Genomic DNA, 72089 nt, shown 5'->3' with positions numbered 1-72089 from the left:
CAAGGAAAAAAAAAAAATAAAATAAATAAAAACTCCAAAAATAGAATAAAAGGGAGTCAAAAGCCAAAGAAAAGAAAAAGAAAAATATGGCTAAGGATGGAAACAAAGTATAGAAGCAAAAGGAATTAACAAGGTTTTCTCTAAGTTACATAATATGAAGACTCTATTATCTCAGACTTGTCCTTTTGAATATCCATTTCCTTCATTCTTAAACCATCTCCTAATCCCCGCAACACCTAATAAAGACCTCTAGCTCAATTAGGAATAGGTTAGTGTGATAGTAAGTGGCAGATGTATTTAATCGACTCCGGCTTCCTTGTTTGTCATTGAGATTGTAAGGTAAAGTGTGCCCATCAAGCTTGACCGGAGTAAATAAACTTGAGTGGAAAAATCAGAGTGTTGTATCTTGACTATTATTGTGAGAACCTACTTAAGGACGCTATTCCGAGTTTCAGAAACGGACCTGTTAATGCATTTCATAGTATTAATCATTATATATATGTTTATTGTAGAAGATTGATTATTATGCATATATTAGCTTAGGTTTCGACTTGATTATTCTATATTCATTGCTAGTGAGATGTATAGTTAATTTAGAGCATGAATAAAGAACCAATAGTTTTATTTCTTAGTCGTTGTAGTATAGATGAAGTTTGTGAGTACCTTTACTGGAAAACTCTCACGAGGCTACAACTCATCCACTAGGGAATTCCTAGTGGTTTAAAGCCTTGTTTGCATATGGTCAATGCAATCGCACTCAGCGAAACGAGATTAGTTAGAACTCCATTTTTGGTCACTTATTCTAATTTCTCATATTTGCTTGAGGACAAGCAAAATGCCGTTTGGGAGTGGTTTGATAAGAGCCCAAAATTGTAGTTTTAACCCCTTAACAATAGTACTTTTAGACCAATTATGTGAATAATAAGTAAGAGTTAATATTGATTACGTGTTTTTATGCATTTCAGGCTTCAAAGTCCATTATGTGCAGAAATGTGCCACTTTAGCGAGATAAAGGAGCAAAGGTCGGTTGCTAAGGAGTTCTGTGATTAAAGGCCAATTTTCAAGAGGACAAAGCCTCTGTAAAGCCCGGTCAAAAGGTGAAAAGTCAAAGTCCACGCGGGCAGAAACAGTGCACAAAGTCAACAGAACTTCTGAAGACCATATCTTTGGACTCAGACCTTGGAATTAGGCCTACTTTACTTCAAAACGACCGTCTCGGAAAGAAATTTTCAATGGTCTAAGCCTTGACCCAATCAGAGGAGTAGAAGTGGACGAAAAGTTTGTCAAAGCCAACTCCAAATTTGAAGAGGCTTTTTGAATCGAAGACTTGGGTTTTGGGCCTGATTCTCTGGCCCAAAACATGGCTCCAAGCCCATGCATGATTTTGGATCTGAAACATATAAAAACAAAGAAAAGCTTAGTTCTTAAGTAATCTAGTTATATTTAGAAAACTAGTTCCTTGTAATGGTAGCTAGGGTTAGATTAGAATAGCTTCTAGATCTAGTTTTAATGGGTTTTAATTAAGTTTAGTTTCATTTTCATTCCTTGTTTTAGATTAAATCTTTAAAATATTGTTATTCATTTGATTAGATTAATAAAATAGATTATTATTATTCAATTCGTTTTCTGTTATTACATTTATAGATCTAGTTTAATTTCTTGTTGATATCATTTCTTAATTATTAATTAAATTTCAATTATTGTTTGTTAAATTAGTAAAGTTAGAATCTTGATATTATGTTTAGTTTAGATTCTTATGGAAATGATTGCGGAATAATTCTCGGCTAAACCTCCATTAGAAGGGGTTGAGAAGCCTTGATGAAAGTTTGATTCCGATTATCATAGAGTCGTCGTAATTTCTATTCGACTCTATAAACGATTAATTCACCATGAGAATGGGTTTAATCATTCACATGCTAGTTACGAATTGGTAGAAGTGTCATGTGTAATTAGGGATTAGGAAGAACCAATTGTTCTGCGTAGCAGTTCAATTCGGATTACAACGATTCGTCGTTAGTAAGTTAAGTTGAGTTAAGGTGGAATCAATCCTCCCTAATTCCTTATCATAGAATCAACTCAGCATTCCGTAGTTAATTAGTCGTATCTTGTGGGTAATTGCATCGTAGTTTATAATTCGTAAATCTCTCATAAGACTTAAGTTAAGATTATTTATACTTAGAGAACATTAAATGTGAAAGAACTAGGAGCGGAACGAACTTCCTACTCCACTATATATGTTCAATAGATAGAGAGTAGAACAATCTTTGATAAACTAGGCACGAAAAATCGTTTAGTTTTACTTACGTTTTGAGTTTTATCGTTCATTTCGTAGGTAAAACTATTATTTTTTACGTTTATCAATGCACTTACATAAAATTGACTCAATGGATGCTAGTGACTAGGAGTTTTGTGACTATTTGATGTATAAGTTCACTACTTGACATAGATAGGTTAACTATTATATAGGGAATCATTTTCTAGCTTTGATCGATACCTCTCTAATTCATAGTACAAAATATAGGGATAGGGCAATATATCGATCTCTGATTTATAGATATGTATATTGGATATATTATCCTATGTGGGGATATTTTATATTGGGGTGTCTGCAAATATCGTAGATATATCTACAAATATCAACAAACTCTGAGTGGGTATATTTTACTGCAAATGTCATGGATATATCACGATATATCCACCAATATCCACAGATATCATCAATATTTCAATTAAATGTGATGATATTTTTAATATGAACAACTCTAGTGTTCAAAAATGCTAACTAATTTATTTACACATATTTAGGATTGTTATATACCTCATGAAATCATGTTTTGAATTCCGAATACAAGTTCAAATATAAGCTCAGGATTCATGGTGCTCTTAGAACCGAGAAAAAAAGATTCAACGTCTTTGTCTCTGCAAGAATTTGAGTTTGGAACATTGATGTTTGTCTTTGCAAGAATTTGAATTTGGAACATTGGTGTTTCTCTTTATAATGTAATTAGACCCAACGCAAACCTCAACCCGAAAAAGAGATTGCCTTACCAGGTTGAATTGTACAAATTAATATGTATATAATAATAGATTGGTCCATGAATATTAATATTGCTCATTCTCTAGTAGTTAGTGGACCTACCATTTTCGGAAGAAACTTAGGTTTAATCCCTCCTACAAAACTTAATGGTTATTAAAAATTATATTTTGTTAAGTTTAACTTCCATACACTTTATGAATAATTTGAGAGTCAAAATTTACATAACAAGTTAGTTGCACTACTGGTAGGCATGTTAGTGCTCAACTTGAGTGAACAAGGTTTGACTCCACGCCATTGCCATATCTATGGATCTTGAATGTGGTGTTATTGGCCACATTGCTGCTGAATGCCCAAAGAAAAAGAAACGCCCTATTTTATTCGCAGAAGGAGACGACGATATTGGAGAGGTTATTGAAGAACCACTTGACACTGCTCTAGATTTCTAACATGAGGCGTTATCAGTCTTTTTTGCTTCTGACGCTCCACCATTGTAGTTTGTGGACAAATTCTTTCAACTTAGGGAGTGTGATGCGGACATCAATAGGCCCAAGCCCAGATGCATATATAAACGGGAGCAAAAAAAGTTTACATTTAGAAAAGGTGTAGAATAGGTTCAATTGATATTTTGTTGATAGATCAGCGATATATTGCGAGAAACTCAACTATTTGGTGATATATTGACATATCTTTCATATGGTCGATATATCAACGGTAAATATTGGCGATATTTACAGTTGAATATGTCGATGACACTATATCGTGATATCGCGATAGTTTGTACTATGCCCTAATCTATAAGAATTTAGTGATTGCAAATATATATTGTGAGGCAATACAATTAACCTGTTTGTCTGTCTGCTGCGGACATGATTTAAGTTACAAGTATCGATGTACGTGCAGTCACACTCGTGGTTCAAGCAATTGATCATATGTTGGATTTTAGAGCCACCTGAGAACAACTAATCATGTAAGATTGCAAGTCATCATGGATAACCCGATATAGAGCCACAGCTAGGGTTGTCAATGGGTTTCGATAACCCGATAACTGATCCGAACTAAATCGATAAAAAATGGTTTGGGTTTTGGTAATTTAGTTTACCTTCCACCGACTCGAAACCGAACCAAACCGATAAGATATTGGTTTGGTTTTGGGTTTGCCCTCCATCGAACCGATAAGATGACATTTTAGTAATATTTATGATTAATTTTGTATATGTTTATCAATTGTGTCGTTGAAATTAATTGATTTAATTTAAGATTTAATTGATTTTATAGTTTTCGGTTCGAGTTCAGTTTGTAATATATCTTTCCGGTTTGGTTTGGTTTCGGGTTTCCAACTTTCTTATCGATTCAGTTTGGATTCTTAACTTTTTTATCGGTTCGGATTAGAATTTTTTAGAACCCGACCCAAACCGGTCCATTGACAGCCCTAGCCTCAGCTCCAAATAATCAAATCATATGTTTAGTCTATTAAGTCGTCCTAAACCAACCAAGATGGGCCACAACCAAGACATGAACAGTAACAACTTAAGAAAGACAAACAAATGAGTCTCGAAATTATTTGTATTCCCTGCAATATATTTATAAATGTCATCAAGATCAAGATGTATCATTTTTATAAAAGAGACGAAAATACAAAAAGATTGGTGCCAAATTAATATATGGCATGGATTTAAGTTCTCAATTAGTCACTTTCACAACGATAGAAATGCATCTCTATTTCCTAGATGTTGAACTCCTTCAATTAAGGGTGGAATTTGACCCGAGCAGCTCGAGCTCAGCTCGTTTAAACTCGGCTCGAGCTTGGTCATTTAGTTAAATGAGCCAAACTTGAGTCTATATTATAGCTCGTGTAACAAATGAATTTTATGAAGCTCGGCTCAATAAGCTCATTGTAGTGTAAAATAACCGAGCTATTTATGCTCGTTCATATGATATATTAGCCAAACTTGAGTTTATTTCAAATCTTGCTAACTAAACGAGCCGAGCTTGAGCATAGTAAAGCTCGGCTTGATCAGCTCGAATTCCACCCTTACCTTCAATGGACAATATATATATTCTTTCTACGATTTTTATTGATCAAATTAAGTAAAATCTATATAATAAAGAAAAGAATTGTGGGGCCGCAGGGTCTCCATCCTACAGCTCTAACAGTTTAATCATGTTTTTTGGGATTATGACGTGGACGAATGTGGAGTTTTCTAATGGTATGCTGTTTTAGTAATCTCAAACAGGCCCATAGGATCTCCTCTTTTGTTTTCTTCTCCCAACACTACCTTCATCACTCCTCGCCTTCGTGTTGAAGGTGTGCGTTTCTGTGTCATACGACACGGGCAAATACTATTCTATCTAATAAAACAGAAATGAGTGGGGGAACAAATTCCATGTCATAATGTGAGACGTGGTCGGCACACCCATAATCATAGCCACTAAAAATCGTAAGGGAGAGTTAAAAATATTTTTTTGGGGTGAGTTAAAAAGCCTTTCTCACCTCACCCACCCCACACACAAAATTCAGCAATGGATTGAACTTTTATGGGCTTGAAAACATGAGCATGAGCTCATTAAAATAAAAATGGTAATATAGGAGGGGGGTTGCGCATTATAAAATAAATATAAACTAATGTAAAGTGAAAAAAAAAAAATTGTGAAACAAAAAAGAAAAAAAAAAAGAAAAGAAAGATATGGGATTGAGAATGCAGAAGGGGAATTTTTTGAGGTGCCTAATTTTTTTTTTGGTCTTAATTTTTTATTTTTTAAATTTGTTTGTGGAAATATAATTAAGTGTTATTTATTTATTATTATTTTAAGATTTAGTTATTTAATTGGATAAATTTATTAGTTGTTTATATGTTTCTATTTTTGTTTTTTTGGAAAGAGATATACAATTTAGGTGCCACGTGAGATCTGGAGTCTATAGGAAGTTATTAAGGAGTCTCTAGATAGATTTTTTAGTTATTATATTTGTTTGTTACATCTAAATGTGATGGCTCGAGACGTCGAGTTCAAATTTCTTCAAATTATTAAGAAGAAATCCAATCATTTTTCTGAAACGGTTTTAAGATCGAGTTTTAACGGTGATTCGATTCCACTTCGTTACTAAAAATAAAAATCCACTTCGTCCAAAAAAAATCTGTTATCAAGTCCCCACCACTAGTGGCCCCACTTCTCTCTCATTTTTAAGCCGCTAAACCGTTATTCACTTCATGTTCCGTTCAACTTAACCAGCTAAGCTAGATTTCGTAACATACTACTGTAAGCTAGATTTTGGTTATTCACTTCCGCTCCGTTCAACTTGTATAAATATTGTACTCACTCGGCCATCCTCTCCTACTGTAAAATGAAAAAGAGGTAAGATAGAAAGTGTGAACACTAGGATATACGATCCCATGCTTTCTAACTTGAAGTGAGTAAAAATCTAAGATCAATCATCTCCACGTACGTTACCACCTTTATAAAGCCCCATGCCATGCCATATGTGTGGACCTTAGATGGTGATAAATAGTTATACCTAGAAATTTATCACCTAAACTTTGACTACTTTTAAACCTTATCTACTTTGCTGTTTAGTTTGCTGTTTATGCCTCCATGTCGATGTAAATTATGTACGTTCTCTTGGTCTCTCAACTTCTTTTCCTTGCATGTCACGAGCTTCTCCTTTTAGAATTCTTCAATTCTCCTTTGGACGGCAAGAACTCCTCCACATACGTGAGCTTCCAAATTAATATCACTTTTAGACATCAGTAGGACTCCTTGATTACATAGAAGAAGTTCTTAATTAGAAACTTTACTGCCTCGCTTGGAACGGTGAATTAGGCTTCAGTTGCTGCTGACTTAAAACAGGCCGTGAGATTCCAAATGGCCACTACATACTCCTGTGATACAATATCATTTCCACCACCAACCAGCTTGTAAAGCATTAGAGGGTGAGACCAGAGCCACAGTATAAGTATTTGCAAAAGGTAGAGGACATCATCTTTTGAAAACCTCGTCCTTACCATTTTTGTAAAGTTAATATATAGGAAGCTTCTGAAGCCATTAATAAACTGAACATGGAGCATTATTCCAATCATCTTCCTGGATACTGATTATTTGCAAGGTAAACAGAGTAAAGGACAAAAACCAAGAAATAACAAATCAAAGAAAATGCATGCTGAAATGAGTTGAAGATTACTTACAGACTTATATGCGAGAAGATCAACCAAAACTGCAATGAGTTGGTTTGCTTAAAGCGGAGGAAAGCATTCATGCGGACTTGGCAAAGCCGCAAATGCTTATGTAGTTATGTGGTAGATGACATTTAATTAAAACAAGGGTTATTGAACATTTTTTGAGACCTGACAGGTATTTAATGATCAGAATGGATCTTTCTTCGTGATATCAGTGGAAATGGGGACTGATATTCTATGTTGTCAAATAGCAGGGGAGGGGAGACTGTTAGAGTTATCCCTCACATGAGGAGAGAAACGGAGCTGGAGAGAAACGGAGCGAATTCGACATCGAAAATGTCAGAGCGCGCCCGCGCTCATATGGGGCGCAACCCGCGCTCAAAGCTCCAGTATGTTAGGCGCGACCCGCGCTCCGACCTCCGATGTTTTAGGCCGACCAGCTCAAAGCCAGCGCCAGCATGTCTAATCTTTGTGGGCTTCGCTTATGCAAGAATCGAATTTGGTTTTGGATATAAAAACCAAAATCAAGGTTTTGGAAAACCTAAGACTAAGAACCAGACTAAAACAAAGAGAGAGAAACCCAATCTTGAAAGCTATCAAGATTGAGAGATAACCTTTACAGAGATACAACCCTGTAAAGATATAAGAGTGATCTAGTAAGGTGAGAGACTGAAAGGAGAGATTGTAATTTTCCTTCCCACTTTATAAAGGACTAGCTCTTGTGGAAGTAGGCATCATTGGCCGAACCACGGTAAATCTTTGTGTTGTGGTTTGCTTTTACTGCTTTACATTATTATCTGTTGTCAATAGTTGTTTAGCGAGTTGGGCATGTTAGTATAGGCTGTAGTTGATATTTAGATTTTGTCCGGAGTTGAATTGTATTCAAATACAAGTTATCTGCGTAGTGGGGAAATCGATTGGTATTGGTATAATCCCCAACAGAGACCTCAGCGCACCCTAGATGTCAGTTTTTTAGTGAAAAAAGTTGTAGGTTGTTTTCGAAGGTGTGTGACCCAGGCGATGCTAATGCGCCAAAGACACAACTTGGGAATCCTAGAGCCTCACCTCACCCCTTGATACTGTTGTATGGACCGGAAAGAAATTAAGATCCTAGACACATTGTATCTTTAGAAGATTGCAGAGGCAGAGAAGCTTGATTGAAGTACATGAGAATATGAAGATGCTGTTTTGCTGGTGTGGCTCGAATTGGTGTGCAGGGGGTTATCAAAACAAAGTTTAGGAGATGAATGTGAGGTGATAATATTAACTTGACTGTTTGGCCTCCAGAGTTCAGGGCGGACCTACTAGTTTTTTCTTTCCTGTTATTAACTGTTATACGAGGAAAATATTGGATAGGGAAAGGCCTGTGCAAAAGTGACAGCAAATCAGGTTGATGCAGTTGTGGTAGCAAATGTGTAGAAAGTTGTATATTGATTTTCATGTATAGAGTGTGACGTGCGCCTCAGGCCTTCGGGATGTCCAGTAGCTAGAGCGCGACCCGCGTTCATCTCCAGTACAAACAGGGCGCGACTCGTCTCCAGCACAAACAAGGCGCGACCCGTGTTTCTCAAGCCACCAATTGTTTTGTTTCTATTTTTTGTAACCTCTATAAAAACAATTGTAATCTCTTTAGAATTCAATCAAGTAAATATACAACTGAATTGAATTGAATCCTCTAGTTCTACAAAATAAATCGAGGGATGCTGAAGTTGAAGCTGGGTATTAAGCCAATGATTAAGATGCATGCAGGTTTGTTTTCCTATGTTCCTTGGAATTTAACTGCTGATTGCTCCGTAGGTGATAGAATGTGTTTTTATTGCTGAACGAACTAGCACTGGCGCACTGTAGATACAAAACCTTCATGGTCTAAGAGAAACACATTCACATTCTTAGGTGTGCCTACGAATAATCCTTCAAACTCTGACCTAGGCAATTCCACATATCCTTATGCCTCCAAACATAAACTTGGATACAAGTATGTGGCTCCGATTGTGGGGAGGCAACTCAGCAATGGAATGATATGCTGCCCCTGAGATCAGAGGAAACAGAAGTGTCCTGCGAGTGACACAATATACTTCATCAGCAACTTTGGAGCATTAGTGGCAATGGTTACCCTTGGGGACTATTTTTCTCTTGCTTGTTATTAGGTTAGATGCCCATGGTTACCCTTGGAATGAATGAAATCCTATCGTCTTGCTCACATCACCCAATTCGAATCCAGGCATGCTTCTCAAATTATTAGTATGAGCAAAAACTACTCTTATCTAGGTTATAGACTTGGGACAATCTTTAAATACAACCCCAGAATTTATTGTTGTTTTTCTAAAGCCATAATTAAGATTCGCTTCCTCCCCCGGAGAATTGCACATGAACTAAGATTTACACCCGCTTAGTGTTTAAGCCCCAAGTCCAAGTCCGCTGGTCTGTAAAAGGAGTCCAAAACCCCGTCTCCACTTCTAAAACAGCACTGCTTTTCTTTTTATCTTGGCTTGATTCGCAAAACTTTGCTCTTCTCGACTCTTTTAAAAAAGTGAAATTCCATCTGTCTGCTTCACTTGTAAATCTCTATGAAATCAAAATATTATCGGGCAGAGTAAGAAGTTTGTTTGCGCATTTTAACAATTTCAGTGAACAGTCATAACTGCCATCCACCGAAGAGCTTGAAGGACGGCGGTGTTCTTAAATATAAATTTGGTATTTTGAAGAGAATTGATAAACATCTTTTTCCATCTAAACCATATATGCTGTTTGTGTACATGCACTCGTAAACCCTGGTAACAACCGAGTAACCAACAGTGAGTAGTTTTGGCACGACGGAGTCATTTATGGATTAACAGAGGTCTAAAGAAATAAAAGGAAAACATAGACTTTGCTTTTTCAGTTATGGTACACGATTCATATGGTGATTAAGTGGTTAGGTTAAAGTGATTGAGTGTGTAAAAGAAGAAGAAAAGATGGAGGCACAAGAAGAAGGTAGAGTTTAGAATATATCTTACTCTAATCTACAATTGATATATTCAGGGAGTGACTCTCAAGGACAAAACTGCCGAAAACGTAACTCTCAATGACACATTTTTTTTTTGTAACTCACAAGGACCGGGTAGATGAAATTTAAAGTATACTCTTGATGCGAAATAAAAAACGGATCGGATAGATGAAATGTCAAGTATACCCCTGACACGAAATAATTAACGGCCCGGCCTAGACGAAACGACCTGGTGTATTTAGTATGAACATACCTTTAAGCATGTGTGAACACTCATTGTTCATACCCCCAATTACAAACATTAGCTATGAATAATGAGTGTTCATACCTATTGGAGCTATGAACAATGATCCAATAGGTATGAACATTGATCTAGTTATGAACATGGATTGTTCATACCTATTTTGGAGTATGAAAAATCATTGTTCATACATCAAACATGAACAATCATTATTCATGACTACTTTTACATTTTTTCAATTGGTAGATATGAAAATTGATTGTTCATAGTCCTTGGGTATGAACATTCAATGTTCATAGTGAACATTCAATGTTTATAGTCCTTGGGTATGAACATTCAATGTTCATAGTGAACATTCAATGTTCATAGTCTTTGGGTATAAACATTGATTGGGTATGAACATTCGATGTTCATAGTGAACATTCAATGTTCATAGTCCTTTGGGTATGAACATTGATTGGGTATGAACATTCAATGTTCATAGTCCTTTGGGTATGAATATTCGATGTTCATAGTCAATATATTGTATAAACACATTCAATGTTCATATATGAACAATATTGTATAAGGTACATTCACCTATTTGGATATGAACAATCATTGTTCATACACCAGCAGAAGGTATGAACACTCATTGTTCATAGTAAAATGACAGAAAGGGTAAAATTGGAAAATATTTATTTTAAATCCGGGCCATTTGTCCTTGAGGGTTATTTTCACGGAAGGGTATAACTGACATTTAAAAAAATGTAAAAAGGCGGGGCCAACTTATTTTGTCCTTGAGGGTTACTAATTTTGAAATAGTGGGTTCGTGAATTACTTTTTCCCAAAATTTGTCCTTGTGAGTTACTCACAAAAAACCGTGTCCTCTAGACTTCATTTTCCCCAAAATTGGGCCTTGGGACCAATTTCTTGTGATATATTTATACTGGATGACCAAAATAGTAACTACTTAACTAAGGTACGGTCTCACACTTATAGAATGTGTGAGACCGACACTATATACTTCAACACCCCCCTTCAAGCTAGAGCATAGATATCGCTCATGCCCAGCTTGTTACCAATATAATTCAGAACTGGACAAATCACTGGTTTGGTGAAAATATCAACTAACTGATCTCGAGAAGCCACATAAGGAGTACTTATCTCTTTTGTTTCAACCTTATGTCTGACATAATGACAATCTACCTCTATGTGCTTAGTTCTCTCATGAAATACTGGATTAGAAGCAATATGAATGGTCTTTGATTGTCATAATGAAGAGGGGATCGGTAGTCGTACCTCGAAACCTAACTCATGTAGTAGATTACTTAATCCACATTAACTCACCAAATTCCTTAAGCCATAGCTCTATATACTCGCCTACTGACTTTGACTTTGACCTTTGTTTGCTTTTTACTCTTCCATGTCACCAAATTTCCACAAATGAAAGTACAATACCCAGTGGTGGATTGTCTATCTGAAACTGATCCTACATAATCAGCATCTAAATATCCAACAACATCAAAAATTTCATTAGAACGATATACCAATCCACGACCAGGAGAACCTTTCAAATACCTCACAATACGAATAAATGTCTGGTAGTGAGGAATTCGTGGTGGATGCATACACTGAGATACTACACTGATTGCAAATGAGATATTGGGGCGATTAATAGTAGCATAGATCAGCTTTCCCACCAATCTACGGTATCCCTCAATATCGGCATATATCTCTCCAACATCTGACTGGAGTTTGTCGTTCGAATCCATAGGAGTCTCTACTGGACGAGCTCCTAAATTACCTGTCTCACTGAGTAGGTCTAATACATACTTTCTCTGTGAGAGATGAATTTCACCAGGGAACCTTGTAACTTCAATGCCTAAAAAATACTTCAGTTCTCCTAGATCATTGGTCTGGAACTGTCTTGAGAGATTGACTTTAAGTCGATCAATACCCTGTTTGTCAGACCTTGTGACAATAATATCATCAACATACACAACTAAGACAATAATCCCTTGCTGGGTCTTTCGGTAAAACACGAAATAATCATATTCACACCTAGTCATTCCATTAGCCATCAAAACCTGACTAAACTTTGCAAACCAAGCTCTAGGAGACTGCTTGAGCCCATAAAGAGACTTCTTTAATCGACAAACTTTCCCCCCTTGAGCAACAAAACCAGGAGGTTGAACCATATAGATTTCCTCTAGAAGATCCCCATGTAAAAAGGCATTCTTCACATCCAACTGAAACAGAGGCCAGTGATGATGAACAACAAGAGAAATCACAATACGCACAGAGGCGAGCTTTGCAACCGGAGAAAACGACTCGGAGTAATCAATACCATACGTCTGGGTAAAGCCTTTTGCAACCAGACGAGCCTTTAAACGAGAAATAGTACCATCCGGATTATGCTTAATAGTGAAAACCCACTTACAAGCAACCGCTTTCTTCCCAGAAGGAAGATCTGTAAGGACCCAAGTGTCATTAAAATACAAGGCACTCAACTCCTCGTCCATTGCTTGCTTCCAGCCAGGATGAGATAGAGCATCCCTGTAGTTAGAAGGGACAGAGACAGACAACAAGGACGTAGCAAAAGAATTGACAGATGGTGGTAAATGATCAGTGAAAACATACTTAGAAATAGAATACTGAGCATACTTACTAGGAAGACGCATAATGGCAGGTGGAGGTTCAAGTTTTCGGAGGATAATAGGAACATCGAGGTCAGATGGAATGACAATAGGATCCACAGACACAGTGCGGAGAGGGGAGGGCAACCGAGTAGTTGAACTTTCGACCTCAAACTCTGGAATTGCAGCTGGAGGTATTGGGCGCTCCCGCGCTCTTGGAAGGTCATCAGTGGGCGTGGGTCGCGCTCCATCGCCTGGAACTCGAACATCAAAGGAGCGTGGGTCGCGCTCAGTAAGGCCATCTATGGGCATGGGTCACGCTCCATCACCTGGAACTCGAACATCAAGGGAGCGCGGGTCGCGCTCAGAAATCCATCTATGGGCGCGGGTCACGCTCTGTCTTCATGAGCTCCCTCATTTACACCAAGATCATATCCAACAACACCAAATGGCAAAACACAATCCTCAAATGGTTCAGAGGACATCTTCCCTTCTGAAGAGTAAAACGGGACATCTTCAAAAAAAGTAACATCAGCACAGACAAATGATTTGTGCAGATGAGGACTATAACACTTGTATACCCTTTCTGTGTATGTGAATACCCAAGGAAAACAAACTTAATAGCACAAGAGTCTAACTTATCACGACCCGGCTGAAGATTACGAACAAAGCAGACACAACCAAAAATACGAGGGGGAAGATGGAAAGAAGGTTGACTAGGAAAAAGAACAGAGTGTGGTGTTTTTCCCCTTCACACTGAAGAGGGCATACGATTAATCAAGTATGTGGCAATAAAGACTGCCTCTGCCCAATAAAACTTTGGAAGATTTGTTTGAAACATTAAGCATCGGACGACTTCAAGAATGGGTCTGTTCTTTCTCTCAGCAACCCTATTTTGTTAAGGTGTATCCACACAGGAGGTTTGATGTGTAATGCCATAGTCATAAAAAAAAAACTCAGGAATATTGTAGAGGTATAGTCTTTGGCATTATCAGTTCGAAAAACATGCATGTGTGCAGAATACTGATTAGTAATCTCATCATAGAATTTTTGAAAAACAGAGAATACTTGAGAACGATTTTCCATAATATATACTCAACAAACACGAGAGAAATCATTTATAAATGTAATAAAAATAATTGGCTCCAAAAAGGCCAGTGGTTCTACAAGGACCCTAGACATCTGAATGGACTAACTGAAAGGGAGCACTAGAATACTTATTTAACCTATTTTTGTAAGTAGCACGACGATGTTTAGCTAACTCACAAACCTCACAACTTAAAGACTGAATACTAGAAGAAATACTGGGAACTAAACTTCGCAAACTAGCCAGAGGAAGATGACCAAGACGTTTATGCCACTGAACAGGAGAGACTGAGACTGTGAGAGCCTGTTTCTGGTGAGAGTGCCCATAATCATCTTGAAAGTAATAGATGCCCCCATGCTCATACCCCACCAACTAGTGTCTTTGTCTGTAGATCCTGAAACATAACATGAGTGGAAGAAAACATGACATTACAGTGAAAAGATTGGGTGAGATGATGAACAGACAATAGATTAAAGGGTAAATTTCGAATAAGCAAGATAAAGACAACTGATATATTACGAGTTAACTGAATAGTACCCCGACCAAGAATACTAGCCTTAGCCCCATTTGCTAATGTGACATATAATGGTGTATGAGTATACTCAAGATTAGAAAACAACTAGGGATTACTTGTCATATGATCAGAAGCTCCCGAGTCAATAACCCAAGAGTTGTTAGCACTTGTATGAAGACATGTTTTACCTGAATTGGCTAGGGTCGCAATAGGGTGGTCGGACGAACTCGATGAACTGGGAATAGCTTCACTATACCATAAGGGCCATTTTGTAATAGGGCAAAATTTTCTTTTGTAACGAATATATCTATTACTACCTGTGTAACGGACATAACTGTTAGGTCCGTTACACAGCTAGTAACAGATATATTCATTACAAAAGTTAGGTCCTCCTGTACTTGTTAGTATATTTCAATGTATTTTTCCAATTATTATTAAAATATTAATTTATTGTTTGGTAACAATTGTGTCCGTTAGGAAACAAATAAAAAACAACTAACATAAAGAGCAAAAGGATATATTTGGATCTAACGGAATAAATTAAACAGGTTCTCTCTTCTCTCTCAAGTCGCCTCCATCAAACGGAACTATCCAATGTCACCTCTTCTGACGAATAGGAAATTAACCAGGTATATTGGCTTCTATCTCTCTATCTCTTTTTTGATATGTTTTCTCTCTCCTTCTATCCAAACCATAGCTAGCGAGTTTTTTTTTTTGTTGTGTGTGTGTGTGTGTTGAACTTGATTGAAATTAGGTTTATTTGGTTGTCTTTCTAATAAATTTGGGGAAAGTAAGTTTTGCGGGGGAATTGTAACATTGTAATCTATATTTACGCAGGATAATTTCGTTGATTTGGGGTTTGGTTGGCTAATCAATAATCGAAAAAACTCTAACCTGATGGTGAGAAATTATGGCATTTAACCCCTTCATACACTACAATCTATTATCAGACGAACCAAGTCGAGGAGGAAGACGAACCAGGTAAACCTCCTCTTGGTCTGATTTTTTTCTCATCTAATTTGTTTGCGAACTAATTCAATTTATTTTTCTTTTTGGGTTTTTCAATTTGGGAATTACAGAAGCATATTGTGTACGTACAATTTGGGAATTATATGAGCCCTTAGCTTAAATGAGGCATCTTTGGAATTTGAGATACACTTTTTTCTTCTCTTCCAGCTGCATTTTTCGTTTATGTTTTGTAAGAGGAACTATTGTCTTCCTTCTTTAGCAAAAAAAGACGAAAAATTAGGGGTTGTTTGTTTTTTTTGAATTCAGCATTCAGAGCCTCTTAAACTTAAGTTTTAAGCATTCAGAGGTTCAAAACTTGTTTGTTTTTTTTAAGTAGTTTAAGCATTCAGTGGTACTTTTAGCATTCAAAGATTCAAAGACCAAAATATCTTCCTCAATCTTTGAATTCTAATACTTGAAACAAGAAAGTCCCTTCTTGCCTTTTTTTAAGAACCCAATTTTAAGAACCCATCTACTTTCCTACCTTGACTTTTATGGCTTCAAAATAAGTTCTTCAAAATTTGATGTTGGCGTCACGGGTTTTTTCATTTTTTTGGGTGAATGATATCCACTTTGTTAAAAATAGAATTACATATATATATATTCTGAAAATAAACAAAATATGAAAATAAACCGTTAAAATATATTTGTAAAAGCATATTTTAAATAAATTTATTTATCATTTATTTTTTTCGATAATCTATCTCTTCTCCTTAAATATAATATATATTTTGTTTAACAAGAAATCAAGTTAGTGTTTAAAATAGATAGCATGAGTAAAATTGTCCGAATGATTTAAATTCAGCCTTCAGAGCCAGGTTATTCTAACAGAAAACAAACATGTTTTTAAAATTCAGCAATCGCATTTAGCATTCAGAGGATGAGCCATTCAGCATTCAGCATTCATAGGCTCAGAAAAACAAACGACCCCTTAGTGTTTGTGTTGAAGGTTGGGTATTTTGTGCTGTGACAGACTGGAGACTAAAAACCCGACCGGAAAGTCTTCGGCTTACTTAAATATATACAAGGTTTGCTTCACTAATAGTTATAAAGTATAGTTGTGAAAGCAAGTGAATTACGTAAAGTCTGAATACTGTGAAACTAATTGTTTATTCTTAGACAATTGTCTCTAATTTTTTTTTAAAACAATTTGGTACAGTTGCGTTTTATATCCTTATCTTCATAGTTTCAACTTTACAATTAGTTATACCTGACTAGGTGAATCTGGGAATGGAAACCAAGACATGTGTGCCACTGGACGCTTTCGTAGGTCAACCTTTTCAGTTGGAATGAAGTAATACAATTTTGGTACCGAAGTTTTCGTATATGCTCATTCTTTATTGTATTGTTTCTCATTGCATGAATCTCTGGCTTCTTATTATATTTATATTGGATTATCAAAAGATATATTCAGAGCTTGCTAGATTTAAGTTCACCATGGAGTAAACTTAATGAATTAATGAACAACATTTTCTGAAGAAACTTTCTTATATGTTTGTGAGGTTCTGGATGAATCTAATCATAGTGGCAACAACTAGTTGTTTGAGTTGAACACTTGGTTCCTCATTCATTAAGGATAAATTATAGATGAAGGAAGGTCCAACAGAAGGGGCAGTTGTATATATTTACTCCATTTATATAAAAGGTTTTTTGGTACTTATATCTAATAGTTGCTCTAGTATTTATAAAAGTTAATATGCCTATTGTCTTTTTTTTTTATTGATGTAGGTATGAAACCTGAGCTTTCAAGTAGTGACGATGGTAGTTTACTAGAGTTCTTCAAGCCTGTTGTCGTGAGAGATGGTCGTTCTACTACAGAGTGTACTATGAGATTGTCAAAACGTAATTATATCCATATCTGAATGCCTTCAACGTTGAGGTAACATGCTTGTTACATGATTTTGCGATATAAACTATAGTTTGGGGTTCAACTTCTTAGGGTCTCCATATTTATGGTTCAAGTCGTTTTACATGGTGCCTTTGTAGATTTCCACAACAAATCAAAAAAGAATATGAAGTTCAAAATGTACATCGCTGTGTATGGCTAGGGACACCACTGTGAATGTAAGTTTGGGAACAACATGAGCATATCTCACCTTTGATTGTTTTTGGTTTAGTGAACTCGACACCAATTAAGTTGATGGTAACTTTACTAATATATACTTTGCATATAATATATTTCATATATAAATGTAGGTTGCCACCCTCTATATGCACCGTTGTTTCAGTAGTAATTTTTTCATTTTCTAGTAGCTTATAGTAATGTCATTTCTAATAGTTTTTTTTGTTTACCCTTTCTTTCTTTTCATACGATTTACTACTTTACAGGTGTTGTGAAGCAAGCCTTGCCTGTAGAAGTACATGTAAGAGAAAAAAAAAAAAAAATGAAGTTTTGAGTTTGACAGATTATGTGTACTTGTAATGAATTAGATGTATTGTAGATTTTGTTGTTAAGAACTCATTCATCAGTTCATATATTTTTTTTGTCAAGACCTCGTATTTATGATCGATGAAATATATTTGTTTAAGGCTTCAATGGTGGAGTTGGTGTGCATTATTGTTGTTTTCTTTTTGTTTCTATGGTGTGGTGTGTCAAGTGCAGGTGCAGGTTGTTCTTGTTTTTTTTTTTCTATGGTGGTGTGTCAGGTGCAGGTGCAGGTCGCCCAACCAACAAACGGGCTAAAATATATATATTATTATTTTTTTCAAAACAATTCGCATATTGTAACAGTTATATCCGTTACAAATAAATGTTAAACTATTGTTAAATGACATTAGTAACGGTCTTAAGTGTGACATATGTCTTGAAATAAACAAAATTCACTCGCAAGATAACTGTTACAAATGGGAACACTAATGGATATAACTGTTATTTATATTAATTTTTGTAACGGATATAGTTGTTATTTAGATTAATTTCAGTAACAGATATAACCGTTACAAATTTTGGTTCAAGTGACTGTAACACCCCAGACGTAACGGATATAAGTGTTAGTAAAAATATTAGTAGCAATTATTACCGTTACCAAACTCTCTTTTAGGTGTAGTGCTTGTATCCGCTTCATCAGGTATCAGGGCTGCAAAGTCTTCTTGAACTCGTTGAAAATCAATCACTTTCTAATCAACTATTGTGGCATTGTTCTCTTTGTGCAAAGGTAGGCATCTTGTTATATCCCAACAAAAATCAGAACTATGATTTGTGCGCCCACAATGCTCACATCAAAACTGCCAATACCACGATCACGGCTACTCCCTTGGTTACGACTACCCCCACGGTCACGACCCCCTCTACCCCTTCTATCTCCATTACCACGACCATAGGAGGGGTTGTTATTGCTGCTTGGAGGGATCAATAAAGCCACACTATCATTGTGCCTTGGAGGAGGTGCAGTAATACAAGACAGACGAGAGTAAGCCTCAGACAGAGTAAGGAGCTTAGATTCAGGTTGAACTTGGGCTTTCACATTAGCAAACTCGGGGCGTAGCCCAGATAGGAATTTGGAGACTCGAAATTCCTCTCTTTGTTTCTTCAACTGATTTATGTCTGTAGTAAGTGAGTGATACATATTTAGTTCTTCCCACTTGCTACGAAGAGAATTGTAATATTCAGAGATAGACATATCTCCTTGAGTGAGATCAAAAATGTTCTCATACAACTGAAAGATATGAGAAATATTCTGAGATTGAGAGTATGATTCTTGTAGATACTCCCAAATCTCCTTAGAGGTTTTAAAAAACCGCACAGTATTACAAACATCTTTCTCCATAGTATTCCACAGGAAATTCTTAACCAAGACGTCATCTTTTGTTCAGGTTGTCTTTCCTTTATCATCTGGGGGATCTGTCAGATAATTTTCCTTACCTTTTCCAGTAAGATAAACAGTAACTGCCTCTACCCATTTAAGGTAATTGGCAACACCCTCCAATTTGACAAAGGTCATACCAACAGAGAAAACAGACGTATTTCCGAATTCATTGGATTTTGGAACAACATCAGTCATTATAAAGAGAAGAAAAACTCACTTGATGGAAAGAATACGAAACTGCGAGACAAAAGTACTACTATGCCGCGCCGAAGAAGATGCTTTTTAACCGAAGCGACCTACCGCATCGTAGAGAGTAAGAAATACAGAGAGATGACAATACCACACCTTTGCCTTATGAAAACCTGACGTACTCCTCTTTATCAATATTGAGAGATGCGGGAAGTGAAACAATACTAAGACAACAACTAATACTAAAACTGGAATCTTAAACCGAGGATCTCTCTCCTAGCATTCTCTAAATAGAGTCGGCTCTAATACCATGTTAAATTATGCTAGGAGATACATATGGTGGTTAACTGGTTAGGTTAAAGTGATTGAGTGTGTAGAAGACGAAGAAGAAAGGATGGAGACACAAGAAGAAGGTATGGTTTAGAGTATATCTTACTCTTGATAGGGTTATATACTAAAAGCATTACTTTTGTATTAACTCTAATTCTTCATTTTTTGAATGAGAATCATATGGGCAAATGTTATGCATATTATATATGTTATTAGTTATATGCATGTATCTAATACTTTATGTTGTAGATGATATGGTGTGAACACACAGAAGATCATATTATCAGTACCTTATAAAGTATAAGTAATCGTTCACAACCTAGATAGATTTGGACAAACCATTAGTACGGTTGTAGTATAATCTGGTATTAGTCTATCTTGACTATATGATTACACTAGTACACTTTGTGTGTATTGAACAAGACCAAGTGAGGTTGTTTCTCCTTATACTGACTATATAAGAGAACAAACGCCTATGATATTATGGATACTTGTCCTCCTAATCTGGATATAATAACGGGCACTTACATGCATTGTACATTGCTTTAAATCATCAATGAGTGAGATTCATTTGTGAATCAACAAACTCGATGGATTAGGTAATGACATTGTATGTAAGATGTGCTGTTGATTATAGAAGGAATACATGCCTCGCAAGAAGTCGGGTTGATGATGTTCCCTTGAGGAGCTCAAAAAGATTGTCATGTAAACCCTGCAGGTGGATTTATTCCGACATGACAATGAGGTTGAGTGGTACTACTCAAGGACATAAGAAGTTAATTAATGTAGTTGTCCTTTAGTGGAATAAGAACTTGACTTAATCAACTGACATTCGATATCTTAAACACGGGAGATCAAAATAGAATAATCTCTCTTCATATAATATGGAGCCCATAAAAACCCAAGATTTATCGTAATTTAGGATTAGGGAGCGGTAGTGCAATAATGGCCTTTAGTGGAATAAGCTATTTGTTGAACATTTATGGACTTAGGTCGTTCAAGCTTTGAATAAGGAACTTCGAATTTGTTTGCTCGAGCGAACATGGGAAGCCTTGGGCTTGTTGCCGTCCGAGGCCCAACCCTAATTTCTCCTCATGGTCCCCTGTTGTAGCCTATAAATAGAATAATCTCTCAGAATTTGAGTGATTTAAAATACATATTTATTAATTAATTTATTTATTTATTTATTTATTTAAAATTTGATTGAGGTTGGATTGATTTATTTTGGGATATGTGGGCCCGAAGTTTGAATGGAGTATTGGGCTTTTTAAAACCCAAGTATATTATCACATTTTCTAGAGAATAGGGTTTTAGAGAATAAAATATAATAAAAATGGAGGGGCTTGTTTTTGCTCGAAGTCGGTGTTGGGCTTGGGTTTAGGACCCAAAGATATAAACACATTTTTCTAGAAAATGACGATTATTAAAAATGATTTTTTTTGGATGAGGGATTCGGCGAGTAGGGAGTGCTCATTAAGGTGAGTTTAGTTAGTTTTTCCATATAAACTTCACCGAATATACGTCAAATAGTTTTATCGCTTCATTATTCTTCTCCAAGTTTTAGCACTTCATGTCTAAAGTTACTATTAAACTAGTTATATATTTGGGTATATTGTTTTGAGTTATTAGTGAAATTTCTGAACCTGTGTTTTTGGTTGTGGGTTGTTTGATGATGTTTGGGTGGTAGTGAACTCGGAATATTCTTCGATCTAGTTTGATGAGTTGGATGGAACAATTTGGCGTTTTCACTTTCATTAATGTTTGGGTTTTTGGTTAATGGAATGGGAGATGGTGGTGGTCAATGGGGCCTTGGAGCCTAAGTTCCAATGAGTCAAAAAATCGAAATTGGTCCAAGATTTTTCATTTGAACATTTATGATTATATTTTTTGTGTTGTGGTTGGGCCTTTTCTTTTTGTTTTGAAATTTTTGGACCTAACCATTAATTTTGGGCCCGTTTCTAATTTTGGGTTATTAAGTGAGTTTATAATCGATTGTTAACACAGCAAACGCATTTTGTTTGACTTTGACTTTGGACCGGTTTGACTTTTGACTAGGACCGGTTTGACTTTGACCATCACCGTTGACTTTGAATATGGACGGTTGACTTTCACCTTTGACTTTGAACCTTGACCATGAGGTGTTGACCTTTTGTTTTGTTGTTGGTTTTCCGTGGGTGTTTATATGGATATATATAGTAATAAAATCGGATATTGTATAACTTTTTTAAATTAGCTAATTTAGTTTGGGATTATGAGGATTGATTGAGGTTGGGATATCGGATTTGGACTTGTTGGTTTATCTAAGAAAGATTTGACCTTGATGTTGGTGTTTTTGGGATGATATTGAGATGTTAGGAGACATTATATTCCTAATAATGAAATAAAATGTATGTGATAATGTTGAAGCATTTGACATGATATCATATGTTGGGATATTTATATTAATGCAATATCTTGGAGAAATGTATATACACTCCATTATTTTATATGTGGATATTTATATTTTATTTTATTTTAGATGCTATATATAGCATTATTTTATACGTGAATATTAAGCATGGTGTGGTGTTTAAGATATTGGCACGTGAAAGTATGAAATATGGTTATGAGATTAGAGTTTGGCTTAGTGCAATAAGGTAATTGACTTGCACGCGATATAGTAAAATGTTTATGAGTCATAGATGTATGACACCGAATTTGAATTGTGTTTTTTTGAATGGAGTTTGGTTGTTGGCGAGATTATTTGATATATTCCGGATTTGAAAAAATAGAACGATGATGCGAAATGTTTTATGGATTTGGCGATTACATAATTGTTCCGGGTTGTTGGGCATCCCGCCGGTGGTGAATGGAGGGTTTCGATGGAATCCATGATCTAGATTTGAGGAACCTTAAGAACCGATGGAGGAACTACATGCCTTATTTATTTGAAGGAGTTGGGGTTTTAAGCTGCGCTTTATATATGTATATTATATGTTGTAAAGTACCAGTGGGCATGTTTGCTTATCGGGTGTGTTCATTCAATGAACATAGTTGATTTTTGACAGGTTTAGTGATGAAGAAGATTGAAGATTTCTTTGCTTGTGGTTTTGCGTTAGCATTGCATCTCGGGTGTTTTGTTTTCCTCGAGGTGATATAGATTTTCAGTTGAGATAATATTATTTGCATTTTCATTTGTAAATTGTTTTATAATGAGGAGGACTTTGTTTAAGTTAAAATTTTTATTGGTTTTAATTATCCGCATATTTTAAAACCTGCTTATGGTTTTTGTGGAGAGAATCGAAGAGTCGGGGACAAATAATGTTTTTCCCAATGGAAATTCGGGTGTGACAGATGATGGTCAATTTTGGTGGTGGTGGAGAGAGAACCGGAGAAGATGACCGTTTGGGATTTGGGACAAAGCCTCTTGGGTTGTTTGTTTGGGCCAGACCTATGTGGCTTAGTCTATGGGCCAGTTTCATTTGTTTTGATTGGGCCGGTTTCAGTTCAATTTTTTGGGCCGAACCACTTAACTGTTTTGGGCCAATTTCTAATATTGTTTGGGGCCAGTCCATAGGACTTAATAGAGATCTAAATGGGTCTTTCAACATTTAGACTTTTGGGTTCTAAGGTTTGGGCATGGCCAGTTGGGTCCGAACCATGACCTTAGCCAGGAGCCCATGAACCATGCACATTTGACCTTAGCCATGAACCATGGCTACGACCCTAAACTTGTAGAACATGGAAACGACAGTTTGACTTTGACAATGATGTGTTTGACTTTGACAATGACGTGTTGACTTTGACTTTGATCGTTGCTTTGACTGTTGACTGTGGAATGTTGACCTTTTTTTTCCAGTTTTTCACATATTTGATTTTATGGACGATTGTAATAATAAAATATTGTCGAATATTGTATAACCTTGTTTGTCATTATCTAATTAAGATTTGACGTAAGTAGTGCGTAAAACATACAAATATTGGCACGTAACCAGAGGGGAATTCTGATAACAAGACTTAGATATATATGTTTTTATGAGTATTCAATTATATACGGACTTAGATTCATGGACTTTAGATTTTTGGGGATTTGATTGTGGACTGTGGACTGTTTAATTGTGCTACGTTTTATGTTATAAATTGTATGGACAAATTAAATGCTAAAATGCTGTAGAAGCTTGTATAAATTTGGTTGTCATTATCTAGGTAAGATTTAACGTTGATATTGTGTATATTTTGATCACGTGACAAGATAGAAACTTTAGGAGATATAATATTTCTAAAACACTATAAAAATATTATACAATACGTTTTGAAGCAATTGTGACATTATATAATATGTTGGGATATATATATTAAATGCAATAGTTGTGGAGAAATAAATGTATAAACCCTCCATTATTTTATCTGTGAGATGCTAGTAGAGTATTTGTGGATATTTCCCACAGGAGTGTGGCGTAGTGCAATAATATATTGGCACGTGAAAGAATGAAAGTGGTTACGAGATATAATTGAGATATTTCTAAATATTGTGGCTTAGTGCAATAAGGTATTTGACCTGCACGTGATATAGTGGAATTATTATGAGAAATAAATGTATGACACTTGAATAAATTATGTAACGGAAATCCTAGAACCTAGCTACCACAACTCATGTGATTTGCCCTGTGTGGGCGTGTGCAATTTGATTGGCCCTTATATAGGGTGTATATATAAGATGTTGATTGACCCATGTGTTGGGCAATCGTAGCCGAATGGTGGCTTGATTATTCCGTTTGCAAAATTAGAACAAACGCGCGATATTTTATGCCGAATAGTGGCAGTACTTACATAATGGCTTTCGTGTGAGGGTTATCTGGTGTGCGGCATCCCGCTCAAGGTAGTTATGCACGAAGTGGTTCATTATGTAAGGGGAGGCATGTGGATGTACATGTTCGGCGTTGGGAAGCGATTGTGGTAGCCAGGGAAACTAGGTAAGACATAGATACGACGTGAATTTTAGGGACACACAAAGAAAGCCATAATTAATATAATTATGGTAATATGTTGGTTAATGATATATCTTTAGATAGATGATTGTATATGGTTTTGGAGAAGGGTGGGTCAAACTAATTACTGGTGCAGGGACGACCCACTCTGTAATTGAGCATGAAATGCGGTACGGATATAATATGTTTGGTTGGTTATTTGTTTAGTTCGAACCTAAGGCGCCTCGATAGAGGAACTACATGCCTTATTTATTATGAGTATAGTTTGTTGTGTGGTTAGTGGGAAGTTAAGGCACCTCGTGGAGAAACTACCTGCCTTAATTATTGTACTTAAGGATGTTGTATTAGTTGTTAGAAGTTAAGGCGCCTCGGTGGAGGAACTAACGGCCTTATGGATTGTGTATATATATGTATAATTATATGTTGTATTTTAGGGCTACTCACACCAGCATTTTTATAATGCTGACCCGATTTGCATGTTTGTTTATTGGGTGTATTCATTAAATGAACATAGTTGATAAGTCTTGACAGGTTTAGTGTTGAAGAAGGTTGGTTGCTGCTTGTGGTTGGCGTTAGCGTCACTTTTCAAGATAGGTTTTGTTTTCCCTTGAGGTGATATAGATTTTCAGTCTAGACAATGTTTTTGTATTTTCATTTGTAATTTTAATTAAAGAGTTATTGAAAGGAGAGTTGTAACCTAATCTTATTTGTGAAGTTTTGTAATGAAGAGGACTTTTGTTAAATGTTAAATTCTTATTGGTTTTTAACTATCCGCATATTTAAACTGTTTATGGGTTTTTGGAAGTTGAGAGTGCGTCACACCTCGGAGATCGAAGAGTTGGGAACAAATATTATTTTTCCAAATTCTGTCGAAATTTGGGTGTGACACTCTCTCTGGCCAAAATTCACTATTCACTGGATTAGAAAAAAGAGGCAAGGAAAGCTAGATCCAAAGAAGGGGATTGGTAGATCGTTGCCCACACAACATCCAATCTGTTCTAAAGGAATACAACAGAAGATCAAGGGGTTGATTTCAGATTTGATAAAGCTTGGATTCTCAAAGTTATCTAAATCGGATTCAAAGGTATGTTTTCTATTCAAAATCGTGAGAACCCCATTGATTCTGCTGCGCGTGGGTTCTCGCGGTTTGTAGAAATATTCGTTCTGAAATAACGGTTCCTATAACTCTAACCTACAATTGATATATTTATACTGGATGACCAAAATAGTAACTACTTAACTAAGGTATGGTCTCACACTTATAGAATGTGTGAGACCGACACTACATACTTCAACAAGTTATAAACAGTTGAACACAAACCCAAATAGAACAAAAGCGAGAAGAAAGAACAGGATTATCTTAACTCTTGGAGAACAACAAATAACAGTTACCAGCAATGATTTCCATAACTCTGAAGCCACATACTTCATTTTGGCTCAAAAGTTCTCCCAGAAAAGACCCCCTCATTTCAATCCATGTCAAGCATTAGAACATTGTTAGCAGTTCTAACCTCTAACTTCCTAATGTCAAGGAGGGAAAGAGGGAGGAAACAACTTCCAAGCTCTCTCTCTATCATCTTTCTACTATGAGACTGAGTACCTCCTATTTATGGAGGGTGTTGATTTGGTTTCTTCTCGGTTTCCAGAACCAAGGTTCTCGGATGTATCTGAGCTACTATTCTCATCTTGTGAACCTTTACTTGACCATATCTTTGAAAATAACTTTTTAGACATGAGTAGCCCTTTCACCTTGGTTGTTGCAGCTTTATTAATACTTCTATTATCGCCCCCATTCTTCTCACTTCGTCCATTTCCCAACCTTAGGGAAGCAAGCTCTCCCTTGAGTGCCTTGAGTTCTTCTACTGTTGCAACTGCATCCCCGTCGTCCTCTGTGTTGGTCGTTGTAGTCCATGAGCTCCCATGGGAACCACCATTTTCTCGGGGTAGTAGAGCTCGAGGTTACCAGAATATCGGTGTAAACTCCTAGGAGAAGTGGCTGCCCTAACCCTTTAAAAATGATGACCGCACCACCACCCTGGAGAGGAAGCCGCTCATTTTGCACGACATGCATACAAGCATCTCGGCATCAACTTCTTGCAGTCCATCGGTTTGTAGATCCTTTTCCTCTCACTCTTGCTCACACCTGGGTGCTCCTGAACAAAAACATGAACAGTTGGGGCAATCAGTGAATTATCCATAATCGCTAATTTATCTTGCTATTGTGTATAACATAACAGACCGACCCCATTGTAAATAACCAAGTATACACAACAGCCGTTGACGTCATCAATTAATATGGTTTCATTAAACAATCTCTGAGCTATATGTACATAACACTTCAGAAGATCATCAATTGTGTGTGTGTGTGTGTTGTTACAATTATAAACAAAACCAAAACATCAAGAAACATACCTTGAGAAACATATCAATAGCACGATAAAGTCCGTCATGAGCTAGCCTTGAGAAGCTCGATACCATCTCAGCAAGATCAATAAACTTTGACAGAGGAAGATTTGGGTCCCTTGCAATTTCAGCAAGATATCCGTCAACTAATTTTGCCACTGTAAGGGCATCACCAATGCAGGCCCTCAAAATAGAGGGCCACATCACCATTTTAAAGGTTAGGTTGAAGGAGAGACTGGGTATGAAGGACCTCTAAATCATGGGTTCTCCAACGCAATCTTTATAATCAAAATTAAAATCCAAAGTCAATTAACAATCTGGTTTTCAATGGACTAGTGGCAAATTTTGTGACCAGAATAATCTTGAGGGTGGGTACGGTGTGGGTTCGACTATTAGCAAGAACATTTTTTTTATTTCTACACTTCCAGCCTTTTGTAACTCAAAACAGTTTAAAAAAATCAAAGTGTTGGGCGTGGGACTCGAACCTGGGAAGTTACCCATTCCAGTAACACCTTCTACCAACTACGCTAGGTTTTCACCCATTGAAATGTTTTCAGACGTATTTCTCTTTAAGTCGCGAAATGGACCAGGCCCTCAATAAATGTGATAGAAATAGAAACACTTTTAAAGGATAATAACTATAGAGGGCCATATAAAGCTTGCATTGGAAGCCCATTTTCATATTGTTCCTTTAAATTTGAAGATAGAGGGCCATATAGGGTCCCATTGGTGATGCCCTAAGCTTGGAAGTATTTGACATAAATCCTGAGCTTCTAATCTTCTGCATCTTTTCAGTCGGCGGAGGATCAATCTTTAGATTTTGCTCCTGCAATACAAACTCTTCCACTATACTCTATACTACATCAACATCATACGTCATTGTCTCAGCTTCTGGGGCTGCAATAAGTAGATCAGTAACTTAAGCTTCATCTAACTGCTGGCCTATTCTCTTAACCAACTCTCTCCTTCCCATCTCTCCATAATCGAGTAAGATTGCAGCTTTTAACATTTTCAGCATAAAACTACATGATACACTGCCTTTTTCAATGGGTAACAGCCATATAATGGACTCCACTAACGATCGACACTTGGTAACATCACAACCTTGGATGACACCCTTACTAAAGCCTGGAATTCTCCTGAGTGCATATGCTTTGAGAGGTTCTCCAGTTACATCGGCCGACATTCTTCCCTTGGTTTTGATGGTCATTATAACACGCTTGTAGAAATCAATATCGAGCTCACATAGGTCCTAAACCCACTAGTCCTTTGGCACCATCTGCTGTTTTCTGACACCATTCCAGTGTGGATCACTATTGTTCTCCGAAGGGAGCTTTTTACAATTGTAACTGTAGGACCACTTCACTTTCGATGTGTCAATTGAGGCCTTGGAAGCTATGGAGTCGATACAACGACTGACCACCTTCAGCTCCTCACACCACGGTTGCAGAGACTTTGTAGTTTGAAGAACAATAATTGAGTCCTTCCAGCTGCAGAAGATGCTGGAATTCAGGAATACTTTGATTTTGTAAATGATGTTTCCTTTCTTGACGGTCTCATGCATCTCTAGATACTCTGACGCACAGCGCACTGCAACCACACTGTAAGCATTTAGCGTAACTGTCATGCCATAACAGAACTTGGCACATATTTCAAAAGCAGCTGGTCCTCCAGGAATATTAGGTATGTGGATTTCATCGCCATTTTCATCATTTGTTGATGCAACCAACTTCTGTAAGCGAGCACTCTTGGACAGAAGGGGAAACTACAGAACCAAAATGATCACAATAAATTTTTTCAATCTTATAATATCATGAGGTAGATAATGATGATAACTTTATATTGAGTATATGATTAGGAACTTTATCAGCAAATGTTGCCAGTGGGCCAAGCCCAATTATCTATGCTGTCTAAACAAGGTGGTAATCCGGCCAAGCCCAATTATCTATGCTGTCCAAACAAGGTGGTAATCCTACCTACATTAATATCCATTCTCTCAAGATGCTCATAGTGAGCCACATCATCAAAATTTTCAAAAAAGTCCTCACTTAACAAATAATTAGTTGGTTGATTACCAAGTTGACCTTATTATATAAAAGAACCTTTTGGTATTTTCAATTGTGTCTAAAATGAAAAAGTAAACACACGCATGATTTTCCTATTCGCCGTTAGAAATACAAAACCAAATAAACACAATAAAAAATAAAAACGATGAATGCAAAAGTACATCTTTTCTCTTCATCCTCACTGAATTGATGATGATTGCATCTGTTGTCCTTAAATTGTGATGGCCTAACCAAAAAAGCTTTTTCATGTTAATTACAAGAGGCAAGCCTTGGGTGTTAGGCTTGATTCATGCTTGCCAAAGGACTGCAGTTTTTGGTGTTGTATTTGTATTTGAGTGTGGGGCAATCAATGGACTAAGCTTATTCATGCGGTTCAGACTTTCCACGCTACGCGGTTCATGTTAAAGTTTTTACTCGGTTGCTTATTTCCTTATATAATAACTGCTTGACCATTATTCACTCTCGATGGTTGTTTGACGGTAAATGAAAGGCGTTGCAGAAGTTTAGGGGAAGGACTATATACAGACCCCATATCTCTCAAGGCAAACTCCATCTCAAGGTAGACCCCATTTTTTCTCAAAGCAGACCCCAAATTTAAAATTACCGTTGGGCACACCCCCCTTGGGCCTCAAAAACTAAAAACTTTATTTTCTCTTTTCACTGTTCTCTTTCTACCTCCGGCTATTCTCTTTCTTCCTCCTCTAAAATACAACATTGTGAGCCACTTTTTTTTTTTTAAAAAATTCTTCTTCCTATGTTTAAGACGATATAATGATGAAAAATGAGTTTTAAAACGTGTTAAGCTTTTTACCATATTTGACTAAAATCGTTGGAACACTTGGGCCCAAATCGCGACCTGTGGAAGTCCTTGAATCATGTTTAAAGGCTGGGTTATCTGGTAATGTTATGTTTATTTCAATGTTGTAATGTATAAGTTTTTAATGTGTTTAGCTGATATGTGGTGATGTTTTATTGGCAGTTGCAAGATTTGATTTTTCTTCATTGAATGACCATTACCACCAGGAGACTCTTGATAATTTGAGGAAACAAAGTGTTTAAGGTAATAAGAACTTTTTTTATTACCCATTTTAACTTAACTTTTGTTTAACTGTGCTGTCTTATGGTTTGATTCTTTGTTTTTAAGATTTGGGTAATGGGTATAATCTTCATACTTGATTCATAGCTATGTAGTTAGTTTTTACTTTCGAAGTTCTTGTTTGTGTTTATGAATTTGTGAAGAAAAACGTTTTAGACCTTTTTAAAGAAAGACAGAGTAACATACTCATATTCGCACCCATCGGCCAAATATGCCCCATAGCTTCCTACAGAGGTGCGACCAAAAATAGGCCTACGCTTTGAGAATCTTTCCATTTTTGTTCCATCGGACAAATGCTCGCACATCTCTCATAGTATGTATCTCGTGCCTCACATGCAATTTTAACACTTCTCTGCAGCAATGCTTCACTATCTTCTTTTGACAAGCCTTTAGATTCAAACCCCTGAATAGTAGCCTGTGTCACACACAAAAAGATGATGGAATCTTCTTCTTAAAAATATATACTTACATAACTGAAAAAAAAAATAGACAAAGCTAGCCCAACTACCTGATAAGATGCCGTGAGAATAATATCCGCACCTGCTTCAAGGTAATCGAGGTGTACCTGTAACATAAGAGGTCATAATTACAAGCCGAAACTATTCATATGTGAATGGCAATGGAATACAGAGACATTACAGTTTGGATTAAATGAGGAGAACTGATAAGACACTTGGCACTCCAAAGAGGGTCATTAAGATCAGCACCTGCTAGTCCTCCATCAATCAAGGCGTACCCACCCGACTGTTGAAGGAAATTGGACATGCTCGACAATGGATTAACGAGTCCCAAGCTCATTTTGATAATTTTATAGGTTCTTGTTTTGGTTAGTAGTGGTCATCTATATTATTATAGTTAGCCTGAGGCTAGAAGCAAATGGGGTGACCAGAATTTGTTTTTTTCAAATGCACTTGCATTCTGCAGACTCTTTTGTGAGAATGTTAATCCTTAGACACAGTATTCTCTTTTATGTTAAAATTATCAAGCCATATTCGTATTATCCTAAGTGCCTAATGCATATAGCTAGGGTAACTTGAAGACACAGTATTCTCTTCTATGTTAAAATTGTTAACAGTTGGCATTTAACTTTTTGTACCAATTTTACTCTTAACTAGCCATCGTACAGTATGCAGTGCTCCCATTTTCCCAACTTTTTTATTCCGGGCATCGCTGAACTATGAACTATGATGCTATTATTGATGAAAACCAAGTTTAGGAAGCCATTAGAAGCTATAAGCCTATAAGTTCATGTTTGCCCACAGGAACTGGAATTGGATTCAATTTTGCATCTTGAATGTCAACTGTGTTCTGTATATAAAAAAAAGGAAAACTAACACTGTTCTACACACTTCTGAAAATGCACAGTAACTGACACTGTTCTACACACATCCAAGTAGAGTAAGCAGGAAGCACATTTGACAGTGACAAAGAGGATTTGCAGTAGTAATATTAGTACCATTTTATAATGTAGATACTAAGCAAGACTTTACTTTCCTCTGGTTTTTCTATCTTTAGCTTAATACTGTGGTGTTCAAAGATTGTCTTTTGCTCGCTCTGTTTTGGAGCAGTTTTATTTCCTATCAATGATGGTGGTAGTTCAAGAGACTACCAAAGAAGATTCCATGATCCGCTTTAAAACTTGAATCGATGAGAAATTAACTTTCCGCTTCTTTCAACACTTTCGCATGGAAATCCCAAATATTTTTTTGTAGTGTAACTTGTTAAGATCATCCGCCCCGATATGGCTAACTCGATCAATGATTTAAACAAGTGGAAATCCATCGCTTGTTACCAATGGCTTTGGTTACTCAAATGAGCACTCTATTGTTTGTTGAAAGTTCCATTATTTCCCTTGGTTGGTCACTTGGTCTACAACCGCACCGCATGTAGATTTTGTTTCCCTCATGATTTTTGCATTTGCTATTGAATGTGGCTTTGATGGGTTATGCACTTATGCCTAGTGTTTTCTTTGTGATACAGTTTCCATCTCGCATAACTCGAAAGTAGTTTTGTTCTGCCTTATGTTGTGATAGATCACAAAATGGATTTGTTTGTTATTACAAAATAGAGGGCAACAATTTTTTCTTTGCCCTTTGACATTATCATCTTTTAAGATATCTCGCAGCCCCCAAGTAATTTTGGGTTAAATCGCGAACCGGCATACCAAAGAGTAAAAACTCAATCGATTCAAACTATTACGAAGACTTGAACAATCTGTGGACAAGCAAAATAAGTACCTTTTCAATACCTAAGTTGTTATGGAGTATAAAGCCCAAACTTTGGGGACAGATGTGTATCACGAGATGTTGTCGCAATACCAGTGTCAGTCACTTCTGAAAATACACAGAACAAAGAGGAAAATGAATATGCAAAAGACGGTATCACATACTAGGATAGTACATAGTCGCATACATAAAAAAGTCCAAAATAAAATTGTATGTTACCCAATTTCTCTATTTGGCAGCATGAATTGCCCAACCTGTAGTTTTTATGATTCTCGCTTTTATGCTGAATGTGTCCGCGCTAGTTTTATGACTTTTATCTCATTTCCATGCATGTTGTGCTTGGGGTTTCACTTACTAAATTCCTTCACTTCAAAAGCTTGCATTTTCTATCTTGCATCATAAAGTTTGGGTTGTAATTGAAATTTGACTATTGTTAGCTATTGACGTATTACAAGGATAGTCATGTCGCCCCGAAAAAAGAAAGGGAAAGTTGTCTCTAAGTGTAAGACAGTCCAGTCCAACCAACAGAGGCATAAAGGGATAGTCTAACTGGAACATCTTTGTTTATATAAGTTAGTTCAATTAAACCATTCCTAATGCAGGACCTACATATTTCGTCTATGAATAAGACGGTTCATTCCAACTAACAAAAGGGGGCATAGAGTAGCCCAATGTGAACATCTACTCTTTTAAGTTAGTTAAATTGAACCATTCTGACCAACACATCTCTCTTCATTTGAAATTTGAAATTTTGACAAAATATTTCGGTACAACTTACTGTAAGGTCGGATTTCAAAATTCAAATTCAAATTTTGGGCGGGTTTCGAGATTTCACCGAAATTTAAAATCCAATTTGAAATTTTGGGCAAAAAATTTAAATTTAAATTTTGTGTTTTGAATTTCAAGTTGGTTTTGTGTTATCACTAACTCCAATTTCAATTCAATTCATGTTTTCATATTGTATTGAACATGAAATGAAGAATACAAACCAAATTACCAAAATATTGTGTTCGAAATTTTACTAAAATTTAAAATTCAAATTCAAATTCAAATTTTAAAATTTGGGCGGGAAATTTCAATTTAAATTTCATCTTCAAGACTTCAAGACTTCATATGAAAAAATAAAAAAAAATAAAAATAAAAATAAAAAACAAAAAACAAAAAACAAAAAACAAACAAACTACAAATCAATTGACCAAAAAATTTGAATCAAAGTTTTCCTTCACTATATATATGCTCTGAACCCAAAACCCAAAATCCTAAATTGAGTCATGTATTTAAATTCCAAAAATAATTTTGTGAGCCAAAATTCAATAATAAATTTTGAATTAAAGAAAAAAAAATATTGTTCAAATTTAATTTCATTCACATCTCTGTAAAGTACAAAACCTTACCTATAAACCTTAAACCCCCGAACTCAAATTCATATAGTGTAGTGGGGAAGACTATAAAATGAATATGTAACATTTAGGTGCATAAACAATGGTTAGTAATGTTTTTTTTAATTATTTTCTTAAAATAAAAATTTTGTCAGCCACTGTGAACCAAATTTGAGTGAATTACTAAAAATTGACCAATTTTGACCAACTAAACGGTTTATAAACCCAAAACCCTAAACTGAGTCATGTATTTAAATTTCAAAAATAATTTTGTGAGCCAAAATTCAATAATAAATTTTGAATTAAAGAAAAAAAATATTGTTCAAATTTAATTTCATTCACATCTTTGTAAAGTACAAAACCTTACCCATAAACCTTAAACCCCGAACTCAAAATTTCATATAATGTAGTGGGGAAGACCATAAAATGAATATGTAACATTTAGGTGTATAAACAATGGTTAGTAATGTTTTTTTAATTATTGTCTTAAAATAAAGATTTTGTCAGCCATTGTGAACCAAATTTGAGTGAATTACTAAAAATTGATCAATTTTGACCAATTAAACAGTTTAGATCAACTATCCAAAACGAGATAGGTTAGTCCAGTCCAACCCTCCAATGCAGACGGAGTTAGCCTAATCTGAACGTCTTTTATTTTAAAGTTGGTTCCAATGAACCACTCTTAAGACAGGTCCAACACAATCTCCTATCTTTCTAAGATGGTCTAGTCCAACCATCCAATGCAGATGGAGTTAGCCTAATCTGAACGTCTTTTATTTTAAAGTTGGTTCTAATGAACCGTTCTTAAGACAGGTCTAACACAATTTCCTATCTTTCTAAGACGGTCCAGTCCAACCATCCAATGCAGATGGAGTTAGCCTAATCTGAACGTCTTTTATTTTAAAGTTGGTTCTAATGAACCGTTCTTAAGACAGGTCCAACACAATTTCCTATCTTTCTAAGACGGTCCAAATTTAACCATCCAATGCAGATGGAGTTAGCCTAATCTGAACGTCTTTTATTTTAAAGTTGGTTCTAATGAAACGTTCGTAAGACAGGTCCAACACAATTTCCTATCTTTCTAAGACGGTCTAGTCCAACCATCCAATGCAGATGGAGTTAGCCTAATCTGAACGTCTTTTATTTTTAGGTTAGTTTTGATCAAAATTAAAACTCTAACTAATTTGAAATTTTGGCAAAATGTTTCAGACCAATACATGTAAACAATGAAAGTCGAAACATCAAAATTAAAATATGTAAAATGTTTGGTTCCAAAATATATAAGAAACTCAATTCCATTCTATCAAAGTCTTTACAAAAACTTTTCATCGTAAAAAATGTTTCTTCATGTATCCTCTGTAAAAGTATAAAATATTTCAAACATCTATTTGCCCAACTACACTAATTGACAAAAATTGGATCTCCTTCAAAAGCCTCCGCTTGAGCAATCCCTTGAACATTCAACCCTTGGAATGCCTCCACACGGGTTTTCACTAGAATTTCCCAGTCTTTTGCTATTTCTGGACTATTCCTACTCCAAAACAACACTATTTTTGGAATTGGGCAACTATCTTCCAAATCTAGTTTAATGTAATGATTACTATTAACATAACCGATCCCAAGCACATTAACATTATTTAGATCCACTGGGGATCTCATAGGGAGAAAGGTATAACAATATGATGTAGAGAACTGTACAAGCATAACGTCAAATCTCAACGCAAACAAATACCTAGTAATAGGCATATCCATCCATTTGTTCCTCTTGGCACGAGTTTTCTTCTTTTTCCTTATCCTTTTATTTAATCCATCAACAGCTTCCTGGGAAAATATCCTCACCTAATATATATTCCTCATTTGACATTAACTCACTTAATAACTCTTGTCTCATCTAAAACCAGTCAGTTTCTTTTCTTCCCAAAGCCAAGCAGAGAGCCCTGAAACCACAATTTCTATCGCCGACAGGGTCTTCAAAACCAACAATAAACTGTAGAAATTCACGCGGAAAACATATTTTATATCCAGATTGAGCAATGGAGCAACTGACATCAAAACTCAGTTTCTTCTTCCCCTTTGAAACATATGGTTTGGCCTTGGGCTTCGTTATAGATTGTGGAGTCACAGGTGGAGCATCTGGAGGATGCTCAATTTCATTAATGGAGCAACCAACATCAACATTTTGTTTCTTCCTCTTTGAAACATATGGTTTAGCCTTGGGCTTCGTTATAGATTATGGAGTCACGGGTGGAGAATCTGGAGGATGTTCAATTTCATTAATGGAGCAACTAACATCAAAATTTGGTTTCTTCCTCTTTGGAACAAATGGTTTGGCCTTAGGCTTCGTTATGGATTGTGGAGTCACGGGTGGAGCATCCGGAGGGTACTCAAACCATGACGGATCTCGGGTAGTTGACTACTTTTCTTTTGCTGGCCTCTTCTTAGTACAGCCCTTAGGACGGCCTTTTGGTGTAGCATCCTCCTTTGGTGGCTCCAATGATGAACTTTTAGGCGTTGCAAGTTCCATGAGCATCTTTATCATAGATCTCTGCTAGTCTTCAGAAGTCGATCCTAGTCGTTGAATAAATAAATCCATAGCTGGTTTGTAATCAACACCAATGGGATCACTAGCTTTCGGTTCAATAGACAACTTTTTCCAAAATTCATCAATTTCAGAAAGAGGTATTCTGCACCCTTTTTGTTTGAGTATCACTAGCTCATGCGCACACGGCAACTCGTGTGAAGTACGCAAAGTGTGGTTGCAAACATTGTCATTTACTCCAATGACATCTATACGTCTCATCTCTTCCAAAATCAAATCTAAAGCTCTCTTTGAAATAAATCCTCTGAGCTCACTAAAAAACTCGTTATTGTGCTCGTGCTGAAATCTAGTTAAGCTCCTCTCAAAAAAGGCTCTAATTTCGCTCATCTCAATATTGATAACTGGATGGATCAATTTCCACATTCCAAGAAAATCATGTTTGCATGTCCCCTTCAAGCTCGACTTCAATCGAGCATGCAATCCTTCCACCCTATTCGTCGTAGTGTTTCCATAGTGCTTTTATTGGTCTATCCAGTAAGCAACAAATGCTTCTTTCTAAGGCAACCATGTTCTATGCAAATATTGGATGAGCACAGGATAGTCTTTAAAAACTAATTCTATATAAGCAAACTTTCTCAAAAAACCCTCCTGTGTCTTTGACTTTACCACATTAGTCCACATGGCACAAAGTTTATTTATGTTTTGCTCGTCACTAAGAATATTTTTTCCCATTTTCAAGACACATTGGGAAATGTGCCATCGACACAACTGCTTCTTTGCATTTGCAAAGACTACATCAGATGCATTCTTCAAAGCTAGCTCCCTATCACCACAATCAACACCGAACTTCGTGCATGAGTATTTCTCGAAACCTTTCCAATGCCCAAGTGTAATCATACTCTTTTCCTTTTCCATCAACACATGACATGCAAAGGAAAGTCATATTGGTCGATGTCACTCATGCAATCTCTAACAACTTGAAATGATACTTGTTTGTCCTATACGCATAAATCCATGAGAAAATTTTGGTTAAAAGTCTTAGCCATTTGGATCGAACCCTAATGGGCCCAAAAACAATTCAGAACCTTATTGCTACCTTCTCGACGCATCTTTGTACTCCACATATCCATTTTCCCTTAACAATCTACCCAACTCTTGCAACTGTGTTCTATTTTCCATTTCATCAAGTCTAATTCTGTGTCTTGCGTTATACATTTCTCTCATGGAGGAAAAGTTTAATATATCTCTTGCTTTGACAACATTCATGACCTCTTTTGGTTTGACTCCAACTCTACTCATCTCAGATACAAGAATCATTTCCATCTTATTAAATCTTCCCATATAGGAGTGACCTTCCATAGTTTTTGCCATCCCATGATTATGACGACCACAATCAACTCTTAGTGTCCATCTATCTAAACTACCACGTTCAAAACACGCTTTTAATTTAAAAGGACAATTCATCTTTTTTTGTTCCAGTTTTTCTCCGCCTTCTCGTTTGCTTCTACCTTTTATGAGATCGAAATTTACCACCACGCCACATATCAAAATAAGTCTAGGAGCCTTCCCACCAATTGCATTTTGAGATTTCCCAAGGATTTATAATAGCTCCCACTTCACTTCCTTTATGTTGTGTCCAATCAATCAAATCTTGACGACTATCAAATACCTATAAATCAATTTAAGTATTCATTAATCCATGGGTAAGAAGGTATTAAATCAAAAAGTAAGTTTCAAAACATATATTCATCCATGCATACCATGTTGGTGTTAAAATGTTCGGTTTGATCTATGTAGTGCTCCTCCAAAAATGCATTTGAATTTTGTGAAGTCCGAAGTGCATCAATTGGTACCTCACTGTGGATCAGATAGAGGATCCTATAACATTTACAGTGAATTATAATGTTAGCTAAAAATTTCTCACAAGAAAAATATGGGATATCTATCAAAGCAACTAAGAGACGGCCAAATTAGACTGTCTAATGCTTCATAAGTCGTTCCAGTTGGGGCGCCAGAGTCTTAGAAAGTTAGTTGGCCTGGGACGTCTCGAACGTAAGACTATTCCCATTTCCCAACACTCACTATTCAAATCACCCATTAAACGGAAGAGATCGTCCTTATAGATTGAGTTTGTATAAATACTTTGTAATCACATTTTATACAAGTCGTCCTCATAATGATTTCATAATAAATTGATATTGGAATCATTATGAACAATAGTTGTATATGGAGTTACCTCGTCTTGGTCACTTGATTGAAATTTCTCTTCATTAAATAGTTCATTTTTCACATTGAAAACATCATATGCCCATTCCATTCCACTCAATGTCATTAAAAAAAATGAAAAACAAAAAGATGGGTTGTAAATAGAAATAGAACAAAAGAATTTGAAAAAGAAGATAAATATGTGTAGAGAAAGAAGGGATGTGTGGGTTAAGTTTATTTGGATCGGAAAATAAGAGGAGTGGAAAAAAAAAGTGTGGGTTTAAGGAAGGTTTCTTGAGAGAGAGTAAAAAGACAAAAGTTGAAATTTATGTGTTTTCACTTTTTAAGTTGGTGACATATCTGGTATTAAATTTTTTTTAAATGGGGTCTGCCTTGAGATATATGGGATCTGTATATAGCAATTCCCAAGTTTAGTCCCTGTAACCGGTTGCATAAGTTTTGTTCACCACTATTTTCTACGCGAGAGACGAAGACCATGCCAACCTTTATCTGCTGCTCTTCTAGGAAGGTATACATAATTCAATAATTATTATTTCGTCACAATTGATAATGTTGTTGTCGCTGTTGTTGTTGTTTTTGAGAATTTGGATTGCCCAACTTTCTTAATTAGGATTTACTTATATTTCGTCTCTCTGTGAATAGAGCACGGGGATGCCACAAACACAACCTAATAATACAGATACAACATCGACTATTTTATAGTATTTACCTTGAGAAATTTGATTATAATCATCAGGAAGTAAATTGTCACTAGCACTTGAAATCTCAACCTTGGTTCTTTCGTGTTCAGTATACCTACAATGAAAATATAGTATCAAATGTGACCAAAACATTAGGTAATCTGAAAAAAAAAAAAAAAAAGGAGGTGGTGGTGGTGGTGGTGGTGGGAAAAACAGAAAACCTGAAAGCAGGACTTTGAACATAAATGGCCTGAATCCAAGCTATTAGGACTTTCTAAAGAACAAATTCACCATAGCTTCAGTACTCATTGAACTTGTGTGGGGTGGTGGTGGTGGTGGGAGGAGTTAAACAGAAAACCTGCAGTTTAACATCCAATGGCGATCTTTATCCAAGATCTATTAGGACTGCTGCTGTCATCATCTAAAGAATTCAAATTCACCATAGCTTCAGTACTCATTGAACTTGTGTGCTCTACAGCGTAAGGGCTTTCAATTAAATGATCTGGTAGAGGCTCTTTAGATTCTGGACGGTCTCTCCCAAAAAGAGAGAGAACAAAAGGAAAGCGTTGGGCCAAACCAGATAAAATCCCATTTGTCTGCGAAACCTTTTCTCTTAGACCGCTAACCATCAGAGGGAAGAAACATCAGAACAGAAGTAACTCACAACTATGGAAACAACCAGTCGAAATGACTTCGGCTTGCAAGTTATTGGATTCTAAATATTTAAACCGTAACAGACTTTTATAAAGACCATATGTTATTGAATAACAACTTTGTGGTTTATTTGACTTGAAAATATGATACTACAATTGAGAGTTTAGTTGTTTGGGTATATATAAGTTCAGGCGCACGCATTTACATAATTCAGTTGCATGTGTTATATACTTATACTAAGTATCTTTCCTGGAATCTCTACTAAAACATAATCAAAAGTTACACTATTCATATTAATCAACATTCTCATAAGATAATGACATCTTACCCACAAACTATAACTGTTGAAACAAACAGGTTAGGCTCCAGATTGGGTTCATGAACTATAGAAAGAACAAGTTCGTTTTGCCATCCTGTAGCCTGACAGAAGGTATGCAAGAAGGTGTGAAAATTACTGTTGTCAATGACAACTGCACAAGCAAGGGTCTAGAACACTACACCATTCAGCTCCTGTAACACCACAAAAAATTACGACACGAGTTTAGCCTGACGGACAGAGCACTCTAAGTGTGCTGTTGTATTTGGCGACAAAAATGGAGATAATACAAAGAGAAACTTTATTGACAAAGACAAACCGAGGGTCACCGATTGCAGAAGGAAACTATCATGACTTCTCTAGATAGAAGACCCATCTAATAGATATTTCTACCCTCAAGAACATTTGTGGGTGAGATTTCATGGGAGAATTCACACAGGTTGAAGTAAGTGCAAAAGGAAATTCCAATCTCATATACATTCCTCACTAAAAAGTGAGATATATCCACAAAATTTTCCTGTACAGTCCAATACACCCTGAGTCATTCGGGCTACAAAGGGAAACAAAGGGTTGCATCACCTAAGATACTTGATAAAGGCTTTAATTCGTTTTTCACATGATGATTCATAAATTGTATACCCTATTGGTGAAGCATGATATAGGTCCATGTTAGCTTATTACACACAGTTATTGAATAAGACTAATGCACACTATTAACTATGTATTAAAGAGCTAATGATAGAGGTTTTCTGGACCTTTTGGAGTGGGGTTTAATGCAGGTGAGTTGTGTGTAAACTGCATATAAATCTCTAAAGGCCTTGAAATTGTGTATGATCCATAGTGAAAACATTGAAGCGGATTAGCTGTGTGAAATAGATATCTAAGGTCCATGGTGATTTGATTACAGTCCTTAAGGTGATAGGACCCCTGGTGGGTGAGCAATGTTTAATATCTACTTAAAAGCCATTGGATAGTAGTAAAAGAAAGTAATCCAAGCAAAAAGTCTTATAGTGACCCTCTAGAAAAGAGTGATTGGGACAGAATTAGAATGTTTGTTTAGTTTCTCCAAGATTATTTAGAATCAACAAACAACATATTTGGGTCTAACTATGTCAGTTCCGATATTTTGTTTCATGAGCTTATCATAGTGAGGAGTAGTTTCAAACAATTATGCGACTCTGAGGAAATCCATTTATGTGAAATGGGTTTGAGGATGGTTGAAAAGTTTGACATGCATTGGAGCATCGAAAATAAGATCAACCCGTTATTGTTAGTTGCGGTTGTTCTCGATCCTAGGTTCAAGTTGGAATATATGAGGTTTAGTTTGATGGATTTATATGAAGCCTCGAAGATCAATCCAATTGTAAGGAAAGTGAAGACTACATTATAGCGTTTGCATGAGTGGTATGCTGGGAATAGCTCAAGTATGGCATCACAGAATGGAAGTGAAGAAATTGTCTTTGACGATGAGGTCAACGACTTTGCTACTAAATGGAGAAGGTATATCCAGAAGCAGCAAAGGTTGGGAAGTGTGTCAGAGGTTGAGAAAATTTGACATATCCTCTTGAAGAAGAAAGTGGACATAAAGCTTTTGAAATTTTGGGTTGGTGGAAGAATAATGCTACCGAGTATCCATTCCTCTCTCTCCTGGCGCGGCATGTACTGGCCATTCCTGTGACTTCGGTTGCATCAGAGTTTGCTTTTAGCACAACAGGTCGTATACTTTATCCATTTCACAGTTCCTTGCGACCTAACACGGTTGAAGCCCTCATATGCATGCAAAATTGGCTCCGGTCTAATGCAAATCCGATCGATCTTCAAGCTTCAATGAAAGAAATAGAACAATATGACGCAATGGATGCAAGTACACATTTCAACAACTTTGTATTGATATCGTTTGTTTATAGTTTTAATTGGTTATTTATTTAATCAGAATTGTTCAAAGCAGCAACTTCATCATTATTATTGCAGACTTCTTCTCAAAAAGTTGAAAGTTCCATCTAACTCTATCGTGTCTTTTCAATACAACCTTCATGCCCCTGCAACGTTTTTTACATCGATCAATGATAAGTGACTATCTCATCCCCAAGACGCGGTTAGCGAGAATTATTTATTGGGGTCTTGGGGACCATATACACAACCAAACGCAGGAAAAAGGCCCAAGATCTAAATCAAATTAAGGAATGTGATAAAAAAAGGCTCAAGATCTAAATCGAATTAAGGTATGTGTTGAAAAAAGGCAAGGTCAATATTTGTTATTTGAATTATTGTGTTCTCATTTTTTTTTTTTTTCTCTTCTCTTGGTTAGCTATTTATGATTTTTAGTTATTTATTTTTTGTATCTATTTCAAAAACATGCATGTTATTGTGAGGTTCATCTTTGTTTTGCTTCTGGTAATGACCTGACTTTGTTTTGGTGTCCTTTTTCTATTTGAAGAAACGCTTATTGAGATATATTGAATTTGGGCTAGAAAGAGCATACTTCTTGACCTTTTTTTTTTTGTCATTTAATTGTTTTTTAAATTGATGATGAAGCATGTTTAAATTCTATTTTTGTTTCTAATATATTTTTTCTAAAAACATTTGTTCTGTGTTATCATTCTTATTTTTTGATGGAGAAATTAGGACATTGGAGGGAATTCAAGACATGAGTTGGAAGTTCAGTGGGCAATGCTACTAAGCAATGGTGCTCTCAAAGTGCTAAACATATGCATATTAAGGTGTTTATAACAATATTATAATTAAGAGATGGAATAGGAGACAACAGAGTGGATGACAAAATTTCTTAGGATTTAACTTCTCAAGCTCTTCCGAAATAGACCAAAGACTTATTGTAGGTATTTATTTGCACCTGCCTTGAGATATCCTGGATCATTTCTCCACGGCAACAGTGCAAACATTGGGTAGCAAGATAAGGAGATATACCTTGCATCATGAAAACCAAATGGCTAAAAAATATGATATCACTAATTATCATGTACTTACCTTTTCTAATTTTTGGTGTTCACCTGTTTAAGATCAATAAATTTTAGTCTTGGGGCACTTTATTACAGTTTAGGCTATACATGCTCCTAGGCATTTCTATGCCATAAAATATCTTGCATTCATTACTTTTCACTTCTTCTAATACAGTTGCTGCTACTATGCAACTCTGGAAGGAAATTTAAAGAGTTGGAAATGGAATTTTATGCAAGCTTCATATATGTTATGCCATCTTTGATTTTTTATTTTTATTTTTTTGTTAATAGTGGTATATCCAAGAAATAAAGTTTGGAAGCAGTGATTATATGACATGCAGCTTGAGAGGTAACTATCAATATTTCATCCAATATTAAATCATTTTGTTTTCTGATTTTTATAAATTTATTTTTTAACCTCTTCCAAATGAAATTTTGATTTTCTAATAATAAGCAAACCTTGGCTACAGTACAGGTGTAGTTTTTCTACCGAATTTTCATCAACAGTTTTTTGTTGCACACCATCAGATTTTGCTCAAGGATGGGAGGGAAACGTGTCTGCAAGTGTGAGACTTTATTTACCCATTTTGACATTGTACATTCTATTTCCTTAAATCACAAATTGAGTAGTTATTATAAGTTTCACGCCTACCTAATTTATGTCTTCCATGATTTAAATATCGATAGTGTTCTTTGTTGAAGCTCTATTTGAGACCGCTATGGTTCTATATTTCAAAACTGTAGAAATGGTTCTTTGATGGGTATTTCCATAGCTTAGACTCTACATTAATCATTTAAACCAAAGATTAAATTGAATTTTCTATTATACATATCATAGTTGATGTTAATTGCTGTTGTTTGAAATGCTTCCATACCTTTGTCGGTTATTGTCATGAAAATGTTATGTTTCTCACGCATTATAAAATTATGGAATGGTAGGAAGAATCTTAGTTTTACTTTTTATTTAAATAAAATTACATTAGACCTCAAAATCTTAAACTGGAATGTGTATGGAATTCTATTTTCATTTGTTAATGTAATTTCTATTTCTCATCAAAACAGTATTATATTATATATCTTCAATTTACTATGTAAGATGTTTGCAAGTCAATAATGGGCAGTTGAATACTTAGCATTTTTAGGAGCTCTTAGACGTTGCGGTAGCTTTTGGTTGTCCCTCCTAATAATTAATAATATAGATTTTTACTTTCTATGAAAGTTTGATTTTTTTTTTTTTCTATTCTTTAGTCATATTAATGGCTATTTTTTTTATGTGATAAGATAGTTTTAATTGTGAGTTGGACTGTTTGAGGAGTTGTCTCATAGAATGGTTCCATTAGTTTTGATCAGGCACTTTGTTACCTATACTATGGTCAGTATATATAATAGTGACAAATGTGATCATCTGTTTACTCTTGCATTTAAAATTTCTAATATTGTTTTCATCAATAATTTCAGCAGCTATAGAAGCTTAAAAAATTGAAGAACCAAATGCACTCGCTTGGAGGCTCTAGAAAAGTTGTACGGTGATTTGAAACAAGACCATTATGAGCCAACGAAAAATAAAGTGAGCCAACGAAAAGTAAAGTGAGTCCAACGTACCCTGCTTAACAAATATTATGGTTGTGATCTATATGATATATACAGTTAGAACTACCACTAAATATATTTATTTGCATTTGACAATATATTAGATATTTCATTCAAGGTTTACGCTAGACATATTGGTAACAACATAATTTAGCACAAATACAAAACCGACATGTACACAATATGCATGTTTGTTATATATATAAGCACATAGCTTAGATTTTTTGTATAGACTTTTGAATTGGTGTGATATATTGACCTTCTTTTGGCATTGTAGGATGAGTGGTAGAACAAACCCTAGGGATGCAAAGATCAATGGTTAATCACATAGCCACTTTCATAGTGCACAATGAATTGCAACTATTTATGATCATACAAGTACCAAACAATGAAGGATCACCGCAGAAAACAATTATATTATGTGGTATACCATAAAGAGTGATTAGACTATACAGATAGTTTTTTTGTATGGAAAAGCAAAAAAAAAAAAATGTGCACACTTGAATGAGTTTTTGGAGTATGTGAGAGTTTAGGACTACTAATGAGATCATTTAGTTATGTAAATGTATTGCTCTCTATATGAAATGTGAAAGAGAAATATAAAGTTGAACGTGCGGAATTTTGTCGTATTTTTGTGTCTATTGATATTTTTTTGTATCTATTTATCTACTGATATGTTCAATGGCAATGGCAGTTCATTTTATGTTTCCAATGATCATCTTCTCTTTACTTCTTCAAGCTTTTTAGTCTTCTTTTAACTTTATATTCTTTTCAAGGCAAGTTAGAAGTTTGCAACTACTTTTCAACAGCAAATATCTCCTCTTTCACCAAGTTGCAAGCATCACACCCCTTACCTTATCTTTTGTTTCATGGCTGGGATTGCATCACACAATCATTAGGTGAGGTCCTTTGGCTAGCTATGAATAAATAATAGGAAAATAAAAGATCATTGATCAATATAAGACCATGTTAAGTTCTTAGTGATGTCCACGTCTTAAAAGTTATAACTCATGTAATTTCCGTTCACTGAGAAACTTTGAATACAATGGTTTGCTAACATTGTTAAATAACATGTGAGAACTTTCTTACTCTTAAAATTGTTCTTCAATAATATTTATTTTTCTCCATTGTTATGTTAACAAGTTTGGGATTAATTTGAAAAGAATCGAACTTATAATCTTCAGTTAATTATATTTATAATTTCATAATGTTACTGTTTCGGCAAAAGCTAACGCTAGGAACTGTATATATATTATACAAATGGGCTTAAGCACATCAACCAAAATTAAAAGCCTAAAAATTAACATGCCTACACATAATGGGTTTAAGAATAGCAAGCCCGACCACAGGTCGGGCTGCATGGCTAGTACTCAATACAATTGTTATTTCCGCTTATTCTTTCATCAGTTATCTAAACAATAAAAAATTAAATACATATTATTGGATGCATGTGCATGTCCACACGCATGACCATTAGTTTCAATATCACGAGACTTCTCAGTTAAGGATGGTAGGACTTCTGTTTATCTGGAAGTTATTGTATTTTGACAATCACCAGAACTTGAGCCAGCCACTTGAAACTTGTGGCCACGGACCACATATATGGTGCACCTTCGATGATCAACTCCAGCGCTATGATTTAGAAGAATCTGTTGCGCTATGATTTAGATGAATCTGTTTTTTGTTTTGTTTTTTCCCACTAAACAAAGGAATAGATGGCTCGACATAATGGTTCCATTTTGTGAGTGTCCATATTTAAGTATTGAATACATTTGAATTTTGAAGCTGTCCATACCTTGTGCAGATAAAATTTCGCATCTCCAACATTAACAGTTATGTCAGTTGCCAGCTCAGATGCCACGTATCTCCAAACAGAAATGTTTAAATGCCAAATCAGGTTAACAGAAACAAATCTGCATGTTTAAATAGACATTCACATTTACTACAATCATTTCAACAGATCAAAATTACCCACTCCCACTTAAGTATAGCGCAAAAAGAGATGGGTGTAGGGGTTTTGTCATCGAGGAGAAATATTTAACCAAAAAGCAGCTTAGCCAGGACAAGAAGTTCATGGAAACTCAAAAAAAATACTAGGATTGGTGGCTTGTCATTCTCACTGAGAATGAAATTCAACTCATATATGAGGAGGCACATTAAGAATCAATGAATCATGCACTGATGTTGTATACGATTATCATCCACACAAAGCTTTTCCTGTAGTTTGGACATTTCGTTAAGATATAGAGGTATCAAATAAGTGAATAACTGAATACAAATAACTGTTCGTTGAAAAGTTCTAGTTTTTATTCCACCAGAAATCCCTCTATCAGGTTACATTTTGCTGGTAGAAATGGAAACTATGCTAATGGTCTGTTCGTTTTTATAGTGTACCAAGCACTGAAGCTAGCAATCACAATAAAGTTAGTGAAGAATGACAAACTGGGGCAATATCTTCCTGTGAAAATAAGGAAACCCAAAACTTTTTCCAAATACAAGTGCAACTCAAAAAAATTCTGTACTACTCATCAAAGGCTCAAAGCAAATCACTTGTAAATTAAAAAACATTTCTCTTGTTTGGGAAACTGTTTAAATCATGTGCCACGCCTTCATATGCAAGACTTCCCTAGGATCTATGCGTGGAATTAGACCATCTTAACAGTAGACAATGACCTAAACGTGCATGCATGGGAGATGTTTGGGCAGTAAAAGTGCATCAGTGAGTCAATATTGTAAAGGACATTGATGGAGAACCACTTTTCTCTTGATTAAGTGGGTAAATGGCGTATCGACACAAGATGTAGGATACTTTTTTTGTTAATTCTTTGCATTTATTCATAATGGTGTGACTTCCTGTATCCTAACATAGCCTGTAACTTTTGCAGATGGTTGAACCCATGATTAAGGCTGCTATGTATCCTTTCTTGAAGTGGTTTGGTTTTCAGACATTACCTGTAAGACATGATGATTCTGATTTCTAATGCCAATATCTGAAACCTTATCCAGTACTTTGTCTTTCCTGGTTTTAACATATTATACGTTGTTCCACAGCACTGGCGTTATATATTCTTTAATGAGATATTACTTTCCATAATTCCTTAAGACAAACAATTTTGTGTAAAATATAGCTAATTTTCATCTACAATATATTGTACACATGAAATTTCAATCATATTGTACTTGAGATCGGTTTCTTCTACTCAGAACATATACCACTATTGACAGTATTGTATATAATCAAGTCATTGAATCCTTTTGATAATTCATTAGAATTTAAAAGCAGATATCATTTACTAGTTTTCTTCTGAAAATAAGTCAGAAATGTACACCTTCATTTCTCTTTTTTTGTGACTGTGCATGTCGATTTGATTGTAGGTGTGCAAGCGACCACTTAATAAAAAGGAAAGAAGAGGACATCATAACAATAGAATGAAACTCCAACTACCTAACAATACATGAGACTAAACTCAAGGTTAGTGCCATGAATATGAAATTGCTTTCTGTTTTATGCTTAAAATTATGATCTGTGATGTTATTTATATGGGCTCCCATAGCTTATTTCATACTTTCTATTTATACTTTCTCGTGATTGAATTTATTTGCATAATCTTTGGATTTTTGCTGAAGTTTTATGTCGAATTCTATGCTCAGTATAGAATAATTTTGTTCAAGAAACCACATAAGCATGGTGGGAATTACAATGATTTAAGATGGAAGTGCATCCCCACTTGGTAAATGTTTTCTACTGACGTTGCACTCACCAATGAGAAATCAAATGGACACTGTCTATAACCCGAATCAACTATTTCTGCGATAGAAAATTCATAATGCTCGGCTATCAACATAGGTCTGACCATGAGGTAATTGAATTCCTTGCGCGGGATCCTACCTGATTGTAACCCATCTTATTCACTAGAAACTCCATAGTACATGTAGTAAGAAGTTTCTTATTGGGATGGCCTAGGTTCTAAATTGAGGCTATTGGGTTTGGTTTTTCATACAACCAACAAACCAAAGGTATTGATATTGATTGACAAGCATGGATGCGTATTGCAGGGTAATATATTTTACTACATTGTAACAAATTATTATTATGTCTTATTCATATAGCTTGTAAGAAATTGTTTATTGTTATAGGCACATCCCGCTACGAGGACCCTACGAGAGATGATGTTTCCTCATTTTGCGCAAACTTGCATCATATTTGGGAACGCCTATGCACATCCTACTGGCAATATTGGTGAAAGTTCTTGTGTAGTTGGTGATGCTTCACAAGCTGAGAGTGGGCGCATTACTACCCCCTTTAGTGAAGTATTCATGGCTTATTAGGAAGCTTCAGCAAACAAGGATATGAGATTCTTCGTATTTGTTGAACTTGAACTTGGGGCAGTAGACCTCGTAATCGTTGAATTTGTTATTTCTTAGACTTGATATGTCTTTTGGATATTAGAATGAGATTCTTCTAGCAATCCGATTGTTGAAGAAACTTAAAACATGATGGATGACATGTTACCAATTTCTAAACAATTACAAAGTGAATATTTGAAATATAAATATCTCAAACATCATTCGGTTCAATTGTCTAAAAACCCAGGCTATGACGGGGTGGATACAACACATGTCAAAACCTAAAACCCACATCATAAATAATCAACTTAACAACAAAATATCTCCAAACTTTCTCAACCATCACTTTATTAAAAGGCTATCTTCCGTTCAAAAATCATCAATATAAAACTCTAAGAATAAAAGGTCTTCAACATCGTATTCTCATGTCATGATGGATATGAAACTACGATATTACATGTTTTCAAAAAGATCAGACCTAATAAAATTAAACTCCGGGACTACTCCAGAAACAAATCCAAACCAAACGCCGTGGTTCCACTGCCTTCCACCTATGTTCCCAAGAACACACCCACATTGCCAAAACAAAGCAAATATGGGTCAGCAAAATGGAATTTGCTGGTATGAGTAGACTAACCACATATAAACATTTTCAGTCTTTACTTATCAAACTATCACTTTAAATATATCCTAACTTAATCATTCTCAGCTTGGAAGATAGGTAGTTCCGTCATTTCAACCGGCATAGTTTCTTCCCAATCAAGACTTCCATTTTATTAACTCATTATAATAACTTGTTTTAATAACTAAGTCATTGAATTAAAACTTACCGATATCCATTTCTTTGTATAAAGGGGTAGGACCGGCCCCTCAAGACAAAAGATTATTAAGTCCTACCCTCCTGCAAAAGAAAGTTAGAACTTCTATATAACATATGTAGATATCCTATAGGTATTCAAAAGTAAGCACACACACACTCGCATAATCAAATCAATTTCTCTTATCAATTAATCAATTTCTTTTCTTATACACCCACCATTTAGTACCTATGTACCTTAGGTCATTCCCGCCAATTTCAAGGAATACCCAACCTTACATTCCCGTACACTCAAGGAATACAACTAACCCGCAAGGCGAATACCTTAGTTTCTCTCTAGGGCAGTCCAAACAATCTAGTCATTCATGCACATTCAATGAATACTCGGTGTATTCATGGCACGCTTAATAAATACCCATTTATAATACTAACGGGCCATTTATGGCACATTCAATAAATGCCCACATAGCATATGACATCATCAGTCATAAAATCTCATTTCCAAAACTTACTGCGTTGAGAGATCTAAAAGGGTGCGGTAAATTTGTTTACACATTATTGGATTTTATTGCATATATTATCTCAGAGAACGAAGTAGTTTCTTGTTTCATATATTTTTGGTTTACGCGTTATTAATTATATGGATGTCTAAGTGTCATAACGTTGTATATCATAAAATTAAAATATCACATAGTAGTTAATTAATACACGTACACACGTATATATAAATGTATTAGCATAAAGCCAAGCATGCTAATAGCCCTAGACCTATCCTAATAGCCCAAATCATAATTCGAGTTAAAAGGTCAAATTGGGTCAACTGGTCAAAGTCAACCCTGGTCAACAGTGAAAGTCAACCTGCCAAAAGTCAACAGCAGTCAACCAGCCAGGTCAATAGCAGTCCACCAGCCCCAAACTCCTCTAACCCAAAAGCCCAAAGTCAAAGGCCCAAAGTCTAAAACTAAAATCCAAATTGAAAATCTAAAATTTAAAAACATATAAGCCCACCCACGATTTGGCCCAAGCCCAAATCGAAATTTCAATCGTTCACCTTCTTCTTCCTCCAAAGACTCTCCTCCACCTCCAGCCACCACCGGCCATCACTCAAGATGAGTTGGTTCTACCCAAACCACAATAGAAATGGTTCAGCCCAAGCCCAACAAACAAGGAAAATCGCTGGTCATCTTCTTCCCCTCACAGCGCCTCCACCACCACAACCAGCACCGGCACCCATATTGAACCCAGCGGTTGGGTTCCTTGAGAAAACCCCTAAACACCTATACCAACAATTCGTGATTTTATTATACTGGGAAAAACTCGACTGGACGCCATTGATGCGTCTTCAAGCTCCCAACAGCCGCCCCCTCACTCTACAGCACCCAAACAACCATCAACAACCCATAAACCACCAACAATTCACAATCAAAACAAAAAATAGTTCAAACTAAAACAATTTCGACAATTTCCTTCTTTTGGCTTGATGACGCCATTACTGACTTCTATAAGCTTCGCCAGCACCTTCCCCTCACTCTACAACACTCACACACCCTCTGCAATCAAACCTCATTCAAGTATACCACAACAAAACAACAAGATTATCAAGGTTCAATCCAAAAATACTATACATGGCGATTTCTGTAAGCTTGCCCACCATTAACAGCCTCGTCTGAGCTCTAACAGATTAAATTTCCTAGTTTCACTAATCAATTTCTAACAGTTCACTTTAAAATCTCAAAGTTCAACAAATCACTTCAGAGTTAACAAACACTTCACTTTCAAAGTTTCACAGTTTAATTTCAAATCTTAGAATTCCAACCGAGCAATATCCTAGCATTTAACAAGTTTTAACGATACAATGACAGTACTAAGGATAATAACAGAAGGGCAGTAAAAATGCGCGGAAACTGTAGACAACAAAATTATTTCTTTATACATGTCAAACTCTAGATTCAGTGAAATAGAAAAAAAACTACTCACCCGTGATTAGCTTCGACCGTCAGCTAGCTATTCGTAGATTTCCAGAAAAACTTCTCTTTTTTTGTACAACTCTCTGTTTTTTACCAACCCTATTTCGTTTCTTTCCTCTCCAAAAAACTCTCGCTGTGTTTTTCCCCTCCAAACTCTACGTGAGAAAACTCCCTCTCTTTTTTATTAGTTTTAACAACCTCACCGAAAAACAAGGATAACACTTATCTGTTTACTTACAGGACTTTTATCCCCAAGTTGATAGTTATCATATATCTAGTTTTATCTATTTCATTATTATTATAATTATTATTATTACTATTATTATAGAAAAAGCAAATAAAAAGACGGGGTGTTATAATGGGATTCCGTACCTTTTTATTTTTCAAATCATTTTTGGTACTTGAATTAATATGTGTTATACTTAAGTTATTTAGTGTTTAAATTCAGTTATTATGTGTGTACAATGTGCGAGCGTGTATAATGGAACTGGCACCATGCCAAGTGAAGTTATTTACGCCTGAATGTTGTTGTACATGTGTGGTACTGTATGAGTGTGTGTATTACAATTATTATGTGGTGTGGTGTGGTGTGGTGTGGTGTGTGGTGGTGTTGGTGCTGGTTGGATGTGTGTGTTGTAGGTGTGTGTGGTGCAGGTGGTGCTGGTGTGTGGCGTAAGTGGTGGTGTGTGCGGTGCAAATGGTGGTGTGTGCGTTGCAGGTGGTGGTGTGGTGTGTAAAACGTGCAAGTGTGGTGTGGTTGTGCAGGTGGTGTGTCTTGGTGCGGTGGAGAGTTTTTCTAGAGTTGGGGAAGTGAGGAGAATGAAAGGAGAATGAAAGGAGAAAGTGACGTAGAGTGGGTGGCGTTTAAGTGCCATTCCTTTCTTTTTGCTCTACTCAACTCGAATTTGGTGGAAAAGAAGTTGGACATGGGTCATTGGTTTCTGAAGATATGTGTAGTCATTTTACATTGTCGAAATTCATATATATATATATATATATATATCAATCTTTTTTAAAAGAAGAAATGGTGAAAATAAAACTTCAATGCTTCTGCTCTTCATCTTCTCATTGACCATAAACAAGCTCCTTGGTAATCAGAAGACGTCCTTCCAAGAGAAATATGGAAGGTCAGATTTATGGATAACAAGTTAACAACTAGTACGATCCTAGATATCAAAGACGTAAGATATAGCTGATGGGCAGTAATGCTCCAGTCAATCCTTTCTATTCAACTTTTATTTCTTGCATTTTCGTCACTGTTGTTGTTGGTGTTCTTGATACATTTCATACTTCTTTACTCCAATCAAGACACTCTTTTATAATTAATATGAATTAACTTTTTAATATGTATGAACCATTTTAAATACAAAATAAATTTTAAAAATTATTTGCAAGTGGAAATTTTTGTGTTATCAAGTACCGACAAATCTAGTGGGTTGATGCAAATTGTGCAAACAAGCAGTGGCAAAATAAAATTTTCCCACTAAATATTTTCTTGGCAAATTTTTAAGTGAGAAATTATTTTCCTACTATATATTGGCCCAACAAGTGGGAATTTTTATCAGGCATGCCCTTCATGATGATTGTGACTTATATTGCATGACTGATCAGTACTTGTGAGCAAAATGCAAATTCTTTTATCTTTTTCGTTTTTTTTTTTCTATCCTAAAGTTTTCCTTAGAGGCTTAGAGCTCTCATACAATCTGATTAAAAATTGAATGTGGAAAGTTAAAATCCATAGAGTTGTTCTACTTTCGATGGTATAAGCCGCTAGAGTTGCAGGCATTGTTATGGATTTCTTCTCCCCAGTGACAAAAGCAATTGGTTTTTTCCCCCCCTCAAATATTTGCATATTATTTATACTAATCTGGGCGTTGAAACACCCATACAGTCGAAATAGAGTTTACAAATGATTTCAGGTGGTTTACCATGCCAACTCATGTATCTAGCTAAACTGCTAAGTAATGTCATGTTGTGCTAGTGTGTCTACTGTGGAGTTGCCTTCTCTATAGATGTGATTGAGGGATATATTTTCGAAGAAGGAGAAGAGTTGTCGAATATCCTCTATGATTCCCAGCTGCCTCAGCTCCCATGGACTGTCCTTGTCATCTCCCTTAATGCAGCTTATCAAGGCATTTGAGTCACTTTGGATGTGTATATGTGTGATGCTATAGGAGATAGCTAGATAGAGACCTAGTCTCATTGCCAAAGCTTCGACAACAAAGGATGTGCAGATAGGTACAAAATCTATTGAAGCAGCAACGAAACCACCGTCATAATTCCTTAGTACACATCCCAAACCCGATGGACCTGGGTTTCTGTGACAAGCGCCATCTGTGTTTAAGGTCATGTATGGAGCTGTATAAGGCTTCCAGCAAAGATGAATGAGTTTTTTCGTCTCTTGGTTTTAAGGAGTAGTATCTGGGCATCCTTTGTGTTTCTCCAAAAAGCAAGACTAGCTCTGAGTGTGCCTTGAGGTGTCACCCTTTTGTGTTCAAATAATATTGCATTTCTACTATTCCAGATGTTCCTGTTGGAGGTATCCCTCACATGAGGAAGAAGAGAAAACAAGTATTGTTTGTGTGAAGAAGCCAGAGCGCGCACGCGCTCAGATTGGTCGTGCCCAAGGCGCGCCCGTGCCCTTGCCATGAAAAAGAATATAGTTTTTTTTTCAGCCTCTTACGAAACATGTCTACTGGAATTTTGAGATGCAAAAATAAGAGGGCGCATGTGTGCTCAGATTGGCTTTACCAAGAGCGCGGCTCAGGTTCTGATTTTTCTACAGTAAACGCGAAATTTCGCAGACGCGCCAAAATTTCAGATTACTATAAAAACAGAAGTTCGTTTTTGGAAAACCAAGTCTTGAATAGAAACCCAATTTTGATAGCAATCAAAATTGAGAGAAAACCCTTGCAAAGAGAAAAACTTGTAAGAATAGAGGAGTGATCTAGTAAGTTGGAGAGACTTGAGAGGAGTGATTGTAATCTTTCTTCCCATACTTATAAAACCGAACCACATTACATCTTTGTGTTGTGGTATGTTTCACTTTCTCTAATATTTATATTGCTTGTTTGTGATAGTTATATCCATAGTTTAGGTTGTGGTTGTTGGTTGTAGTGGAAGATTAGATTTTTTATTGGAGTAGTAGATTGTCCAAGTGCAAGTTATCTTAGTGGGGATCGATTGGTATCGTTTTTCCCAACAAGTGGTATCAGAGCCAGGTTAGATTAATCACATAAATTAGTTATCCAAATCTTGCCCAAAAGGTATTTGATAAAATTCCTGAGAGGAAGTTTGAGTTAAAGTAGCTTGTTAGGACGGATCATTCTATAAACACTCGCATGACTAGTCTAAATAGAGGTAGCTACACTATTTGGAAATCCAAGATGGAAGACTTGCTCTACTGTAAGGACTTGGCACAACCTATTGAGAATGAAGGAGTAAAACCAAAAACGACTGCCGTGGCTAAGTGGAGCAAGCTTGACAAAAAAGAAATTTGGTACATTTAATAGCGGATTGAGGACAGTGTTTTCCACCATCCATCCCAAGAGATTACCATTTTTGGCTTGTGGAAGAAACTCAAAGACCTCTATGAGAGAAAGTCGGCCGAAAACAAGGTACTACTCATTAAGAAATTTTGCTAACAAGAGGTACAAAGAAGGTTCCTCAATGTCTGAGCATCTTAATGACGTACAAAATACCATCAATCAGCTGCATTTGATGAAGATTCATATGGGTGACGAAATTGAGGCTTTGTTACTATTAAACTCTTTACCCGACAGTTGGGAGACTTTGGCAGTTTCTCTTGGCAGAGCCGCACTGGATGGAATAGTTACCATGGAGATGGCTACCGGGGCATTGTTGAATAAGGAGACAAGAAGGGGTTCACAAAGCAGCTCCTCTCACTCAGAGATCCTTGTCACAGAGAAGCGGGGGAGAGGTAAGAGCAGAAAACCATCTTATTCTAGAGGTGATGACAGAAGCAAATCTAGGGTGAAGCTAGAACTCCTAAGGCAGAGAGACAATGTTATTATTGTGCCACCAAGGGTCACTTCAGGTATGAGTGTAGAACACTGAAGAGGGATGAGAAGAATAACTGTGTACATAAAGACATGGTAAAGAAGAATGGAAGCACAGGCAGAGATACTACCGCACTAGTCGACGATGGTCTAGTAGGAATTGTGTCAGATTGTGGTGAGTGCTGTGTTAGTACCTCATGTCAGGATACAGAGTGAGTGATAGATACAGGAGCATCCTATCACGTCACACCGCACAGGAGTTTCTTCACTACCTACAGCTGTGGTGAGTTTGGTGAAGTAAAGATGGGTAACAGTGGAGTCTCTAAGATTGTAGGCATTGGGGATGTTCATGTAGAAACCAATGTCGACTACACCTTGACACTCAGGGATGTAAGACATGTCCCTGACATTCAGCTAAGCCTAATTTCCACTGGGAAGTTAGATGATGATGGCTTTCTAAACTCGTTTGGTAACGGGGTATGGAAACTGAGCAGAGGTTCTATTGTAGTAGCCAAAGGGAAGAAAACTTGCTCGCTTTACAAGACACAGGTTAGTTTGTGTAAAGCAGAGTTAAATGCGGCACAAGAAGAAGCTTCCTCCGAGCTATGACATACGAGACTGTACTATGTCATATGGGAGAAAAAGGCATGGAAGTTCTTGCCAAGCAAAAGGCATTGCCAAACATAAAAGGTACGCATTTAAATAGATGTACTCATTGTTTGGTTGGAAAGCAACACAGGGTGTCTTTCCAAAGATTCCTCTCTCACAGAAAGGAGAATATCCTTGAGCTAGTATACACAGATTTATGTGGTCCTATAAAAGTGATGTCCCACGGGGGAGCTTTGTACTTCTTGACTTTCATTAATGATGCGTCAAGAAATATATGGGCATATAGTCTGAAGACCAAGGATGAAGTACTTGGCATGTTCAAGACTTTTCGTAACATGGTAGAAAGAGAGATAGGGAAGCCTCTGAAGTGTATTCGCTCAGATAATGGGGGTGAGTACATTGAACCATTTGAAGAGTATTGCAAGAGTCATGGGATTCTTCATGAGCAGACCATTCCCAAGACAACGCAACACAATGGTATAACCGAAAGGATGAACTGGACCATTGTAGAGAGGATGAGATGCATGTTGTCTCACTCTAAGTTATCAAGGAGTTACTGGGTAGAAGCAATGTGTACAGCCGTACGTGTGATCAACCTATCGTATTCAAAGCCTCTGAATAGTGATTATCCAGAGATAGTATGGTCAGACAGAAATGTTGATTATGGATACTTGAGGGTATTTGGGTGTAGAGTATTTGTTCATATTCCCAAGGATGAGAGATCCAAGCTTGATGACAATGCTAAGCAGTACATTTTTCTGGGTTATGAGGATGAGAAGTTTGGCTACAAACTTTATGATTCGATCAACAAGAAGGTAATCCGAAGTCGAGATGTTGTGTTCTTGGAAGACCAAACCATAGCTGACTTTGAGAATGGTGAGAAGCTAGAAGCTTTCAAAAATGATTTTGTTGACTTAGAACCAGAAGTTCCTACTGTGGAACGTGCAGAAGGCATTGAGAATGCAGAGAACCATGAGTTTGAAGTTCATGATGATAATCCTATTGCTCATGATGGGATAGAACCTATTGATATAGAATATGCAAATGAAATGCATGAACCACTACCTGAGCAAGAAGAAATGCATCATCTTGAGCCACAAGAAGATGGGGTAAGAAGATCCGACAGAGAGAGACAAGCTTCAACCAGGTATCCACCACATACATATGTTTTACTATCTAATGGTGGAGAACATATATACTATCAAGAGGTTCTTGAAGGTATAGACAAGGAAAAGTGGTTGAAGGCTATGCAAGATAAGATGAGTTATTTGCATAAGAATCACACTTATGACTTAGTTACGAAACCAAAAGGAATAAAAGTTTTCAAGAATAAGTGGATCTTCAAAGCCAAGCATGAGGAGAATAATCCACATCCAAGGCACAAAGCTCGCCTTGTTGTGAAGAGATTCGGTCAAAGGAAAGGTATTAAATTTGATGAAAATTTCTCTCCTGTAGTTAAGATGACTTCTATCAGGGTGGTATTGGGTCTGACTGCAAGGATGAACCTAGAGGTTGAACAACTAGATGTCATGACAGCTTTTCTTCATGGACATCTTGAAAAAGATGTCTACATGGACCAGCCAGAGGGGTTTGAGATCAAAGGCAAGGAGCACCTGGTATGCAAGCTGAAAAAGAGTTTGTATGGGTTTAAGCAAACACCGAGACAGTGGTACATAAAGTCTGAGTCCTTTATGGTGAAGCATGGATACAAGAAGTCTGCTTCCGATCATTATGTGTTTGTTCAGAAATTTCTAGATGGGGATTTCATAGTGCTCTTGTTATATGCGGATGATATGTTGATAGTTGGCCATAACATCAACAAGATATCCAAGCTGAAAAAAAACTTGAGTAAGTCCTTTGAGATGAAGGATTTGGGTCAAGCAAAGTAAATACTTGGGATGCGAATCACTCATGATAGAAAGAGTGGGAAGTTGTGGCTTTCTCAAGAAAGCTACATTAAAAAGGTGTTGAAGAGATTTAACATGGATCAAGCAAAGCCAGTCAGTTATCCGCTTGGTGGCCAGTTTTGCATGACCAAAGATATGTGTCCAAATGGTGAACATGAGCAGAGTTAAATGGAAAAGATTATTTATGCATCCGTAGTGGGCAGCTTGATGTATGCACTGGTGTGTACAAGACCGAATATTGTTTTCGTCGTTGGTCAACGTAAGCCGTTTTCTATCAAATCTGGGTAAAGAGCATTGGGAAGGTGTTAAGTGGATATTTAGATATCTCAAGGGCACTTCCAAGGTGTGTTTGTGCTTTGATGGAAGTAAGACCTTGCTTGAAGGCTACGCAGATGTAGACATGGCAGGTGATGTTGACTTGATGAAGTCCACCTTCGGTTATCTATTTACTTTTGCATGGGGAGCAAGTTTCTTGGCAATCTAAGTTGCAAAAGTGTGTTGCCCTCTCCACTACAGAAGCCAAGTATATTATAGCCACTAAGTGTTGCAAAGAGATCGATTCTATGGATGAAGAGGTTCTTCGATGAACTAGGGCTAAAATAGAAATAGTTTGTAGTTCTATGCGATAGTCGGAGCGCCATCCATTTGAGCAAGAATCCGAGTTTTCATTCTAGATCTAGGCACATACATGTGCGTTATCACTGGATTAGAGAAGTTCTCAAAGACAAGCAATTGTGCATTGAGAAGATCCATACCGACAAGAATGGGTCGGATATGATGACCAAAGCCTTACTGAAAGGTAAGTTTGATGTTTGTTATACTACCGCCGGAATGGTAGCACACTCCTCCTATTGATTTGGAAATGCATGGAGGTATCCCCCCTCACTGTTCGGAGGGGAGATTGTTAGAGTTATCCCTCACATGAGGAAGAAGATAAAACAGGTACTGTTCGTGTGAAGAAGCCATAGCACGCACACGCTCAAATTGGTCATGCCTAAGGCGCGCCCGCGCCCTTGCCGTGAAAAAGAAGATATTTTTTTTCAGCCTCTCACGAAACATGTCTACTGGAGTTTTGAGATGGAAAAATAAAAAGGCACGCGCGTGCTCAGATTGGCATTGCCAAGAGCGCACCTGCGCTCATGCCTTAACATCTCAGGTTATGATTTTTCTACAGTAAACACGAAATTTTGTAGACGCACCGAAATTTAAGATTACTATAAAAATAGAAGTTAGGTTTTTGAAAACCAAGTCTTGAATAGAAACCCAAATTTTGAGAGCAATCAAAATTGAGAGAAAACTCTTGCAAAGAGAAAAGCTTGTAAGGAGAGATGAGTGATCTAGTAAGTTGGAGAGACTTAAGAGGAGTGATTGTAATATTTCTTTTCATACTTATAAAAGGATTAGCTCTTGTGAAAGTAGGCATCATTGGCCGAACCACATTACATCTTTGTGTTGTGGTATTGATCAGCTCCCAAATGTGTGTTTTATTACCTGTATATTGCTGCATTATAGCCTTTCTTACGCTTAACGAAAAGACAACTCATAGCTTTTATTATTTTTTTCAGGTTATTGAGTATTTCAGACCACTTATCATAAAAGATGTGTCTTAACACCAAAAGGAGCCTTAATCACGCTTATTATGAAGACCAGAAGCTGCTATGGAAAAGTACTAAAAAAGTCAAAGTTAACGGTCAAAGTCAAATATCAAGGTCAAAAGTCAAAGCCCTCAACTTAGAAGACCAGAGATGGAGACCCTCATCTCAAAATATGACATTCTCCCAAAACCTACCTTGGTCAAGAAGAAATCAAAAAGCAAAAGCAAAAGTGAAGTGTGAGATATATAATTTGTAATGGAGAAGGGCAAATCTATAAAAGACAAAAGTAGGGGTATATAACCAAAAAGTAAGGGAGAGAGAAACCATCTATTGTCTTAGGATCAAAACCATTTGGTTTGTTTAATTTTTTGTCTAGTTTTTCAATTCAAGTTTTACTTTATTGTTTGTTTTATTTCCTTTCAATCAAAACTTGTTATTTTAATTGTTCTTATTTCAATCTTCAATCTTATTTAATTTTCTTGTTTCTATTTCAATCTTCAATCAATCTTCCTTTCAATGTTTTCAAGTCATTTCAATACCAACAACTAAAGCTTTCATGTTTTTATTAGCTTAAAACCAATCTAATCTATACAAAAGTCTACCTTTCTTCTTCACAACTCCCACATTCAAATTCTAAATAATTTAGGATGAACCTCACTTCTAAAACAAACTCTTTTGAAGTTACCACCAATATATAAAGTTTCAGGTATGTTTTACTTTCTCTAATATTTATATTGCTTGTTTGTGATAGTTATATCAATAGTTTAGGATGTGGTTGTTGGTTGTAGTGAAAGATTAGATTTTTTTATTGGAGTTGTAGATTGTCCAAGTTTTCCCCAACAATTCCAGCAGATGATTGCAAAGAGTTCCATAACAAAGGGTATATTGCTATGTTGATTTCTCATCAAGTTATGGATCTTATTTATCCATAGCTGTGGTGTTTCATTGAAGGGTACAGATGCAATTTGGGGGATTGGAATAGTTCTCCATATGGTCTGGGTGAATGGGCATTCATGGAATAGGTGTTGTGCGGTATCTGGTGGCTTTTATAGAAAATGCAGTCTGGTTTAAAGTTCAACCATATATTGAATAGATTAGATGATGAGTTCAGAGCATCTAAAATTCAACCTTATATTGAATAAATTAGATGATGAGTTCAGAGCATCTAGCGAAAGTTTCAACATGAATACTTTCACTCGCGGAGGACATCGGCATTTCCATATGATTCTCCAATCAAAGAAAGGGGTTGTGTGGTCTAAGTGTATTGCTTGATAGCCCGATTTCACCGTATATTTCCCATTGATTGATAGAGTCCAACCAAATTCTTCTGTCGGGTTTTTAACTGTGGGAAAGTGGAATGGAGATAAATTTTTTCGCAATTTCTTCAACAACAATGGGTAGATGATGCTTGAGCCATTTTCTTGTGGTACTATCAATGAGGTCCGGGGACAAAGATTGGTTTGATGGTGGGATTGGAGTATATTGGAGTGGTGATACCTTCATTACTTGGAATCCAGCTCTCGGTGAAAAGGTAGATTCCTATCTCCCACCCCAATCCTTTAGTAAGGACTGTACGAGCCTTGAGGATATCTTTCCAGACTCTAGAATCAAGTGGTTTGGGGCACACTGTTAAGAAGTCTCGGCTTCGAAGGTATTTTTCCTTGACAATATCGACCCATAGAGACCTGCCGCTTGCAATGACTTCCCAACCTTTTTTAGCTAGGAGGGCTAAATTTGTATGTTGTAGATTTTGGACTCCCAGACCTCCCTTTAGCTTTGGTTTCTTGATCGTTTCCCAGTTAACCAAGTGCATTTTTTTATTGTTTACTTCATGTCCCCAGAGAAATGCACGCCGATGTATATCAATGGGCTGAGTAATCACTTCTGGTAGTTTAAAAACCGTCATCTGGTGAGTAGGAATTGCAGAGCAAACCGTGTTGATGAGTGTCAATCTACTCGCTTGAGAGAGGGTAGATGCCTTCCATAACCTGAGTCTGTTTTACATTCTCAGAAGTATCGGGTTGAAGGACTTGCTTGTTATGCTACTGATAAATGTAAAATGAGTAGTTTACCTACGAAATGAACGATGAATTCAAAACGTAAGTAAACTAAAACTGATCTTACGTGTCTATTTTATCAAAGTTTCCTACTCTCAAGTCTATCGAAATAGAGTGGAGTAACTTGGTCGTTCCACTCCTAGTGCTCTAGCATGGATGTTCTCTAATCTAATTAGTCAGTCTTAAGTCAATGAGAGCTTTACGAAGGGGAATTATACTATGATGCAATATGAAATTGATTATTTGAATTTAAACTACGAATGCTATGGAAATATGATTGTTTTTTAATCTAGATAAAGGATTAGAGGGGAATTGAATCCACCTCGAATCCAACTTAATATCCTAGTATAGATTCTTGTATCTCGATTCTCCGTTCTTCGGCAAGAAATTCGAGTTCTAATCCCTAGTGTTCATGGCATTTCTACCGAGTACTAACTAGCATGTGAGGTCGTCCACCCATTCTCATGGCGAAACACGACCTTCTAGAGTGGAATAGAATCTATAAACAATTCTATACTAACAACTAAGTTTTCATCAAGGCTTCATCAACCCCTCTAACGGAGGTTTTAGCCTTGATTCATCAAACTAACATTTCCCATTGAATCTAAACTAAACATGATATAAAGAATTGAAATTTACTAATCTAATTTAAACAATAATTAAAATCTAATTACTAACTAAGAATTGAATGACAAGCAATAAATGAAATCAGATCTAACACAAATGTAAATGACAAGAATCTAAATTTAACAACTAGCTATTTTATTAATCAAACTAATTAAGAGTAATGATTCTAATAGTTTAATCTAAACAAGAATTGGATTTGAAATTAAACTTAATTAAAACAATCAAATCTAGATCTAGAAGCTATTCTAATGGCTACTTTCTATTCTAAGCTATGTACCCAAATTCTCTGCTAAAAAATCTACCATTAACAATGAGCTAAGCTTTTGTTTTTATACATCCAGATCCAAAAATCGTGCATGGGCTTGGAGCCATGTTTTGGGCGGAGAATCGGCCCAAACCCAATTCTTCAAATCCAAAAGGCCTCTTCAGCTAGATTCGGCTTCAACAGACTTTTCGTCCACTTTTGCTCCTCTGATTGGGTCAAGTCTTGGACCATTGCAAAGCTCATTCCGATCCGGTCGTTTTGACATAAGGTAGGCCCAATTCCGAGGTCTGAGTCCAAAGATATGGCATTCAGGAAGTTCTGTGACTTTTGCTCATTTATCTCGCTAAAGTGGCACATTTCTGCACACAAATGGACTTTGAAGCCCTGAAATGCATAAAAAACACGTAATCGGTATTAACTCTTACTTATTATTCACATAATTGGTCTAACAAAGATGATTATTAAGGGGTTAAAACTACAGTTTTGGGCTCTTATCAAACCACCCCCAAACAGCATTTTGCTTGTCCTCAAGCAAAGATGAGAAATTAGAATAAGTGACCAAAAAATGGAGTTCTAACTACTCTCGTTTCGCTGAGTGCGATTGCATTGACCATATGCAACAAGGCCTTAAACCACTAGGAATTCCCTAGTGGACGAGTTATAGCCTCGTGAGAGTTTTCCAGTGAAGGTACTCACAAACTTCATCTATACTACAACGACTAAGAAAATAAAACTATTGTTTCCTTATTCATGCTCAACTATCCATACATCTCTCTAGCAATTGAATAAGAATAACCCAGTCAAAAACCTAAGTTAATATATGCATAATAATCAATCATCTACAATAAACATATATACAATGAGTAGTACTATCAAATGTTTAGCAGGTTTGTTTCTGAGAACTCGGAATAGCGTCCTTAAGTAGGTTCTCACAATAATAGTCAAGAAACAACACTCTAATTTTTTCACTCAAGTTTTGCTACTCCAGTGTGCAGTGGGCACACTTTACCTTACAATCTCAATGACAACAAGGAAGCCGGAGTCGATCAAACACATCTGCCACTTACTATCACACTAACCTATTCCTAATTGAGCTAGAGGTCTTTATTAGGTGTTGCGGGGATTAGGAGATGGTTTAAGAAGGAAGGAAATGGATATTCAAAAGGACAAGTCTGAGATAATAGAGTCTTCATATTACGTAACTAGAGAACCTTGTTATTTACTTTTGCTCCTACACTTTGTTTCCATCCTTAGCCATATTTTTCTTTTTCTTTTCTTTGGCTTTTGACTCCCTTTTATTCTATTTTTGGAGTTTTTATTTTATTTCTATTTTTATTTTTCTTTTCTTTGGATGGAAACTTCTTTTCTTTATTTTCCCAAGCAACTAACTAATTTTTGTTTACACGGGTTTTCTCTTCTTCTTTCTTCATCATTCTATTCTCAGACTTATTCTAAATTGGGTAGGTTGATTTTTTTTATTTTGTTTTGTTTTTGTAACAGGGTAAAAAATTTGTGGTTTATGAAAGGGCTAATGAAAGGCTCAGTGGGATGACTAGCGAAAAATATACTTAGGTCAGAATTTCTAGCTATATCGATCCAAAAAGGGCCTAAATTCTCGCTTAGGATATGGTTTAGGGATCAAGCAAGTGGACGTGTGATATCTCTATCCGGATTGTACTTCTCCCTTGTGTCATTTCTCAAATGTTTCACTCATATAAGGCTTTCGGCTATATTCTCACAGGATTTGTAGAATAAGTACTCTAGCCTAGATTTCAGAAACTTACTGCTAACAATCATAGATACTCATGTAATATATTTATAGATAGATGTAAAGATTATTGCCTATATATTAACCTAAGTTTCTAACAATTATTCTAATGCAAAAGCTACGTGAGACTTCTAGATTGTTAAGAGCATAGAGAAAGAAAACAATACCACTATTCCTAAGTGTATAGCATAACTTATTTATTTATATTTTTGAATTTTTGAAATTTTAACTAGAAAACAAATGCATATTATACATATTTATATCCTAGCAGATGTCTTAATTACACGTTTCTATGCCCCCCCCCCCCCAAACAAGAAGCATGCTTTGTCCTCAAAGTATTTAAATAAAGAGGGTAGGAAAAATACCATTGAAGCGTGTGAAATTCAGAAACATCTGCAAAACAAGGTTAGAACGTACTAATATAGGAAATAAAAACTGACGCAACTCTATAAGAGTTCCACCCGTTATGGGGTTAACAGAATTAAATTGCTTGGGACATAAGCAGACACTAACAGAAACTAAAACTTACCTCCACTCCCGCTGTTATTCATCATCTTCGTCATCCTCTACTTCTATAAAGAAGTGAGGCTCCTTCGCGTCCTGCCATGCTATGATAATTTGCCAGGCTTCACGCCATTTATCATCTATGGTTACTAACCTATTAAGTGCCACTTGGTCTGATGGGGTGTAGGGTGCAACCTGGTGAGGTTGTATCCTCCAACCTTGCCAAGTCATTTACGGGAAAGAGCGAATGATACTATTGGTGGGTCGGGACGATGTCGGAGCCGTAATCCAATCCGTGAAACGTGTACAAAAAACAGGAAAGAAACATAGCATAATACGTGAAATTAGAACAGGCATAAGAAGGTACTTATGCCTCATGGTATGGGCTCGTGCTAAACTAGACATCAAAGTTCTGGGAAGGTCATAGAACCGGCGTCCCGTGGCTAAAGCAAGGAAAACGCTGCAAGTGGCGTCATTCCGCGGAAGAAAAACGCCATTCCCCCTAAAATGTTTAGCATAATCCAAAACATAACAGTTCCTATGTTCATGGACAGGCTACCAAGGAACAACGTTATAGTCCCCTTGGTCCTCAATCTGGAAAATGCACGCCCCATAAGCCTCGTGCAAAACCTCATAAGTGTAGACATGCATATTATCGAATCTAATAGCACCATGGGTCTTGTATCTCAAATGTGGGCATAGCAAGTCCAAGAACAAATGCTAGCAAGAACACGGTAATTTCCATTGGTTCATCGTCAATGTTGATGGAGAACACTTGTTCTCCATCCGGTCTCTCAAAGAAAATGCGGTTATTATAAAAATAAGATGCAAGTCTTTGGAGAATAAAGTTCACCCGGTCTTACCATAAGAGGTTCCCGATAACGTATGTGATCACCTCATGAAACCAAGCACCGTAAGTAGTGCTTTGGAACAAATCTTGAAAGACTGTTCGGTATTATTATAGGAGATGTCATCTCAAAACTACGCCTGAACAGCCGCAAAACAACCGGGCACAACTTCGCGAAAACTGGAATTTTTCTGGTCCACGGAAGTCGGTGGCCAGCTTTCAACTAGAAGCGGTCGCTCTTTTGTATTTTGGAATTCCGGTGTTTGGCCTTGAAGTCGCGCTGACTTGCGTGCGCTCGGAACAAAATTTTCTTTTCGAAGTGTAGAGGCGCGCTCCTGCGAAGGCCAGGAAGTTGATTTTCGAAAAATGGAGACGAAAACGGGGAATCGCGGGTGTGAAGGTGCGTGATGGAAGTTAGATGTAGTGTGAGTTGTGAGTGTAGAATGTATGAAGTTTATATAGGTTTTAAGTTGCTAAAAGCGGATCGGAAGTTGCCAAAAAGTAATTACGGCGGTTTCGAAAATCTAAAATTTCCAAACCCGAAAACGGAAACAACTCATTTTCTTGATTCTAATTCAAACCCAGTATCTTTTAGGTTGATTTTCTGATTGAATGTACCTATTTAATCTAGATTTCATCCTACAATGATTCTCAATCATAGATATGCCTAAACGGCCATATTTTCACCTTACTCCACAATAAATTCTAACACTAGGGTTATATAAAAATAAAGCTTGAATTGATAAAACCACCCCCAAACAAGTTGGGAAGGTGGGATCAATATGAAACAACCACACATACTGAAAATAACCCCTTATATTAAAATTTTCATTCGGAGTACCTTTCACTACAAAATTCAAATTACGAAAATAAAAGTTACATTACAATAAAAACAACAAAAATAAATAAAACAACAACCACTATCAATCCTCACACTCTCTAAACACCTGCCATCGGCGGTGGCGGAGGGCACACTCTCTAGTGGTGGCTCTGGGCTCGAAAGGTCCAGCAGCGAGTCGTCGTCCTTCGGCCGACGACGCATGCCTCGTAGCTGTGTCCTCGGAGCCCGAGTGCGTATGAGGTGGGAAGCGTGCAAACATATCCACTCTAACCGGGCGCTGGGCTTCTATCTCACCCTCTTCTGTTCCCATCTCTCATCCTCTCTCTGGGTGCGGAGCTCGAAGTTGTGATGAATAGTTGCCTGTCGAGTCCGGAGGTCTGCACAGATAGTGTTTAGTGAACGCATGCCCCTATGAAGCACAGCCATGCGTTCTGCATCTGACCAACACCTCTCGAAGGCATCCGTATCAAAGCAAGTCACGTCCTCCTCATCCTCCTCCGAATCATCCTCATCCTCCTCCTCTACCTCATCCTGTTCCCTATCCTCGGGCAATTTCCAGACTTGTTGGACACACTCCCTATAGATACGCGAGTTACGGTGCAGGGTAATGTAAATCCTATCAGACGCCAGAGCTGCTTTCATCTTCAGCATGATCTTGGTAATTAACATACGTGAAGAGGTGCCAAAGACTTTCCGACCCCCTTAATCATGCTCAGCAAAAACTCCAAGATACAGAAATCGTACTTCTGCTCCTGGAGTACCCATAAGATGTGGAGGCAGGTCAGACCGATGTCACTGACCTTGTCCTTCCCTAGGACATTCCGACCAATCCACTGAGCTGTAGCCAGCTGGTTGGTCCTGAGGGATGCCTGGCGAACACAATGGGAGTTTGTATTGTAGCTCCCATTGATGACAGTCACGCCCATCAAAGGCTCTACCCGTCAAACCGGGCTCCCAATAAAGTGGCATCGGATGGATTCTAGGCGAATGCCTAGAATCTCGCCAACGATCCAATCCGAGTCAACTCCTTCCTCTTCTTCTTTACCAACACAAAATCCTACTCCCTCCAACTCCCTGGTGTTGTAGAACCGTCGGACCAAGTCTTAGCGTGGTAGAAGGCTTCGGCCGAAATACCACAAACTACTCCGGTCTCTACTAGCCATTTTAGTCACCGTAAAAGCGGTAGCGAAGTGGTCGGCGATGAAAACTTGCTCGGTAAAATTCGGGCGTTGTTGAGCCATCTAGTGTTTGGAATGGAGTGAGGGTTGAAATGTGATGTGGTGGTGGGATTTTAATAGGCGGTTGAAGCAACAGTGGTGGCGGTGGTGGAGTGGTGGCGCTAAAGACCAAAATTATGAATTTTCGGTGGGTTTTAGTGATGGAAATCGGTGGTGGTTGTGGTGGTATTGTTTTAGAGAAGATTTGGGGTTAGGATTTGATTTTTGGGCGTGGGTTTATTGTATTTTCTTTTTAATTTTTATTTTGTTTTAGGTTTTGGTTTAAGCTTGGCGTTAATGGAGGTTTGTGGGAAAGAAGAAAAAAAACGATGAACTGATGGTGAAGGCAAAGGCTTGTCAGCTGTTGAAGTCTTGTAGGGGTTGAAGCTGGTTGGGCCCAAGCCCAATGCGAATTTGTCGAATTTTTTTTTTTTTTAAGCGATTTCAAAATAAAATTGCCGCTTCGTTACCGGTCCGATTTTTGTGAATGAGATATGGACATGATCAGGAGAGAATTTCCTATCCAATGATCCATAAAACACTCTATTCCGACTTCAGATGACATACGAGATAGTGGAAAACGCCTCGAAGTGCGTGCATGGCGTAAGTTATCTTAACGAATGAACTCTAAATTAATAGATTATGTCAATCCGAATTGTAATACAATAAAAAGCGGCCTAAGCAACTCTAATGGGACATAAAACATTTTAGTGCGGAAACCACGAACACCCCACCCCAAACAAATTTTTACAAGCTTAGAAAATTTGTTTTTAGCGATGGGTCTTTTAAAGTCGATTCGAGACTTCCTAGATTATTATGTTTATTTTTATTTTTTTTATTTTTTTTTTTTTTTAGAAGGAAAAACAATAAGCAATAAAGACATAATTCACACCATAGAGAAACATGACTCAAAAATCCGAGAAAAACATGCAAGAGTGGAAAGCGTGAACTATGTGAACCGTGGACTTAGGATCCGGTACTTACAGCCCACACACTCCATAGGGAGGGCCGGTTACCTTAATGGTGCACTCACCAATATATTAAAGTGAAAGGAAGTGCACCAAACACAGAAATTGAGTCGTTTATAGTCGGATACTTTCGAGACTTTATCTAAAACATATGTATGAACATGCAGTTGATCATATATCAACAACCTAAATAGTTGTGGATCATTCCATAAATAAATATCATAGAAAACATATCCAAACACAATCAAGCACCAAGATTTCCCTCGACTGACCCTAGTGGAATGAAAGCGAAGTCGGATAACCCTATTGTGTAACCTATCATGCACCTTCTTTTTCATTTTTTGAATGAGTGGGTGTTCTATTAAATAAGTGTGGAAAAGTGAATGGTTGTGGAGAATATGGTGGATATGGATAAGTTGTAGAAAAGGCACTGTACACAATGAGGATGTGGTTTTAGCACGAACTCATTCATTGTGTGTGTAGGGACTTGTCTCAATTCTAAAAATGAAGGTGTCAAATAGTTTGTCCTTACAAGTATCTGTTTGCTAGGAGGATTTAAAAATTATGAAGCCGCAGGAGAAACAAAAGGATCGAGTGCAAACTTCGAGATTCCTTTGAAAGGGTGGAAGGAGGAGAGTCGAGGTGGATGTTGTGCAAGTTAGTTCTTGATAGGGTGAATTGTCACCTACTCGAAGAAACTCATCGAATTCCTCATCTAGATTGGTCATATCCACATTACTATGGTAGTCCTCTACATCTTTGAGAAAGTCATCTATCCCGTCCTCATCAATAATATGTGTATCGACTAGTGTAGGAGTGAAAATGTTGGAGGCTGACTTTCCAAAGGAAAGAATATTGGGCATATGATTATCAGGGAACGTGTTGTTGAAATAATCTCGAGCAACGCTTTCGATCATGCTAACCTCTCCATCCATAGACGGATCGGGTAATCTGTGTCCTTGTTTTAAAACATTGACTTCAATGACAAGATGGCCAAAAGACATGGACATTGAACCATCCGCGGCAATTAATGAAAGCGCGTTGGCATTTGCCGGAAAGGGCCTAAAAATGATGGGAGACCCAGTCGTTAGCGACTTACGTATCGAGGACTACAAAATCAGCGGATAGTAGAAATCCACGAACTTTTACCGTACATTTTTTCGACTACACCCTTAGGATACTTAATAGACCGATCAGCTAATTAATTCGCACGTCATTTTAGTGGGTTGCATCTTGTCTAGACCTATTTGTCTATACAAATAAAATGGGAGTAAGTTAACACTAGCCCCGTGTCTAATAAGCGGATTAATTCGTATAGGAATCTCCTAAGGTGCATTGTCTACGATAGGGCGACCGAGGTCCTTGTACTTAACAATTCCATTATGTTGGATAAGGTTGGGAATTGTTACGTTAAAAAGCGTCTTTTGGTATATTTGTCTTCGCCTAGTAGTACACAATTCCTTAAGAAACTTAGCATGATGTGGTAGCTTTTAATAGCTTGAGGAAGGGAAGGTTTATAGTTAGATTCTTGAAAACGTCCCTAATCTCCTCGTAATTTGTATCCCTAGTTAACATGGCTAATTTTTGTGGAAACGGTGGTTTACGTCTATATTTAGCAATGGTATCACTGGATGTTTAACCGTGGCTTTACGTTTCTTAGGTTGTGTTATAACCGGTACCTCTACGATGGTAGGCTCTTGGTTTCTATTTCGGTATCTAGTAAAATAGCGGTGTAGGGGAGACTCTTGGTGGGGTAACTATAGGCATAGTTACCTTGTTATCAACCACTCTGCCGAGCGGAGTGGTGATGGCATTTATCTCAAATACATTTTCATATTCATTACTAGTATTATCGGTTACCTCAAAGGCTGTGTTTTGTTGTTTTAGGATTAGGTATTGCGTGACTGGCAACACACCTTTGGTTTGGAGGCTTTATCTTGAGCCAACTGCCTGTTGGGTTAAATTATTAACGGATTGTAGAAGCTTGTTGGTTAGATTGAGCCATGGTTTGGAAAAAGTTTTGGCTCACTTGTATGAAGGTGTCAAAGGCGATCGGTTGTGTGGGTGTAGTAGTCACGGGTGGTGTGACTGGAACTATTTTACGTGAATTATTTATTGGTGGATTCTGATAATTATTATTTACCGGAACGATACCTCTATTAGCATTATAATTATTATAATTACCTTGACCTTGTGCTTGACCTTGTCGAGGTTGCACTTGGTTGTTATAATTATTAAAATTACCCTAACCCTGTCCTTGTCGTAGTGGAGCTTGGTTAAAGCTGTGCGTTGGCCTAACATATTGATTATTGTACCCTTGAGGTGTGACTTGTTGGTTATTTCTCCAACCGGAGTTGGGATTTTGTCTCCAAAGGGGCGTAGGTTCACTATTAATGGAACAAGCCTATTCATAGGCTATAGAACCGATGGGAGTCGGGATGCTCGGGACTCCAAATGAAACTACATGTATTTGAATTTATATTCATGACCGGGGATTGGCTTTTGTTGTACAAATGGCCTCTACCTTTTGTGAGGGATTCAATTAGAGTTTTAAGCTCGGGATCTGATTTAACCTCAAACATACCGGGTAGCCTTAACTATTGAAGAAGAACTAAGCGCGAGCCGGGAGTAATCGTCACTACCTCCCCAAT

The 72089-nt window shown here is 36.8% G+C and overlaps 2 long non-coding RNA genes and 2 pseudogenes across 9 annotated transcripts; 2 read left to right on the top strand and 2 right to left on the bottom strand.

Annotated features, from left to right (window-relative positions):
* Positions 1-16863: 16863 nt before the first annotated feature.
* Positions 16864-18165, top strand: LOC147489366 (uncharacterized). Its single transcript, XR_015203259.1, has 4 exons — positions 16864-16968; positions 17389-17539; positions 17647-17724; positions 17989-18165. It is a non-coding gene; the product is annotated as an uncharacterized LOC147489366 (long non-coding RNA).
* Positions 18166-26280: 8115 nt separating this feature from the next.
* LOC147489365 (phototropic-responsive NPH3 family protein NPY2-like) lies at positions 26281-29120 on the bottom strand (annotated as a pseudogene).
* Positions 29121-30743: 1623 nt separating this feature from the next.
* Positions 30744-31848, bottom strand: LOC147489364 (homocysteine S-methyltransferase 2 pseudogene; annotated as a pseudogene). Its single transcript, XR_015202855.1, has 3 exons — positions 31157-31848; positions 31026-31082; positions 30744-30932 (listed from the first exon to the last, which is right to left on the bottom strand). The product of XR_015202855.1 is annotated as a homocysteine S-methyltransferase 2 pseudogene (transcript).
* A 7451-nt stretch (positions 31849-39299) lies between these two features.
* LOC147489363 (uncharacterized) lies at positions 39300-45795 on the top strand. 7 transcript variants are annotated; one of them, XR_015202598.1, is made up of 6 exons: positions 39300-39394; positions 41316-42758; positions 43785-43842; positions 43964-44059; positions 44952-45080; positions 45361-45795. It is a non-coding gene; the product is annotated as an uncharacterized LOC147489363 (long non-coding RNA). The 7 variants fall into 7 exon arrangements; XR_015202601.1 differs by having other exon boundaries at positions 39304-39394; positions 41685-42758; XR_015202597.1 differs by having other exon boundaries at positions 39311-39394; positions 40578-42758.
* The last annotated feature ends 26294 nt before the right edge of the window (positions 45796-72089 follow it).

This window comes from Coptis chinensis, chromosome 7 (assembly GCF_015680905.1).
Source record: "Coptis chinensis isolate HL-2020 chromosome 7, ASM1568090v1, whole genome shotgun sequence".
Classification (NCBI taxonomy): domain Eukaryota; kingdom Viridiplantae; phylum Streptophyta; class Magnoliopsida; order Ranunculales; family Ranunculaceae; genus Coptis; species Coptis chinensis.
This window is presented reverse-complemented; position numbering and strand designations above follow the sequence as displayed.